Below are 66,029 nucleotides of genomic sequence, written 5' to 3'. Positions count from 1 at the left end.
TCCCACATGCCGCGGAGCAGCTAAGCCTGTGAACCACAACTATTGAGCCCATGTGCTGCAACTACTGAAGCCCATGTGCCTAGAGCCTGTGCTCTGCAACAAGAGAAGCCACGGCAATGAGGAGCCCGTGCACCACAATGAAGAGTAGCCCCCTCTCACCGCAACTAAAGGGAGCCCGTGCACAGCAAAAAAGACCCAACACAGACAATAAAATAAATAAATAAATAAATAAAATTAAATATAAAAAAAATCTTTGATTTCAAAAGTGTAGATGTGTTTCAATCCACTGAAGTCATTATTTGGCTTGAGGCTCACACTCCACCACCTCAGGGGCTCATGCAGGTTGGTTCCTTTGTTTTTGTTTTTCCAGGTGGAAACCACACAGTATTTAATTGTAACCACCTATGTTTGTATTGCCCTGGTGTGGTCTTTAGACAAACAATTCTGCCTCTCAGTTTTCCTTCCCCTACAAGGAAGCTGGATAAAATGAGCTCTAGCACCATTCCTCTTCAAAACTCTCCCTTTTGTAGCATTTTCACTCCATATAACATTATAGTTTAGTCATTTGATTCTTCCAGTTCTGTGACTGAATGCAGTTACCAACATCTTCACTTTACAAGCATGGAAATTGCCACCCAGGTGATACTATTTTTTTCTACTTCTCCATACTGCATTTTCCTCCAGAAGACTTAAAGCTGTAGTTCTCAATTAGGGATATTTTTGCCTCCCAGGGGACTTTTGACAATGTCTAGAGACCTTTTTTAAAAATTTAGTTATTTATTATTATTATTTTTTTGATTTATCAACACAATTTATTTTTGTACAACTATATGAATGAATTATCTATAACTATATGAGTCATTATGGGTGAAGCTAATTCTTTTGTTTTTGGGTGAAGCTAATTTAAAGAAGCTAAACATGAAAGAGCATATGCTATACGCCATTAATATAAAATAAAAGAGGAAAATATTGAATCTATGCAAATAGAAATCAGTATATATTTCCCTTGATAGTGCCGGGGTAGTGGCCACAAGGGAACATAAGAGGGGCTTCTGTGGTGCTGGTAATGGTATGCTTGTGTGTGAAAATGTTACCAAACTCTACGTGTTGTTATAGGCTGAAGAGTATCCCCTCTAAATTCATATATTGAAGCCCTATAATCCTTAGTACCTCAGAATGGGGATGTATTTGGAGATAAGGCCTTTAAAGAGGTAATTAAGCTAAAATGAAGGCCTTAGGATGGACCCTAATCCAATTTGATGGATGTTATCATAAGAAGAGGACATTAGGTCAAGCAGACACCAGGGCACAGTGAGAAGGCAGTCATTTGCAAGCCAAGGACTGAGGTCTCAGAAGACACCAAACCTGCCAACACCTTGATCTTGGCCTGATAGCCTCCAGAACTGTGAGAAAATAAATTTAGGTTGTTTCAGCTACCCAGTCTATGGTATTTTGTTGTGACAGCCCTAGCAATCTAATACACACGTGCATTATTTTTTATGTATATTATACGGTGCTTTAAAGAAATGTATGACATGTATACCACTTACCATGTAATACTCAGCAAAGTCTAGGGTAATACTCTTTAACCACATTGATAAATCTATAGCAAAGCACACGGCTATTCAGACTAAGCGGAATAAATAAAAATTACAAATAACCTCACTTCTGTTTGTGTCTGATTTAGCTGCTCAATGCGTTTGGCATCAAACTAACAAAAAAATTTTTTTTTAATTTAAAAAAAATTTAAAAAAACTTTTAAAACTAAAAGTCCTTTCGTTTTTAGAGCTCTGTGGAAATGTGTATGAGTCATTGTGGATCTGGTCTACATAGTTATTTATTATTTATTTATTCATTGGCTGCATTGGGTCTTCTTTGCTGCGCATGGGCTTTCTCTAGTTGCGGTGAACGGGACTACTCTTTGTTGTGATGCACGGGCTTCTCATGGCGGTGGCTTCTGTTGTTGCAGAGCACAGGGTCTAGGCACGTGGGCTTCAGTAGTTGTGGCTCGCAGGCTCTAGAGAGGAGGCTCAGAAGTTGTGGCGCACGGGCTTGGTTGCTCCATGGCATGTGGGATCTTCCCGGACCAGGGCTGGAACCCGTGTCCCCTGCATTGGCAGGTGGATTCTTAACCACTGCGCCACCAGGGAGGTCCCTAGAGATATTTTTGATTGTCACACCTGGCAGGGGCCACTGGCATCCAGTGAGTAGAGGCCAGGGATGCTGCTAAACATCCTGCAATGCACGGGATGGCCCCACCGCATCACATAAATTCTCTCCAGCCCCAAATGTCATCAGTGCCAAAGCTGAGAAACCTTGACTTGAAGCAATCTGTAGAGATAAAATCATATTCCTTTTAATTTTATGTTTATTCAATGAAAGGAAGTACATATAAAAAGTACACATCTGAGAATTCAGCTAGATATGAAGTAGGATGATGGGATAGTCTCTTTTTAACCTATCCACAGAATTTAGTCATTTGATGTGCTTTTCCTTACCGTTTCCCCTTCAGTCTTACTTCTGGCTCCAATTTTGCCCCAGAGACTTTTCTATTATTGGCTTAAGGGAAGATTAATGGGCAATTTTTGCTGCTTTCAGGCCAATGGAAAAACTTGGGTCTTAAATTTTTTTTTAACTCAGGATATAAATATCAAAATCAACTTCTATTCTAAATAGCAGTTAGATTTTTTTGGTCCCTATTCCCCTTTGCCATTTTAATTGATTGAGTGAATATTTTCAATAAATTTAGCATGACCTTTCAAATTATTGTGCCCTTCTGCTCATAGCAGCTCCTGTGAGAGGTATATTCCTGTATGTTTTTCTCTGGTGCATTCGTGCTGATTTAAAAGAACCCATTTGGTGCTAAAATGAATTTATCACTGGCAACTGCTAGAATGGTGTGTCCTTTCCTGTTCAAAAAGTCAGTTTGTGGACTCACGTTGAATCTTATTTTTAAAACAGACAACTAATTTGTCAGAAACAAAAAAATGAAGCTTTTATCTTTTTTTGTGATTGCTGTTCAGTTTTGAAAGACGCAGCATTTAGATAAGGCTGGTACATTTATTCACTTGTTTACATCAAGTATTCACACAATTTCTCTTACCAACACATATATTTACAGCTTGTCAAGTTTTACCCAAAAAGTGAAAGAAAAAGTTTGCTATCACATTATTATATTATTTTTCTCTCTTTTGTGTTTTGTTAAAGTAGATGCTGATGATTTTTCTTGACTGGACATAATTGTCAAGGATGCACTCTGAAATAAGTCATCTTGAGGATAAGCACTGAGAACATTTTCTTGGGTTTAAAGTTCCCACACACCTCCCAAATTTCATACAGTACTGAGCCTGGCTTATCTCTGAGATGCATGCTGTATTGTTTGACATTTTTTTTTTTTTTTCTGATAAGGAAGGCCAATAGCCCAGAAGAGTTCTTGCCATAACTTTTGCTTCCCAAATCATATTCTAGTTGTTTTTTTGTTGTTGTTATACACCCTCCATTAGTTCCAAGTATGCTTTTAAATAATCTAAAATTTCTCAAAATCAGTTCGAGTTTGCAGCTAGTACTGACTGTTTTCTGTCCCACATTTTTTATGTTACCACTAATAAATTCAAGGCTTTAATGCACAGAGTTGGGATTGGGGAGAGAGAAAAGGAGCAAGGGAAGAGATATCTGTTTATATCATGCCATGGAGAATTCGCTGTATCGTTCTGGATTGGGGAGAGATAGGAAAACAGTCTTTGTCAAAGTGACAATTCTTTAAAGGAAAATGGTAACTACCACACTCAGGCTGATCTCCAAGGATGATTGTTTCCTGCTTCTTTTCGATGGAGCTGACATTGGGTGGCCAGGCTCTATACCCGGAATCCTCACTGCCCAAAAGAATGGATTTCCCTTTGTCCAGGGCAGGGTTTTTCAGCCTTGGCACCATTGGCTTTGGGGTGGAACAGTTCTTTGTTGGGGGGACTGTCCTATGCATTGTGGCATGTTCAGCAGGACCTCTGCTTTCCTAGATGCCAGTGGCAGCTCCCCCTCCGGCCATGGCGACTTTGCCAAGTGCCCCTTGGGGGGGAAAATCAATCCTGGTTGAGAACCACTGACCTAAGGTGAAAGCATTCACTTAAGAATGTTTTGCTGCGTGTTGCATCTGGGAGCTGGTTGGCTTATATCAGCATGTCATCCGCCCAACTGCTTTCCCGGAACCTGCAGAGTTCCAGGAGGTCTGATGAGACACACGGCAGTCAGCCGGGTTGGCCCCGAGGAAACGCCTGCTGCCAGGGCTACATTTTAAAGACGTCTGGTGCGTGTGTATACATGTTCTCTCTACGGGCTTTTCTGGGGAAATTTGCATCTACGTATTGTGTGCTTGCGTTTCCGCGTCTTTCCCTCCCTCTCTTGGTTCGCTTGCTTTGCAGTGTCCAAAGAGAGCAGGTTTCCTGACCACTGCTCTCCATCGATGATTGGAGGACCGGACCCTGATATGCTGTGGCTTGCTGTCACGTACCATCCCAGCTTCAGGCACTCTCGGACATCATTTCCTAGGCCAGCTGCATTGCTACAAAGAGATGGGGGAATGCTTTCTCCTGTTGGCTCAATGAGAAAGGTACTTCTGAATGCTCTGACGGTGTCTCATGAACCACCATCCACATAGGCGGTAAGAACTTTGGAAAGCATCCACCCCTCTGCCATGAGGCTGTCAAGGGGGGGGTACAGGCTTCCCATCAGAGGCACACGCTTCCCTATTGGGGGGTGGACACAGGGGGTTCTGAGCTAGAGGTTTCAGGTACCTGTGCCTGGCTCAACGTAGACCCAGGAACTTGGTTCTCTCCCAGCCCCGATGTCAGGTGCTGGGCCATCTTAGTGGCTCGCCCTCGCTGGTGATCTGCGATCTGAATGCCACACAGCGAGAAAGCTAATGGACAGCATCATCAATGAGCTGTAGGACTTTGGACAATGCTGTCTGCTTTGGGGCCGTTTCTCCCCCTGGAGGATATCAGATTTGACTCAGGCATCATTCCCTGCAGGGTGTTCTATGAAAGCTGACCCTGGAAGGTGCTTTATGGGGAAAAGAGTGTCTGTGGCCAAATGGATTTGGGAAATTCTATGTCCTGCAGCATCTGCCTGGAGACTCACAATGTGTACAAGCATATGAGAGATTTTCTGGAATTCTCTGCACCCAGGTATCCATGTGGCTCACTCGCCATTTTTCTGCAGTGTTCCTTCCCTCAGAGACTTTCCCTGATCACCCAGACCAGCGATCCCCTCTTATCTATCCTTTACCCTGCCTCATTATTCTTCACAGCACTTCTTTTCTGACATCATTATAACATATTTTTTATTAATTTGCTTATTATCTGTCCCCCCTCCCTCCAGAATGTGGCCTCTCCAGTCCCTGGCTTCAAGCAGGGACTTGATCCATTTGTTTACAGATTATCCCTGGCATGTGGCACATTGTAGGTGCTCAATAAGAATGTGTTGAGTGAGGAGACTTTGTTTAACTTGGCAATTCCCAAATGCAGCTAATCAGTGACCGTTTCCCATTAAAATCCAGGGAAATGTGCCTGGGGACTCACCAGGAAGAGGGTGGCTAAAATCCTGATAGCTGTGGTTCCTAGTACCAGCCACTCAGTTCTGCATACACAGACAACACAGCATTAGACTGAAAACAAACAAAACGAACTGACGTCCACTCTGCGCCATGGGAGTTGCCATCACGTGCCTTGAGGAACCAAGCCTTGTGCAAGGCTGACCCCAGGGCTGCCTCGACTGGCCTTACCTACGTGGTGCTGCTGCTGTTTTCCCGGAGATGGCTTTTCTGCGAAGGTGCCTTGCAAACTATTGGGGGAGCCTGGTGAGTTTTCCCAGAACACGTTTTCAGAAATGAGTGTGAGGCTCACACTTGGAGAAGTGCTTGGATCTTCAAGTTCTCCATCAGGAGACTGTGGTCTAATCACAGCCACCACTTGGCCCCCTCTGTCTCTGTGCCAGGCACAGCTTCAGTGCTTTACCTGCATTTTTCTCAGGTACTCAAAATTAGGAAGGTCCGTTTTGCTGCGGAAGAGATCAAAGCTCAAAGGGATCCAATTATTTGCCCAAGATCATCCTTCTAGGAAGCGGCAGTGCTTGGATTAAAACAAAGTCCTCCCCGACTGAAAGCCCATGGCTTGCCCTCTGTGCTTGCAGACAGACAGGGGCTGTCCTTTTTTACCTCCACACTTAAATACTCAGCACGATTTGTCCTAGAAGCTAAATGGGGCTTGTCAGGGCCCTGAAGGCAACAAATGAGACCATTAATCCTCAGAAGGGCGCTTCATGCATTGCCCTTTGTTGCCTGTGGTTCAGTTGATCCATCCATTGCCAGGGATAAAGCTGTGTCCCATTTTCAGTTTTGTGTCCACACTTGCGGGTTTATTTTGGCTTTGCCACCTCACACGTGTCCATCCAGAACCAAGGCATCTTAGGACATTTGGCATCAAGCAACAGAAACCCACTCCAACTCATTTAAGCATAAGATAGGACTTTATTGAAAGCAGCTTGGGGCATCCTATATACCCAAAGGAGTAGTCAGTGAGTGAGGCCAGGCAAAGGAGAACCCAGACCAGAAAATGCAAAGCAACTGATCTCTTTCTATGAAGGACTCTTTTCTCTGTGAACCTCTGCTTCATGAATCTCCTTTTGCAGACCAGCTTTCTCTATGCACCTGGCTCCCTGGTGGCTTTCAAGTTTATTATATCCAGTGCAAGTAGCCAATCCAAAATGACCATGGTCATTGTTCCCCAAGGCCATGAGACCCACTTTGGGAAACATCATCCAAGTGAGAACCCTTCCCATGGAGAACAGCGCTGCATACTGCATCCCCAGAACCCAGAACGGTACTGGTGCATGTTTATGGAGCTCAATACTTCTCTGTGGGTGGATCCAGCTGATTGAGCTGCACACACACAGGCAGTGCTCTGCAGAACAGTCGTGCTCCAACACAATCTCTTACCTCAGTCATCTGCCTGTGGCTCCCCTTTGTCAGAATAGTAACTGGTTTGAGAAAAGTGAAAATCAAAACTGAGACCAGGTGGAGTATCCACTGTGGGCCCAGCGCTGCCTAGGATACGATGCAAACGCAGTGCCCGCCTTTGAGGACTTGGGCTGAATTTAGGATCTGAGCTTAAAAGGGGAATTTATTGGAGAGACACAATATCTCTTGTGGAACCCAGGGGCAGAAGTACAGCTGGGCCTCCCATGAGACCAGGACCAAGGCCCAGAAAGTCATCAGGAGACAGCCATCTCGGAGGCTTCATCTTCACAGGTGCTTCTTTCAGCAGTCAGCTTTTCTCTCTGCTGAGCGACTTCCCCTCCTTCACTCACCTGTGGCCCCCTAATCTCCCTTCATCCCTGAGATCACATCCTCCAACTGGCCTCTCCATCCCAGGACCTGGGAGAGACAAGCCTAGCCCAGCCTAGCTTCTCATTGGTTCTCCTGGGTCAGGTGACCACATACCCATCAGCGGTGACTTGAGAAGGTGGGAGTCACATGACACCAACATGGCTGCTGAGATTCCTCCTTTTGGGCGGGGTGTGAGTGCTAACCGGGAACTTTCTTGGCTCTCTCATAGCCCTGGGGGCACTTAGGGCCCAAGAACAGGTGGGTGGCTTCTTGACTTTTCTCCCACAACTCTGCCTTTCTTATATTTACTTTAAGAACAAAAACATGATGGAGGAGAGGAAAGGAATGGCCAGGGTCTTTCTTCTGGCTTTTACCTTTTTTTCTCTTTTTTTAGTGAAACGATAGAGAGCTCTGATAAGTCTGAACCAGTGAGCAAACAGGATGAGTGTGCCTTGGGGAATTTTGAGATCAAAGTGACCTCCTGCTTTGGTTTTAATTTAATATTGCAGATAACTTCCTTGCCTCCCTAGGCACTATTCATGGCCTATTGCTACCACTCGCAGCTAATATTCTCTCTGCCTTCCTTTTAGACAGAGGTACATCCATGCTCCATATTTTACATACTAAACATCCGTGATCTATTCTCTGAGCAACACGAATAGTTGTCTACTTGATCGTTTCCACTCATACAAAACAAATAGTGTCCTTAATGCAGTTTCCACAGCACTCCTGCCTATAGGAAGAGTCCAGAAGTGTTCAGATCTCAGCAGGGGCTGGTCTCTAATGAGCTGAAGATTGAGCCTTGTGTTGGTTTCCTAAAGCCACTGTAATGAATTCCCACAAGCTTAGTGGCCTAGAACAACAAACATTCTCTCATGGTTCTGGGAGGCCAGAAGCCCCAAATCGGCATCAGCGGGGCTGAAATCAAGGGTTTTTTCCAGAAGGACTAAACTCCCTTGGATGCTCTAGACCGGAATCCATCCCTTTCCTCTTCCAGCTCTGGTGGCTGCTAGCATCCCTTGACTTGTAGGTACATCACTCTAGTCTCTGCCTCTGTGGTCACTGCCTGCTCCTCTTCTATGTATGTAATGTCCTCCTGTCTCTCACTTATAAGTACACTTGTGGATGGCATTTAGGCCCATCTGGATAGTCCAGGATAATCTCGACTCAAAATCCTTAATTTAATCATATCTGCAAAACTTTACCTTGTAAGGTGACATTCTCAGATCTCAGGGATTAGAGCCTGCGACCTTTGAGGGCCACCAATCAGCCCAATGCAAGCCCTAAACTTCTTTCTCTCCTGAGGAAGGAAGGTCTAGGCTGGGCAGACAACTCAACAGACATCTACCAGAGACCAGATCAAGAGGCTTTTTAGAAGGTCGTTTCTCAGCTCATTTGGAACCTTGCTATTGTCCTTTCTTTTTTCCTGATTTGTCCTCCCATCAGGAGGGAGCATTAAGAGTAAATGACGAGCAAGTCCAGCCCGGAGATCCACAGAGAGGCACAGGCTGTCTCACGGGTGGGCTGGGACCAGAGCAGGCCTCCGGGTATCCCAGGCCACCAAGCAGACCCTTGCAGCTCCTTTTTGATAGATGGATTTACATAAGGAAATGAAAGTTTGGAATTTAGGCACGGCTGCCAATTCTGATGTAAGAAGGTGCTTGACTTCCTCACTGCTGCTCCTTCCCTCCCACGGGAGCTTTTAGAAAACATTCAGGGCCTGAGAATTTCTTCTTCTAACCACACTTATAGCTACGCAGATCCCCAGCAGCCCACTCCATGCTCACCCACACCAGGGAGGGAACTTTGTTTTGTTTGTTTGTTTGTTTCAGCCATGCCACACGGCACGCGGAACTTCCCTGACCAGGGATCAAACCTATGCCCCTGGCGGTGGAAGCGCAAGAGTCTTAACCACTGGACCATCAGGGAAGTCCCAGGAAGACCTGTCTTCCCAGACTCCCATTCCACGGTCAAGACCCTGACCCCTGACATCCCCGGTCCTCTCATTCAGCCCAGCCTCAGCAGTCCGCCGTCCCCTGCATGTTCTCATTTGTTGAATTTCTCTCCTGGGCTCCGGGTAGGCACTGCCCTCTCCACGAGGACATGCTCACTTGCGTGATCATACAGCCCACCTGGGCCAGTTCTCAGGCGAGGAGATGTCATAGGAGGTTTACACAGGTGGAGAGCTGCTATCTAAATATCTGGAACTTTCTGTTGGGCATATGGGTTGACGGGGACAGTCTCGGCTCTTGGGAAGCACAGGTCCTCATTCAAAGTCTGAAAAAGCCCTTTCCACTGAGTGGCACAGTAGAGTGTTGAAGAACTCAGGCCCTGGAGGCCTAGGTTCAAATTCCAGCTCTGTCACTTACTAATGGTATGGGATGGGGTCCCTTAATTAACCTGATTCTCCGTGAGCAAACACACAAAATGGTAGTAATACCTGGTGTGGGTACAGTTGAAAATGAGATAAATATGTGAGGTGCTTAGCACAGCGCCTGGCATATACTGAGTGTTCAGGATACATTAGCTAGTATTATTCTCATCAGGGAGATTTCTCCCTAAGCAAGTCAGTATAGGAAGAGCTGCTAAGGTAATTCAGTACCAAATGTATGACATATAAAATATTTTATTACAAAAAGCTCAGTTGCACGGCATTTTAGAAGGAATAGAACATCTCAGACAGCTTTCCTTTTTTCGCTGTTACACAGGAAAGACTAGTAATGTCCACCAATTAAAACCAGGGTCTTACATATCCTCAGGCCTTGGGCCCTCAAAAGAACAGATAGCATCAGGGGCTCTGAGAACCCCACCCGGGTCTCACCCCCACGTAATCATCCAGCCTCTCGTTTGGCTTAATTCACAAAACAGGCCTGTGTCCTTTCTCTAAAGCCCGTCATCTTTCCTACCCACAGTTCAGGATGCCAGGGAGAAAGCGAAGGCATAACTTGTTTTCTTTTGGAAACAAAACAGTCCTAGTGGAAGCAAAACAAAACCACAATCTAAACCAGTTGCTACATATCCTTTCCTAATTGGAACGAGGAATGTGGTCCCCAAAGATTCAGAGTCGAGGAAGGACAAGGGGCAGGATGCCAGCGCCGCATCCCTTGATGGGGTCACAGCATCACGAGATCCCAGGTGGCAGCTCTTTCCGATGCACCTGCTACGTGAGGTTCTGGGGACCGCAGAGTCACTCCCATATCCCAGAGCCCCCTCACCCCCCAGCCCCGTCCAAACTGCTAAGTACACACCTGGCCCCTCCGCTTCTCAACTGTGGCTGAAGTGGCTTCATTTGGGGTCTGTCGGCGTGGAGGATGAACGACAGGAGGGAACACGCCTGGGAGGGGCTCTCAGTCGGGGGGCCGGGCGTCGGTGGCCTTCTCGTGGACCTCATCATACTGTGGGGGGGGAGTCAAAGGCTCGATGGAGGGAGGAGGCACATTTTTGTCTGGCAGGTTGATCCTAAAGTCTTTGAGGTGAAGCTTTTCGGATTTTATCCTTCGAACTTTCAGCGGCTTCAGGCGTTTGGCCAACTTGGAGTTCTGCCGGTCGGGGGGGTTGCCCGGGCTGGTCTCCACGTCGGCCCTCGTTGTGGTGGGGCTCGTCTCATCCAGCCCCGTCAAGGACTCGTAGGAGGGGAGAGACATGCTCATCCTGGGGTTCTGGTCCGGTTCCCGTGCTTCCGAGTAGTTTGTGTTCATCACTTCCTCGTAGCTGGGGACATAGTACCTTGAGGAGGCCTCCTCCTCCTCCTCCTCCTGGCTGCAAGGACAGCAAGCACAAAACACGGGAGTGTTAGCATGAGCTTGAGCCACTGAAAATCACAAATAGAGGAACTTCCCTGGTGGTCCAGTGGTTAAGACTTCGCTTTCCAATGCAGGGAGTGGGGGTTTGATCCCTGGTCGGGGAGCTGAGAGCCCACATGCCCCGTGGCCAAGCAATCAAAATATAAGACAGAAGCCATACTGTAACAAATTCAATAAAGACTTTAAAAAACAAATCACAAATACATGGACTCCGAGTCCCGTGTTGCCACTGGGACCATGTACACCAGCCTTGTGAACAACAAACGTGCCCAAGAAGTCATAAGAGCTAACGCTTCAACGGTTGGCCATAAGCCAGGCACTGTCCCAAGTACATACGAACCAGTGTCATCTTCCTAACGACACTATGAGTTAGGTTCTATTCGTATACCCATTCTATGGATGGGGACACCGATACATTGAGGTTAAGTGACTTGCTTATACCTTTAAGAAGTGGGCGGGCAGGAAATGAATGGCACATCCTCGACTCCATCATATCATCTGGGTGTTAACCTCCCCTGCCTTTTAACCTCTCACTTAACAACATGCCGGGTAGGCTATCCTAATGCCCAGCTGGGTGTCCTCTGACCAAAAATAACACAAACATGCGTGAAACAGCTGCCAGTTTGAAGCAAAACAATTGTCCCTGGGTAGAGGAGGAATAGCTGAAATGTAAAATTTACATGTATCTCAAATTATTCTATGATTTTGTCTTCCAAAGTCACCATTAGACTCAAAGGAGAGGTCAGGTCCTCAGCCTGACTCTCATTTCACTCTTGAAAGAGAAAACCAAAAGGTCCGGGCATTTTTTTACACATTTATAGGGAGTAATGCCAATAGCCATTTTCCGGCACCCTACGTTTGAACCTGTATAGGTGATAATGGCCAACCTCAGAAACCTCATTATGTGCCTGGGCTTTCTTCTCATCTCCTTTAGGAATGAACTTGTGAGCTCATGGCCAGGGTGGGTAATGATGGGGGATTGATTTTCCTTCTTTGTTCTTTTCTCTGTTTCCCAAATCTTCTAGAATATGCCTGACTATCTTTTACTATCGGAAAATTGGTTTAATTTTTCCAAGTTAAAAACAACGCCCATCCCACTATAAAGATAAGACATTCTTACTGAAAATTCAAATGATACAGAAAAATCTAATGAAGAAAATAAAAACATCTGAAATCATTCCACCTGGAGATAATCACCATTAACATTCTGCCATATACCTTTCTAGATCCTTCTCTAATCCCACAGCCCCAACATTTGATGTGATGAAAACCTTCCCTAACATGCTGTGTTATATGTAACCTTCTTTTCTCAATGCGGTGGATACAGACCCATATGAGCAAACACAGGTCAGCGATGGCTGTGTAGGACTCCACTGAATGGGCGTGTCACACTGTAGCTCGACTGACGGGTATTTAGGTCATCACCTCAGTCTTTGCTACTCTCAGCAATGCTCTGATAAACAAATGAGTGCAAACCCCTTTGCACTCGTGTGATTGTCTCCCAAAGAGAAGCTCTTAGGAAGAGAACTGACAGGTGCACACATCTTTACTGTGAACGTCTGCCCCTCGGGTAAGGTTATGTCAGTCAACACTCTCATCAGCAACCCACTTCCCTACAAATCTCCAACCCTGGGGGCAGTCTATCTTGGCCAATACGATAGCCAAGGAGTTACAATGCCTTTTTTTGGTTGTTTGCATTTCTTGACTAATGAGGTTGAACATCTACCGTGTGAATATCTATGAAATGCTTGTTTGTGTCCTTTGTCCATTTTCCTACTGATGTTTTCCTCTTTCATATTCATTTGTAAGGGCTTTTTTTATGCTAGGGATGTCAACCTTTATCATATGTTCCCCAGTTTACCACTCGTCTTTTAAATTTGTTTGTAGCATTTCTGGTCAAATAGAACACTGCTTTCCAGTCTTTTCAACTCAAAGCACAAACACATAGGACATTGGGGTAAATGGACAAGCTTCCAGCCTGGAGGCTCTGGCCACCCCAGGAGCCATGCAGATCCCCTGGGGGCGTCTCAGAATCTTGACACACCTGTAATCCATTCAAACCACATTACTTGGGAAACTTTGGGATCGAAGGATAAACTTATTTGTAAAATGATAAACTGTCTTCTAGAAGCGTTAATGGAAGAAAGCCTCCTAAGCTAAAACGTTCTCATCATTGTTGAGCCCTGCCCGTGTGTGGGTGTGCGTGTCCATCCCCTGTCCGGGGCGGGTCGGCCAGTCCTCACCTGTCTTCCTCGCGGGCGTGAGGCTCGACCCCCGGGTGCTGGACGTGCGCCAGCTCCTCGCTTTGCCTCTGCTTCCTCTTGTCGCGGATGCTCAGGCAGATGGAGAGCAGCAGCAGCATCACCCCGGCCCCGACCAGCACGTAGGCCACCGAGAAGGTCTTGCTCTTGAGGATGCCGCTCCCTATCTCCGTCTTGTTCCCTTGAGCGGTCGGCTTTTCGGCAGCGCTGAACCCGGGCACCAGGTTCCACATGGCCATGATGACCCCGAGGACCAACATCCCCAGGCCAATGGCGGTCAGCGCGTAGTGCGAGCCGTTGGCCTTGGACTGGGCCATCATGCCCGCAGAAGCGGGGCAGGGCCCGGGTTCAAAGAAAGAAAATAAATAAATAAAAAGCAGCAGCAGCAGCAACAAAAAAAACCCCTTAAACTGCTTGCACGAAATCCCTAGCGCCACATTACAAAGACAGCAGCCAGGCTCTCAAGGGATGGTTTCAAGCAGACGTGAGGCATCCGGTGTGGACGGCTGCAGCTGGGGGGTCTGCAAGGAAAGCAGAGAGGAGAGAGGAAGATCAGTTCCCCTTCAAGACGCTCTGGTGAACACGGCAGCTGTGCTCCGAAGAGGGGAGAAGCAGGACTGAGTCACGGGCCCTGGCTGGGCTCACCTCTGATGCATTCCAGACTTCTTATGTGCTCCTGCGCCTTCTGTGATCCGCCTACCCTCCCCCCACCCGAAAAGGAAAAGCCAGGCCTTTCCCTGCAGGAGGCCAGAAAGGTCAGAGCTATAGGTCACTTGAACATTTTCTGCGATTTAATGAAGTGTAATAAAATCTCACCTCTCACCAGGTACGGTGAGGAGAGTAAACGATGGCATGCCTGAGCCGTGATCAATAGTTGTGACAGAATCGCCTGGGTGACTGGTACGGGTCAATGATACGACCCAGTCCAGACTGCCTACTGTGGTCTGTTCACCACCCTCAATGGCTCCCCATTTCCTGCAGCACAAAATCCAGGCTCCTTAGAAACATGCTCATGGCCGGCTTAACCTGGCCCCGCCTCTCCCACTCCTCCCACACCTCACCCTCCTTCGAAAGCCCCCTCCAGCTTTTCTGCCCTTCTCTGATCGCCCCTGCTCAGCTGCCTTCTGTGTGTCCCGCGAGCCCCTGGCAACGGCCGTGGCACGTCTCTCTCTCTCCGTGACCACATTTTTTCCACTCCGCTCCTGGGACACAGCAGGGCCCCCCAAAATGTTTGCTGAATCAAATGAATGAAATGAACAGAGGCTAGATGAAGCTGTCCTGCAAGACACACTTCGGCTGCAGGGAGTTTTGCTTTTCTTAAAGGGGCAGAAGCCTGCACATCCCTCATCTTACCTGCTGTCCCTAGCTGGATGAGAAACCCTCTCCCGTGAAGCAGCTCAGAGACCTGCTCAGGCAGCGGTCAGCCATCCTGGGAGCCCATAACTGTTTGCTGGCTGGGAGATGGAACCAGATGAGCCAGTGACTTGAAGGGTTGAGTACAGAACACTTTCAGGGGGTGGGAGGACCAGCAAGCAAGGCTCCTGGCTAATTACTCCTCAAATACGTTATTCCTGCCACAGGGACCTTTGCAGAACAGTAAAGCTTTACAGCTGTTTAGACGGGCAAGGTCCTGTTTGCCGTTCCACATTCTTTCCACTCCTTTCGAAAGGACGGCTAACCAGGCCACGTGAAATCTGATGCTGCAGAGATATTTTCTCATCAAGCACTGGGTTCCATCTGAAACTGGCCACTTTGTTCAAAAATACTCTAAAAATATTTGGGATAACATCCTCTATCGGTTTGAAGTCTGTTCTTTTTTTTTTTTTTTTTTTCCCACTCAACAAGTATTTCCTGCCCGTCTGCTAAGCAGTGTTAGGAGCTGGAGAAACACTGGTGAGCAAGTTAAGGTCTGGGGCAGGGGGGCGGGGGCTTCCAGGCCAGCAGGAAAACAGTCTATAGGGAATAATAAAGGGGGGAGAAAGTACAGGAGCTGTGGCACTAGGCAGATGGCTGTCTTAAGTCAGGCTGGGGCACATACGGAAAAATCCGTGAGAGCAGCCCCACTTCACGTAGTGGGATCCGCCCCTTGAATGCGCTGTACTATATGCACGGGCACATGTGTGTGTACACACATGCACACGTGGCCCCATGCATGTGTGCTGGTATATGGCCATGCACATGTGTGCGTGCAGAGCACTGAACAGGGATCCTGCTGCAGACATTTGCAGCGAGACCAGCTGGGAACAGTCTACGGCATACACAAGGCTGTTTGCTTCTCACGTCACTCACAGCCAGTGAAAGGAAGCATGAAGGGTTTGGCACCCCGGTTCTACCAAATGGATCGGAGACAAAGCGAGACGTGGAGGGCAGAGGTACAGCCCGAGCCCCGTGCCGGAAGCAGAAGAGAGGAAGAAACCATTTACTGAGCACCTGCTCGGGGCTGGACAGGCAGGCCGCATACCCGGGAGGCTGACAGCCTGTCCGGGAGGCTGTCCTGTTTGTTTGTTTGGCACACGGGCTTAGTTGCTCCGCGGCATGTGGGATCTTCCTGGAGCTGGGATCGAACCCGTGACCTCTGCATTGGCGGGCAGATTCTTAACCACTGCGCCACCTAGGAAGCCCCAGCCTGTTTGTTTATTAAACCAGTGATGGGGCCACGTTACGCTTCCTGCCTCCTCCTCTCATCAATTCTCAGTTCAAGTTTGCCTTATGCTGTCACGTGAGTACAACAGGCCCCCGATGAGAGAGGGGCAGAGAGGAAAACATCAGAACTAACACATTTTTGGGCTTGTTAAACTGTCAGTGACAGAAAACAGGCACTAATACTCAGCGTGGGTGAGGGCGTCGGGATGGACAATTTCATACAATTTTTCTGGATGGCAAGTTTTGGCATTTATGAATCAAAAGTTTCAAAAATGTTTATACCCTTAGACTCTGTAATTCCAACTTCTAAGAATTATGTACAGGGCAAGGATATTCATCATAGCTTTATAGGAGTGAGAAACTAGGAACTACTTAAATAGCCAATAATCTGGATCTGGTTAAATAAAATATGATACACTCACTTATTAAATTATGGTCTCAAAGCAGCTAATGATACATTTTAAAGTCAAATAAGAGTATGTTCAGTGTGATTCTAATTTTAATAAAACTCCACACATTGGTACGTATATATGAATATACAGGGAAAAAGGCTGAATGAGCCTACTTATGTTAAAATAAAAAAGAGACAATATATTTCCATATATGCAAACATGTACGTAAAATCCAGACAAGGCGCACATTCCAAACTTGTGCCAAAGATTCCTTCTGGGGATGGAAGGGGCTTGGGAAATGTAAGTTTTACTCTATTTCTGTATTTTGAATCTTTTACAAACAGAATGTGCTGTCGCAAGACAACATAGCTTGGTGGTTAAGTGTGAGCTTTGGAACCAGGCTGCCCGGGCTCCAAACCTCACTCTGTACCTTCCCAGCTGAGTAACCTTGGACAAGTGACTTAACCTCTCTGTGCCTCAGTTTCCACAACTGTCAGGTGGAGATAAAAGCTCTCTAGGACTCACCTCATAGGGGAGTTATGATAAGTAAAGACGTAAATATACATAAAGTACCTAGCACAGTGTGTGAGCAACACACAGTAGCTTCATACAGAAAGCTTTGTTATTTAATATTATTTAAAGCCTGCATTCTCAGTGGGGTGAGATCACCCACAAGGGGGAAAAATTGGCTCTTGGGGATGGTGTAAAACAATCTTAGCTGTTACAATAGTTTGTGGTCCTCCATGGTACATAAACAGATACTCAGCATATTGGCGGTATTAAAATTTCATGGGGGACGTCCCTGGTGGCCCTGTGGTTAAGAATTCACCTTCCACTGCAGGGGACGTGGGTTCAATCCCTGGTCGGGGAACTAAGATCCCTGATGCTGCAGGGCAACTAAGCCTGCGTACTGCAACTGACTCGATGCAGCCAAATACATAAATAAATAAATATTAAAAAAATTTTTTTCATGGGGTTGCGGGTGGGGGAGCATTACAAAAAGAATGTCTAAAAAGACTCCTTGGGGAAGGACCAATAGTAGGGGAAAAAAAAGGCTGAGAGACACCAATGAATGTATTATATTAAATTTCAAAACACTCAAATTATACAAACCATGATGTTTATAGTTATTTTCTCTGTGTGCTGGGATTAGAATGATTTTTATTTTTGTTTCTTCCTGGGAGGATAAGGATTGGAAAACACAGAAATGTGTTGTTTTTCAAATAAGAAAATGAAATAAAGGTTTTTTTTTGGGGGGTTTGCGGTTCATGGCAGGATTATGTGTCGAGTGGTAGTTCAAAATTGTGCACCGTTTCCACCCTCCCTCTGGAGAACAGGATCTCGACGGTCCCCTGGGGGTGTGGAGACCTAGCTCCCCAAGGTGCAGCTGGCGGCTGTTTATCTTGTTTCTGGCTTGTTGACCCACGTTATATTTAGCATGGTGTTCTTTCCCTTTCAAAAATAATGGAAAGAAGCTAATTTTGTGCTTAGAGGATTTGGGCCACATAGTTTCCAAGATGTCCCTAAAACAGAGCAGCCTTGGTGAACAGCCTGGGGTCCCAGCTCGGCCGTACTCACCTCTGGACCCAGGAGCTGGATCCATCATGGCTCAGGTTCAAGGTGGCCCTAAGGGGTAAGTGAGTGATGCTGTATCTGGGTTTTTAAGAAAATTGTGAACCAGTTAGGAGAGGCACCTACCTGTTGCGACCAGGGGAGGCTCCGGGCAGGCCTGACCACAGCTCTTCATGCTAAAATCTCGAGTTAAGGACCCACCTGTAAAAAACCAGAAATGCAGCTTTCTAAGTAAGCTGTGAACATGTCAATTTGAGGCCCTCCTGGGGGAGGCACGTGTTTTCTTTGCTTTTCGGGGGGAAGGTACATGCAAGAAAAGTTGTATCAAAAGAAGCCAAGATTCTGTACCAAGAGTGGGGCTGCAGAAGGATGACGATATGGCAGCTACACTGACGAAATCTTTCCAGGGTTTTCTCCATCTTACACAAGTACTCCAGAGAGTAAAAGGAGAAACACTCCCCAGGTCATTTTACGAGGAATGTGTAATCTTGACCCCAAAAGCGACAAGGCAGGAAAGGAAAATGACAGATCAGTTTGATCTGCCAGCACAAAAACAAAAATCCTAAACAAAATACCAGCAAATGGAATCCACCATTTTCCAAAAAGGTTTATCCCAAGAATGTGGAGTTGATTCAACATTAGAAAATCGAATAATGTCATGTACCAGGAGAAAGGATAAACCACAACAGCAGCTGGCTATGCAGTTATAGTCCAGTGGAGTACTATGCAGCAGAGAAAAGGAATAAACTGCAGCTACATGCACCAGCATGAACCGTTCTGACACCTGTGAGGTTGAACAGGAAAGCAAATTGCAGAGCAACACACACAGCATGATTCTATAATATTATATGAAGTTCAAAACCAGGCAATGTATTTCTTTATCATTGTAATTATTAGCAAGAAAGGCAAAATTATAAACTAAAATTTAGGATAACAGTTACCTCCCTGGAGGAGTGAGAAATGGTGTCGGGGAGGAATAGTGAAGGGTACTTGGGTGTTTATTAAATTATTTCTTAAATGTCGCATATATCTTATATATACTCTTTTGATTGGCTGGAATATTTTGCAATAGGAGATTCTAAAAGTCCATCAGTGTCTTTCCATAACTCTCAGCTTAAAATCCAAACTCCTCTGCTGTGGCCTTCAAATCCGACTAGACTGAACTGGGCTCCTGCCTCTCTCATACTTTCTCTCTTGGCTCACTGACTCTCTGTGGCTTCCTGTCTGTTTCTAGTCACCCTAAGCACATCCTGCCCCAGGGCCTTTGCACTTACTGTTCCTGATACCTGAAACTTTTCCACCACCTCTTTTGTTTGTCCACTTCTTTACTCCTTCTGTCTCTCAGCTCAACTTCTACCTTCTCAGCAAGGATTTCCTTGATCACAGTATAAACAACGTTCCCTCCCTCACCCAGCTACTCTCAAGCCCCCCATGCTTCTGTCCTTATGACACTCCTTCCCATGGATGGATGACATCACCTCAGTCTACAATCATCTTGTTTTGCTTTCCTGTTGCCTCCTTGTCTCCCCCACTGGAGTGTAAACTCCCTGAAACAAATTTCTGCCTGTTCATCTCTGTATGCCCAGCACCCAGCACGTGTGTCAAAACCATAACAGGTGCTTAACATCTATTTGTAGAATGAGTGAATGGCTATCTAGAAAGTTAAAAAGTTTAATTGATGTCCCATATCAATTAGGGGAAATGCCTAGTCCAAGGCTGGCACTGAGGGGGAGAGGATTAGCTAGAGCTCATGTTCAGGATACCCAAATCTTGTGTCCGTACACAAATGATTTGCCAGTAACATGGGAAAGGCACCCAGGTTACATGTGACTTCCATTCTGGCCCGAGATGGTGACTCTATCAATATTCCCTGGTGGGGTTTGACGTTTCAGCTGGTGCCTGGTCTTCCCAGAAGGAGGTGAGCACCCTGAGCCTGGTTCCTCTTCCTCCAACCTGGGCAGCTGCTATCTTTACTCCCAAGCACATCTCTGGCCAAGCAGAGCCAGAGCCAGGGATTTCCCTGGGGGCAGGGGAAGAGCTGTGCCCCAGGGGAGAGTCATCATAGCTCTGACATCTGAGTGCTCACCTGGCTGAGACCCCGGGGTGGGGGTGGGGGTGTCATTGTCACCAGTCCACACTTGGACTAGAGCCTCTTTCTATATAGACACGGAGACAATATGAAGAAAACCATTTCAATAAAATCAAACAATAGAAAACAGCACTGTCCTGGCTGAAACAGGGCACAGGGTTCCAAGCATTGATGGGCGCGCCTTCCCTTGCCCCACTCTCGCTGAATCCCAGCAATTCTCGTACACCGTTTAGAAACCTGGGCTCTGATCTAGACCCTCCTGTGGCCTTTGAGCTCTGCCCTGTGGCCCCAGAAGGCACAGTCCCAGAAGTGTCAGTCCCGTTCCAGAAGGGTCCAGCCCGGCCGGCTTTAGCGGGAGGAGATCTCGGCCGTCAGAGGTGTCTGGCAGCACAACCGGCCCCGTGACAAAGAAGCTCCTTGACCATTCTCCCCGCGCCCCAGCCTCCTCCTGCCAGGCTGCATAATTGGGAAAGGGATCCCGGCTCCATTCGCAGGAACCAGGCTGTGCTACATTCCCATCACAAAGGAAGAATTCAGTGAGGCCCTTGCGGCCAAGTTTCAGCCCACAATCACTTTTGTCACCGGAGTTCCAGTCCCAGGCCGTGGGGAGGGGGCGGGGGCGGGAAGAAAGGCTCTGAGTCACCGCTGCCGCTGCCCCTGTTCCACCTGGGAGTTTCAGGCCACCTCCCCAAGAGCCGAGGTCAAAGGGTGTCAGGTTCCTGTTTAGAACAGGTTCTTGTAGACTGTGCACTCAGGAAAAAGCGAAAGGCACTGTGCAAATGAGTCACAAAGGTAGAGGAGAGGGGAGGAGGGCTGCCTCAGCCAGAGAGCGCTGATGGGAAAAAGAAAAAGAAAGGATATTGATAAACTTCGAGGCAGAGTAACAACAATAATAGGAACAGTACAAGAAAGAATCAGGCACCCTTTCTAAAGGCATCCAGTCCTCACAGACGCCCTTCAAAGATGATTAGCCCCACTATCTCTGAGTCTCAGAGAGGTTAAGCAATTTGTCCTGGGTCACACAGCTATAAGCTGGAGAGTCAAGATTCACAATCTAGTTGACTTGGAAGCCCACCTCCTTTCCCTTGCACCACACCAGCCCCCACAAGGCGGTGGGCCACTCCCTGGGCGGGGCAAGTAGGCCAGAAACGGGCAACGCACCGTTCACCCCTGCAGATACTTCATGGCCAAAGCACGAGGGGTAACAGGTATGCATTTCTTTTAAAATGACTTTTTAAAGAATTTGGTTCCAATGATTCCAAAGTGTACCAGGGGCTTTGGGGAACACACCGATGTGTGAGACTACTTTTACAGTACAGCAGGAAGACAGGCGGCTCTTCCTCATAGAAAGGAAGTCAACATCAGGTAAGAGGGAACGTGGGTTAAATGCCAACTCTGTGCCAGGCCCTCTGTTGAGCTCTTTCTGTGCATAATCATTTAATAGTTATTAGTTCTATTTAGGACACTGAGGTTCAGAGAGGTAAAGTAACTGGTCCAATGTCATGCAGCTAGTACAAGGGGTAAGGTATGTCTGATTCTAAAGCCCACGCTTTTCACCACTAAGTGGTACTGCTAAAATGGGGCATGTAAAATGAGCCTCCAGAAAGAGTGAGCAATTCACTTTGAAGGAGGCTGGAAGGAGGAGGATAAAGAGCAGCTGTGCGGGGCCTGGAGGCGTCCGTAAACTTTCCTTGGGCAGAGTTTGGGGGCAGGAGGAGATTAAGGTGTCCTGTAGAAAGGGTTCAGCCTGGGAAACTGCACAGAGATGGGAGAGCAGACACCTCCTAGGATGCACCACTTCTTGCAGAGAAAAGAGGCAGCTTCCCCTCTGCAATATAAGATATAAGTGAATTTTATAAGACTTGATGTCTCCAAGTCGCCTTCTAATCCCTTAAGTGTTGGCGAAATTAAGGAAGGAAATTAAGGAATACAAATTCAAGTCTGAAGACTCCGTGAGCCACAAACAGAAGAAGCAAGTTAATAAACCAGGTATCTTTGCTTCAGGAGCTTGACACAGTGTCATTCTTTAAGCACGTGGCTGGCGTATGACCCTACTTACAGGGCTGGCACTGGGGACCCGGTCTCGAGGGCGCCAGCCACAATCAACATTGCTCGGGAAACATGACATCTCCGTGTTTTTCACTGCCAGGATGCAGTCTGAGAGCTCCTGTCACCATCAAAGCGGGTCTGATACCTTGCTCCTTCTCCAGGCTCTAGGGGTGGGCTACCAATGGCCTGCTACTCTGTTAAGCAGGGCTGAGCATAGGTGTGGACCCCCCAACCCGGCCACCCAGCCCCGGCCCACCATCAGCAGCTGTGAAATATCTGCTGCTACTTCCTGGACACTGACTGTGTGCTGGGCTCATGCTAAGCTCTCTGCACAGGTTAGCTCGTTTATTCTGCCCAAAGACCATATGAGGAGGTCCCCACCTTTGTCCGTGTTATCACTGAATATATTGAGGCACAGAGAGGTTGAGAAACCTGTCCCAGGTCTCACAGCTTAGAGGTGGTGGCCCTGAGCACAGTCTCCCGGTTTAGAACTTTCTCATCCATGGAACAACAGAAAACCAGCCTTTCGGCCAAGCTTGATGAACTCAGATCAAGGCAAGGCAGCATCCCTGTTACTAAGGGCTGGCTCTGTGGTCCCGCCACGGAGGCTACCCTCTGGGCGCGAGAACAAAGTTAAGTGAGATGTCACAGCTGACCTTCCAGAGACCAGGAGCGCAGACATCTGAGGCTCAGCTCCGAGTCTGGGGAGGTGGGAGGACTGGGGGCCTGGTGGGGAGAGACTGGAGTGCAGAGCACATCTTGCCTTGCTGCCCCGGGCTGCTGGCCAGGCTTCTGTGAAACAGTGGGTCCAGCAGCATCTGCGTCTGGACACACTGTTTGTCCTCGTGTAGCGGGCCGTTTTTGACACCAACTTGATTTGCTTGGTTCTTCCTTCTCAAGAGGCATTTTGCAGCACAAAGTAGAGGAGGGCAGAGGGGAGAACTTCTAAAATCAGAGACTACGGAGGTTGACTGCAAGGGTCAACTCTACCTACCACGTGGTGGGATTCCCTGGGTGGGCGTCCGTAACTCAGCTCTGCTACTTAAGAGTTACCTAGCAGGGTGAATTCTTACCTCTCTCAGCCTGTCGCCTTATCTGTAAGAGGGGACTGATACTGGGATCTACCTGGCTGGGCTGTTATGTGTTATGAGCTCCAAGTTTTGAGTTACAGGTGCTTATTCACGCACTCCACAAAGTATTCACTGAGCGTCTCCCACTCACCAGGGCCTGCTCAAGTGCTGGGGACAGAGGAATGAATAAAACAGACAGAAGCTTTCTCCTGTAGGGCCCACAGACCACCAGCCTAACAGAGAAAAGGCTGCAGAATGTTGGCTGGTGAACCAAGCTAGAGGAAAGCTGTGATGCTGAGCTAGGCAGGAGGGAGAGCTGGTGGTGATCAGGGAACACAGTCACCGGGAAAGGCATATCTGAGCAAAGACTGGAAGGAGGCGAGTCACCCAAGGAAGCGCGTGGAGATCAGAGAGAAGGGCTCCCACAGAACCAAAGTCCTGAGGCAGGAGCCTGCCCAGCCGTTTCCAGGGACAGTAAAGCTGATGTATCAATGAGTGAAGGCCTTGAGGGCCTTCTCCCAGTGCCCGGCAGAGAACACTGCTCTAATGATGTGTCAGCTGTCATTTACATACCTGTGGAGGCAGGTGAGAAGCCATCCACATTGAAAGAGGCCCAGAACAGGTGAGTCGCGCTAATTCAAGGTCATTCGAGTTGGGGATAGAGAAGAATCTGGGGTCCAGTGCAGGGCTATTTGTGACTCACCACCCCATTATTTCTCAGAATTTGGGAAAAGGCATGTGGGAGGCTGAATAACAGCCCCGTCAAAATATCCAGATCTTAATCTCTGGAATCTGTGACTGTTACTTTATATGGCAAAAGGGACTTTCCAGGTGTGATTACATCAAGGCTCTTAAGGAAAGGAGCTGGGATTATCCAGGTGGGTCTAATTTAGTTACAAGTGTTCTTATAAGGGGGAGGCAAAAAGTCAAAGGAGGAGGGAGGAAATGTGATGTTGGCAGGAAGAGGCTGGCGTGATGGGGGATGGGGCGGAGGGGCGGGGGTCCCTAGCAAGGAAAGCAGGCAGCCTCGAGAACTGGGAAAGGCAAGGACTCGGATTCTCCCCTGGAGCCTCCAGAAGGAGCCGGCTCCTCTGACACCGTGACTTTAGCTCACGAACCTGACTGCCAGAGAATAAATCTGTGTTGTTTTCAGCCCCCAAGCTCGGGGTAATTCCTTATAGCAGCCACAGGAAATGACTACCGGCAGCATTCGTGGTCATACCTTTCTATGGACACCTGCCAAGCCTCGGACTGTTTACTTACCTGATGGTTTAATCGGGCACAGTTCCTTACTCCTGACCAAACCAATCACTTGGTGGATTTTGCACCCACTCCTTGTGAGACCAGGTTGGAGGGAAGCTGGGCAACCTGGCGCTCCTTGACCTGGTTTACAGGTTAACCTGCGATTCCGCTCTGGAGCCAAGCCTGCACCTGTTCTAACTCTGCTGGGATAGAAACTGTGATAAAGGCGAACACTCTCAGGCTGGAATCAGCAGGCTCTCCCGGTGGCTCAAAGCTACAGTTCCTAAACCCTGAGGACAAAACAAGGCGGATGTTTATTTTATGTGGTCTTTATATGAGGGGTTTTTAACCAAAACCAGAGGTGTGTAGAGGAGACAGACAGACCTCTGCGGACTGATGAATCCTGCAGAACTAAAGCCCTCCCTGTTCCCAGGCCTTTATCAGACTAGCCCTGATTCTGGAAATTAGGACACAGTTTGAGAAAGTTTATCCTGCCCATATCTGGACATTTTCTTTTTTAGCTACAGCAATGCTGTCTCCATAGACGTGGTTCCCAAACCTTCTGCCAAGAGCCCTTTGGAAACACAGCTGAACTGTCCAACCCTCTCCCTACCCCCTCTTCTCCACTTTCCACCTGCGATTCCTACTTGAAGCATTTTAGCCAGAGCTGCTTTTTCCAGCCCTCAGTCTCTTCCTGCTTCTGATTTTTAGGAAGTCGCCTGTCACACTCAATTCTTTTCCCAGCGGTTACATTTTGGAATTGCAGCAACAACCATGCACATTTCCTAAGCGCTTACCAAGTGGCAGGCACTGTGCTGGGTGCTGTCCGTGCATTTATTATTAATAATAATAACTCCACTTATAATTGCATTTATAAAATTTAGTATATTTTATATAAATATTCATGACTGACTTATTATAACTATGTATTTAATATAATTATATTTTAATTTATTATTTACTATCCTGTTTACATTTCCCCAAAACCCTAATGAGGAAGTCTCTAGAATAATCCATTTCACAGATCAGGAAACTGAAATTCAGAGAGGTCAAGGTACCTACTCAAAGTCACACAACAAATGGCACAGCAGAGATTCAAACTGGATGTGTCTGACTCCAGAGCTAGCATGCCCCACCACCCACGGCCTGCCAGTCCCCACACTCTGACAGAGAGCCCCCTGCCCACGCCCTGGCTGCTAGAAGCCCTGCCTAGGCCGACCTCAGCCTCTGTGGTCAGGAGGTAGAATTCCTTGTTTTCCTTCCTCTCAGTTCCCCTCCATAAGAGCCAACTTCCCCTGAGTGAGTCACTCAGTGCCCTGCAACCCTGATACTCATCTGGATAGACTGTAAATAATTGACACTGATGTGTAATCATAAAACTGGTATCGGGGTTAAAACGGGGCGGCCTACAGGAGAAGGAGAAAAACAGCTCGGGTGTGTGTGGGGGGCTTGCTTTGCAGGGTGGGGGGCTTGGGACCTCTTTCACGTTGGGAGATAAAACAAGAACCACCCCTGCACTGGAGCTTACGACCGCCAGGGCGTTGCCCATGCTTTCCGGTACCTTCTCCCTTGCTGTTTCTGGCAGCTTGTGAAGGATGTGCTTCTGTAACCCTACTTTACAGAGAGGTCAAGGTCAAGGCAGTCAGTGCAGTTAAAGCCCTCTCTGTCCAGTGGTGATTAGAACAGACAGAATCGACCTCACAGGGTTGAGAAGTGAATGTTTTATCCACATTAAGTGTACAATGTTGTGTATACAGGAAGTGCCAAGACATGGTGCAGCGAGGGAAGGGTGACATTTGGATTCCCCCAGCCTGTTACTGGCCCACACTCACCACCACCCACTCCCCCAGGTTTTAAAGTCTCCTAGGAACCGAAAAAGAGTCATTTTGCTTTCTTTGCAGCCAACAGGTGATACGGCAGTGGCTGCCTTATCTATGGATAAGCCCCGATGAAACTGCTGAGAGGCAAAACGATTTCTCAGGGGCCTCAGAGGGCACAGTTTGGCTGCCTTTCCTCTCTGCCATCTGATCTGTAAGTGCCAATCAGGACCCAGCTAAGTGCTGGGGAAGGGATGTGCCAGACACAGCTGTGCCCTACAGGTGACATCTCACCTCTAAACATAGGTCACATCTTGAGAGAAGGTGACAACTCACTAGGCTGATACTCAGTAGGATGATGTTGTTTTGCCTACTCGTGGTTCCCAATATCCACACTTCCCTTCCTCTGTTATCAAGAAAACTTCTGATGCTCAGTTTCCCATGGCTTCTCAGAATAAAGACAGCATTACCCAGCCTCTTGGGCAGTTGGATGTGCCGTATGACTACGTTCTGGCTAATGTACATAAACAGAAGTGTATATCAGGGGAGAGGACATTCAGGAAGGTTTCTTAAATGGAAGGAACATGTCTTTTTTATTCCCCCATTCCTATTGGCTGTAATGCAGACATGATGGCTGGATCTCAGCAGCCATACTGGAGCATGAGGTAGGTGATGGCAGAGCAACAAGATAGAAGGAGTGTGGGTTCCTGGTAATCACAGAGCTAGCCTCGCAGCCCTGGACTGCTGACCTCTGGACTCTGTTTACATGGAAGAAAAATAAAGATTTATTTTACTGAATTTACAGTTATTTAGGGCTTTTTGTCACCTAAACCAGCCCAGACCTGGTGAATAGTAACAGTGAATTTATTTGTAAGACTCAGTATGGTCTTTCTGACAGAGCCAGAGCCAGAGGTGGGAGAAGAGGGCAGCCTGGTCAAAGAAGCCAAGAAGGACTCCTCAGGCAAAGGAAAAGTTCCCCAGAAGGTACAGGGTCCAGAAGTTTCAGGAAGAGGTGTCAAACAAGGAGGGGCAGCAGTTAGCCTCAAGCACCCTAGAGAAGTTCAAAGGATGCTGTTGTTCCTGCCCAGTGAGCACGCCTAATCCTAGTGCAACAGCACTCTAATTTTCCTTTGCCAGGGCCTCCCCACTCTCAGCCCAGGTGTGTGACCCAAACCCTGCCTCCACAGGTGGGCACATGCCCCAGGCCTGGCCAGTCAGGGCATTCTACGCCCCTGGGATGGTTGCCCTGGGGAGGAAAGATAAAATGGAGTGGAGGAGGGGAGAAAAAAAGAAAAGGAAATAATAATAACAATAATAAAACAAGAGAGTGGCCCAGCAAGGACCACAGGTGATGATGTGGCACAAATTAAGGTGTAGATGAACCCAAGCTTCTAAGCTGAGGCCCAGCACCTTCACCTGCCACCCCACGAAGAAATGCTGGTTCCCTAATTCTACAACAATAATCCAGCAGAGAGAATCCACAGAGCTGAGTGTGGCCAGTGTAATCCCAGGCTGGATGCGATAGGAATGGACTGATGGCTGCTGAGCTCCACTGGATGGTGTGGGTGACAGCAGTCACACCCAGGTGGCTGTTGGCATGGCCAGTGGGAATCTGCTCCATGCCAGGGCTGCTCTGTTCAATGCAATGGCCACTAGCCACGGGTGACTAATGAGCTCTTCAAATACGGCTGGTCTGCAGTGAGATGGGCTGTACAAGTGTAAGATACACACCACATTCTAAGACTTAGTAGGACAAAATGCATATCTTATTAATATTTTTAATTAATTCCATGTTGAAACGATCTATTTCAGATATATTAAGTAAAACATATTACTAAAATCAACTTAGCCTGTTTCTTTGTACCTTTTTAAAAAATATGGTTACCATTTAAAATTAAAAATTTAAATTTAAAATTACACGTGGGGCTCACATTCTATTTGTATTGGACAGAACTGTTCTAGAATATTAGCTTCCAGGGTAGGAATTTCTGTCTGCTTTGTTTGCTGTTTTCTCTCTGTCCTAGAACAGGGCTGGTCCACGCAGGAGGAGCTGAATAAATGTTCACTGAGCGAATGAAAAGCATAACATAGTGGTATCACGGAATTTAATAAAAGAATGAGTAGCTGACCTAGTGGTGTCACAGAAAATACAGAGTCCTGTGTTCAATTCAGTACACCCCATCCTGGCAATGCACTTCACCTCCGAGGGCCTCAGTTTCTGCATCTGTAAAAGGGAGATGCTGCTTCTGAGGGTTCAGTGGCGTAACCAAGGCCCGGAAGCCTGCCCCAGAATTGGAGACTGGTTGCTGCCGCCGCTATGTGTGTGGGAAACCTCGGGAGGTGAGAGGCTGGACGGCTCTGCCGAGGAGCCCTTGCTATTTTGGGTGAGTGAATGATACACCCAAGTGATGTGTCAGGTCGTGGCCTCCAGCAGCTGCTAAGAGGTTGACGCCCTCACAGCAGTGTCTCGACTGCTCCTGCTGCAGGAACCACAGCCATGTCCCCAACTAGATGGACGGCAGCAGCTTGGAGACAAGGCCCGGAACTGGTGTCAGCTGTGACTGAAGACCAGGGGAGGCACGCTCCGTGAGCACCTGTAATGGCCCTGATTGGGGAGCTCCCAGGGTGACAGGACAGGCTGTTCTATGGGGCCTCTCAGAGGCCTTTCCAGAGAAGAAATTAGTGATGAAAAATGCACCTGTATTTCAGATGCGCTCAGTGAGAACACGGAGGCCTGAGGAGGTGGGGAAAGTGGCTGCGGTAACACCCAGCAGGGGGCTCCCTGGGCCAGGTGAGATGCTGGGAACCAGTGACGGTTCATCATCCATCAACACAGGTGAAAATCTGATAAACACCTACGGATCCCCCTCTCCCCGCCCCCGAAGGGCTGTTAGTTTCCTGCTGCTGCTATAACAACTTACCATAAATTTAGTGGCTTTATAGCAACACAAATCTACTCTCTTACAGTTCTGGAGGTCACAAGTCTAGAATCAAGGTATCAGCAGGGCTGCATTGCTTCTGGAGGGTTTAGGAGAGAATCTGTTTTCTTGCCTGCTTTGGCTTCTAGAGGCTGCCTGCATTCCTCAGCTTCTGGCCCCTTCTCCCATCTTCAGCCTCTGCTTCTTCATCACATTTCCTTCTCTGACTCTGACTCTCCTGCTTCCCACTTGCAAGGATTCTCGTGACTACATCATGACCACTTGGACACTGTGAATCTGCCTAGGCCCTTTAACCATATAAAGTAACATAGTCACAGATTCTGGGATTGGGATGTGGGAGAGGAGGGTCATTCTTCATTCATAATTTCGCTATTCAGCATACCATAAGGGCCCCCAGGCACGATCCTGTAGAATTTCAGGGGTCCACTGGCTTTTCACCAACTGTCTGCCAGAAAAAGCATCCCCACTCAGATATCAGGAGCACCTGGATATAGACAAGGTGTACCATTACAAAGGCAGGGTGGGGTGGGGGATTATACATTTTACAAGAGGGCCTTTTGTTTTCAGAGCCTGTATCTTTCAATCATGATAATAATAGCTAACATGCATTGAACGCTTCCTCTGAGCCTGGATCATCTCATTTAATCTTCACAAACACCTTGCCATCATCCCCGTGTTACGATTGCCCAGAGAGGTTACGTGACGTGACCAAAGCCTCGCGTTCATAAGTAGCAGAGAGAGGCTGTGAACCAGATAGTCTGAGTCCAGAGTCCCCCTAAAATCCTGCCTCTCACCTGTCCCCAAGCCGTGCTTTAAAGAATGGGTTTTTAAACATCTACACGCTGCTTCCATGAACCTGGCAGTCCTTTGTCTAATATCAGAATCAGATTTGCTGAGCGATGGAACGGGCGTGTCCAGGACCACTGAGTGACAAAGACGCACGTCAGTGTCTTAAGTAACCTGCTTGCAAGCTAAGGGTCCGGGCTGAGTACCGACCCGGTGCCTCTCCCCTCCTCGCTCAGCCCCTGGGACCCAAGGCTCACGGGGCTGCTTGAAGCCCTGCCTCACGTGCAAGGACTCTGCCCGTCTCTGAGCTGCCGTAGCACCGGGATGGGGGTTGTGACGCCCGCACTCAGAGCCCTTCCTGGGCCCGAGCACTGGGCTGGCCACTGTCTCATATCATCTTTGTAGCTGGAATCATCAAAACGCTCTCTGGCTGCTCCCTCATCCCCACTGTAGGAGGAGGGAAGGGGGCTGGGGGTGGTGACCAGTCAGAGGTGACAGGCTCTGCCCAGATTCGAACCCAGATCATCCACCCGGGAGCCCCACGGTGGGTGTCAGGGTCTCCAGTGCATCAGTGGGTCGCGTCCCCTGTCCCCTCAGGCTAGGAGCTAAGCCACATTGTCTCTGCCCCACAAAGGCCCTGGACAGCGCAGGAGTTAATTAAGTATCTCCCAGGTTTGGGCCTTAATTTACCCTGCAGAGTGTTTAGATCTGAAGATCACCTGAGGAATCGTAACGCCACGCATTTGGTACAGAACGTTATCACTGAAGCAAAGGCAGCCAGAGCAGGTGAGGGTGATCAAGGGTCAAGACTGCTCCCTGAGCTGGAAGAAACGGCTAGGCTGAACAGTAACAATGGCCATGCAATTACAAGAGTAACCACCACCACCACCACCACCACCACCACCACCAATAATTATAATGATGATAAAAGTAGGTGCTACTTCCTTAGTGGCCCCAACAAGCTGGGCAGGGATGGATGGTGCTGCCTGGCGAGGGTGGGCCCTGAGGGGCAGGAGCAAGGCTTGCTGTCCCCCTCCAGTCACTGATTCCACAAACATTAGCTGCACACCCACAACAGGCCAGGCAGTAGTCCAGGAGCACAGGGATGTGGCCACAGGCATCTCAGAGAAACCACCTGGTGAGAGACATCCCACAGGTTTGCCCTCTCTTTACAAAACTCCACTATCAAATAGGAAAATCCCAAAGAGGTAACCAGAGGGATGCTTACTATTATTCCAGAAGTCTCTATAGGGACCCTGGGAATAGTGATCCAGAGCCTGTGACCCATGAGGGTCACTGGAGGCCCAGGGGAAGGACCACGCTGGGCTGGGGGAGTCAGGCTGCCCAGGGCTACCTGGATGAGTGCACAGATGCTGAGTGCCGGGCCCCTTCTCCTGGCTCTATGACTGGGTGTGGCCAGGCCTGGCCAGTCAGATCTTCCTATTTGCCAGTGGTTGGGCCTCGGCCCATCTAGGACCAATAAGACTCAGTTCTCTACTGTTGAGGAAATACTGGTGAGGGGAGTCCCCTCTCTCCTTCAGGGCCCTCCCCTGCTGGGTTTGCTGGAAGGACAAGACGTTGCCCCCAGGCTTGCTGGTCCTTGAAAGGGGAGAGGCTGCCAGCATGGAGGAAACAAGAACTGAGACGGAGAGTAAGACGTAAACCCATGAATCCTGCTGGGTCTACCAATGATTTTGCTGCATGAATCGATACATACACTCTTTGCCTGATAAAAAAAAAATAATGACTAAACACCAAAACCAAAACCAAACCAGCCAGTTGCCCCCAACCTTCCCTTTTCCAAGGCGCGCTGGGGCTGACGGAGCCACCACCTTCCACTCGGACATCCGCCTCCCATGTCCCCTCGGATTGCGGTCAGGCCACAAGTGGGAGTTCTGGAACATGGGGTTAGAGTCAAGAGCTCGTTCCAGGGTTACTGGGTCTGTTTCCTTGGCTGGAATGTTTTGAGGAAGACAGTCATGGTCACTCACTGACAGAGGCCTATGCCCGTGGCCGTGACCGAGGAGGGACACTGTCACAGGGCTGAAAGTTGGCACATCTGTCCCCAGGGCACTGCCCTAGAACACACCACCCAATAGTGGTTGTCATAAATCACCAGGGTTGGGAATGCCTCTAGGTGGTTAGCAGGAAATAGAGAGCAGGAGAACCAGGCCTGTCCTTGAAAACGTTATTGCCAAGGTTATAATGTACAGCGAGCAAACGGATCCGCACATAGCAAAAAAGGAAGCAGGAAGGGAATGCATTGGAAGGGCACGTGGGGACAGGGGACAGGCACACACGCCCGAGGGGGTGCCGTCTGTGCCCCGTGGGCAGGCGCTGTGCCGGCCACCGAGATAGCCATCAGCAGCAACCTGTCCTCAGCCTTTACGCCCAAGAGGGGCAAAAGAGAAGAAAAACTAGGAAGGCTGACAAATTGGGGAGGGGGACAGGAAGGAATAAAGGGGCATGAACAACCCAAAGAAGGAGAGAAACGTGAACAAAATGGAGTGGACACCGTGAAAGCACGGGAGGCGGAAGAAAGAAGGGGAGAGGCCAGAGAAATGAAGACCTGGTTCCTGGGAGACTGCTGGGGGCCGAGGGGTGGATGGGGGCGCTGGGGGTGCGGGTGGGGCAATCTTTGAAAGGAAAGGTGGGCCTCATGGTCCCACTGGGCAGCCGCTGCCTCTCTGGTCAAACAGCCAGGCCTCTGCTTTCCTGGCAGCTGCCGCAGGTTTGTGTGCACAGACAGCCACGGAGAGCCCTAGAGCGGGGTCGCCGGGACCCACGCCTGCCACTCCGCACTCATCACGGTGCTTGGCCGAACATAAAGGGGACAAGACACAAGCTGGGCCCTGGGGAAAGGCCACGCTGCTGGAGGGCCCACCACCTCCTGCTTGGTCCAGGCTGACCTCGTACCTCACCTGGATACTGGCCACAAGGGCTTCCTCCATGGCCTCCCTGCCTCCCGGCCTGCCCTCTTCCACTGCTCTCAGGGGGCTCCTCCCCAAAGGCAAATGTGATCACACCGCCAGCGTTAAGACCCTTCTGTGGCTCCCCATGGCCCCTGGCCCCTGCCTGCCGCTCCCCTGGGGCCTGGGCTGATTTCCACGCAGTTTCCATGCACGCTCTCACGGCATCCTCCCCATGACCTGATCTCTGCAGATAACATAACTGAGGCTGGGAGAGGTCCCGTGACCTCTGCGGTCCCCCATGTTGGCGGAGTCACCATCTTCCTCATCAGGCCTGGAAACCCTGCTCACCCACGACTCGGGGTCTCCCTCACCCAGGGCCAAGTCCCGCCCACTCTTCCTCCTTTTCTGTTTCCACGGCTGCCACCCTGGGGTGAGCCCGCCACACCTCCCTGTGCCCACGTGGTTTCCTGCCCCAACCCTGCCTTCCTGTCCAGTCACTCCAGCATGCTGTTGCCACTTTGAGTTTCAGAAAACAGCCTCTTTCATTCTTTCTCTCACCTGCTCAGAAGCCTTCGGGGGCTCCCCAGTGCCAAGGAGTCTAAGGCCAAACCTTAGCTTGGTGCTCAGGCTCTGCTCCGCCTGAAGGATCTGGGAAAACAGGTACAGAGGATTCCCCGGAGGCTTCCTAACGCACCTCCTCCTCACTAAGGTTCCCAGCCCCCTCACTGGCCAGGCAGGGGTCAAATCGCTTGGGGGTGGGATGGGGAGAGGATGGGCCAGTGGAGACCACAGCTGGATTCCAGGTGTAGGCGCCCTCACTGCTGCCAGAGCTGACCTCCCCGACCTGCAGGGTCCTCACCCGGGGTCCTCCAGGGGTGGGGCATCAGTCTTTCCACGTGGGGGGCTCCTTGGGGCCTCGCAGAGGACAGGAGCATGGTGATGGGAGGCGGGCCCCTCGCAGCAGCACCCCATACCTGCGGCTGCACTGAGACACCTCCCCCCCAAAGCTGTGAGGCTCCAAGGCAGGTGTTTGAAAACGACACCAAACCCTGCCCTCAGTTCAGCCAGTGAAGAGATGAAACCAGTACTTCCCAGACCTCAGAGTTCACAGACCAGCAGACTCTGCTCTTTTGAGAAGACTGCCATTGGGTTGCAACCTGTCTCTGCCACCTAGTAAGGGCATTGAAACCAAACAAAACCCCGAACAGAAAGCATCCTCCCCTCTGCTACTGCCATCCTTTCGGAGCAGAAAGGCCCATGTACCAGTAAAAATAGCAGGAGAGAATGTTGGAGTATAGGACACATGCTTAAAGTAAAATTGATTTTGATTTCAGAGACGTTGAATACATTGTCCTTAGTTTTCTCCTTTTGCTGTCAACTGATGAAATGTATATCGCTGACGGGCCGGGGTCTACACACAGGGTTTAGGAACGACGCGGCTAAACTACATCCCCTTGTCAGCCACCATAACCAGCCTCGCATATAGATGTGTCAAGAAAAAAAATAATCAGGAATAGAAGCTGTCACTGCACGTTACATTGGAAATCTGAAATTAAAATCCCAGTAAATTAAGAAGAGATATTATAAAAGGATTTTCCATTTATAAAAAGCCTTGGGTCTCAGTCTTCCCATCTTGAAATAAGAGATTGGGTGGGGCTAGATTATCCTAACATGACATCCAGCACTGAAATTCTAGATTTCATGAGTGAGGCCCAGTTAGAGAGACTGCCTGCCTCACAATGTGCCGTTTTCAGAGTGCTTTTTGGAGAAAAGAAAGAATATCACGGTTTACAGAGGAATACGGTTTTCAGCCACTTGCCTGCCCTCCCCGCTCCCCTCCTTCCCCCCTCCCCTTGGGTGTGACCTTCAGTGGGTGGGAACAGAAGGGATCTGGCAAAACAAACAGATGCTCTCCTCTGTGCTGCCTCGGCACTCCCAGGTTCTGAGCAACTCCCTATGCCCTCATCTCTTCCGGGGTGACACTGTTTACAGGAAATCTGTGTACTGTATATGCACAGAATACCGCCTGGACAGTTGTGCAGCAAACTGGTGACAGGGGTTCTCTGTGGGTTGTGGGGCTGGGGTGAGAGGAGGGGGCTGTGCGTATCTGGCTTTCTACGCCTCTGTACCAGAGTTTCCCTACCTCGGCGCCATCGCCATGTTAGGCCCCGTAATTCTTCGCTGGGAGGCTGTCCTGTGCATTGTAGGCTATTTAGCAGCATCTCTGGTCTCCACACGCCAAGAGCATCTTGACCCCAGCTGGGACATTGCCAAATGTCCCTTGGATTGGGGTGGGATAGGGTGGCAGAACACCCTTGGCTGAGAACCACTGCTCTAGACCATTGGTTTAAAATATTTTTAAATGAGGCACATACAAGAATACTTATTAAAATTATTAAGAAAAAAAAAGGATTATTAAGGACATCTATATTCGACACCTCAGCAAGTGTTGTCAGTCTACTCGCCCAAAGTTCTCAAACCTACTTCCTGCCTCTTCCATGGCTCCACAGTCACCTGGGCAATTGCATCACCTCTTACCTGGCCTCCCTGCTGCCACCCTGGCCCCAGCAAGCCTTCTCCACTCAGCAGCCGAAATGAGCTTCTGGAAGCGTCCTTCAGTCATGTCATTCTCCTGCCTGCCTTCCTACTGCCTTTGAGAATAAAATCCAAACTCCCCACCTTCCTTCCAGGTGCTCTGCCACCTGGACCCTGGCTCCTTCTGTCTTCCGGTCCTGGCCACTCACAGTGTGGTCCGTGGACCAGCCGCCTTGGTGGCCCTGGAGCTGGTGAGAAAAGCAGAATCTCAAGTCCGCCTGGACCAGTCAGAGCAGCACGTGCACTGCCACAGGTGAGGTGCAGGTGCATCTCAAGTCTGTGAAGAGCTACTCTGGTCTGCCCCTCCCCCATAGCCCGTGCTCCAACCACTCCACCCCTCATCACTGGCTCCCTCTCATCTGTCACTTAAATGTCACTATCACAGGGAGGCGTTCCAAGCCAAACGTTTGCAAGCAGTTGCCCCACGTGATCCTACATCCTAGCTCCCCATTGGTCTGGGACACAGCTGTGATGGCAACCTGAAGTCATCCTGTTTGTTTATGTTTTGTCTGTCTCTACCCCTCTCCCCCCATATCCCACACCCCACAGTAAGCTCCACGAGGGCAGGTACAGGGCAGACAGTACCAGGCACATAGAAGATGCTCTGCAAATATTTTTGGAATTAATAATAGCCACAAGTATTGTGCCCCTCCTCTGTGGCATTAACTCTTCTATACAGGGATTATCTTGTTAATTTTTCATGAAACCTGTGAGGTAAGACAGGTACTATTTATCATCATCCTCATTTTGCAGATGAGGAAATAGAGGCACATGACACATGGTCTCATAGGTGGTAACAGGCAGAGTAGGGGTTCCACCTGGGGTGGGGTAGGGAGGGATCTGGCCCCTGTAACTACACTGGCTGCCACTGCACAATCCTCCCCTCTTATTCATAAGTCAAACAGCATGTTACATGCACGAGGGGTGCTTGACAAAGAGAAGAATTTCCTGGTGAATATTTCTATAAAATAAAGAATTCTGCTGTTGGGGAATCACAATCCCTTCATGTGCTTTTTGGGTAAATTAACATCTTTGTATCCGGAATCTGTGTAAGCAAGGTCTGTCTATCCATATGTTCCCAAAGACTGTTGCTATGAAACATGGTGCTTCCACACATGAGTCCAGAAACAAGCCCAACAGAGAAGACCCAGAGGCCGCTCAAGCTAAAGAACAGTCGCTACTTCTGTGCCCTCTGTTGGCTGATACGCCTTCACCCCTCGCCACCACTTGGTAAGTAACCAGTGTCTGGCCTTTCCCTCACTCCAAGAAGCATCAACCATGTTCCTTGGCACTAGGGGATGTACCAGGTACCCCCCGCATCACAGCTCTGGGACACTGTGGGCGATGCTTACGACCCTGTTTGACCTCCCTGAGAGTCAAGGCCATGTGTCCCCAGCATCACACTGTCAGCACAATCACTTGAATGTCCTAAGGACAGTGCCAGGCTGCCTGTAGGAGTTATCTTCCTTAATTTAATCCTCAGGGCAAGGCTTTACATAGGGAACACAGGATCTCAATTTTGCAAACAAAGAACCTGAAGCTCAGAGAGGGGAAGTAATTAGCCCAAGGTCACACAGCCAGTGGGTGAGAGACCCACAGCTTGAACAGTTCAACTCAGAGGGGACCTGGCAAACCAATAATCCCATTAGCTCATGCTTGTTGAGTCTGTACTGTGTGCCAGGCACTGGGCTAAGACCTTCACTGCCTCATCTCATAACAGCCCCATGAGGTGGGTACCACAATTGTGCCCATTTCATAGATGAGGAAACCAAGGCTCAGAGAGACAGACTGACACCTCCTCAGGCCAAGATGAGCGCAGGGTTTGGAATCCAGAAGAGATGTGTCGTGCTGTTGGCCCCTCTGCTTTCAGCCTAGTGCGGTCACACATTTTTCATTTATAAACCAGCCCTTGTGGAGTCTCATGCAGGCAGCTGGATGTCATGGTTTGATGATTTGCCTTTTATTTTTGTTTTCAACCCCAAGGAAACAGAGCAGCTTGAGAAACCCACACTGTGGTTCCCAAGATGTAGACAACAAAAAACAAAACAAAAAAACCCCAAACAAAAAAACCCAACAACAAAAACAAAATCCACAAAATCAACAAACAAGAGGGTTGTCTGTCCACTTTGAACTTAGTCTTGTCCAGCACCTGCTGCCACCCCATCTCCCAATCTGAGAACCAGCTTCAATGCGGCGGGAAGCCTGCCACCCGTTTAGACATGACAGTGACTGTCAGCCCTGAACCTCTTCCAATGGAGGAAACATGATGGTTAGAAAACATGGGACAAGGCTGGGAACAAGGCTTTGAGTTTTTAAAATGAGAGAATCCAAGAGAGGGTTTAACCACAGATTCCCTGCACAGGGTTCAAAAGGCTCTTTGCTCGGCCTGTTGCCACAGGCCGCCCTGGGGACTGTCGTGTCACTTCCTCGAAGGCATGAAGGACAACATCCCATCCTCCTGCAGCTGGGGCCCCAGCTGGCTCAGGTACAAAACGAGAAGTATGTGACCTCACAGTGACGGTAAATACGGCTGACCAGGCTTATGGGCTTAGCGTGTGCTGGGTGCCATTCTGTGTGTCATACACATACTGAACTCATTTCATCCTCACAACAGCCTTTTAAGGTCGGGATTAGCATCCCCATTTTACAGGTGAGCAAACTGAGGTGGTTAAGCAGCTTGCCCAGGGTTCCACAGTTGGTAGAGCCCAGATGCAAACCCACTTTCAGAACCACAGCCTTCCTGATGGAGGGCGCATCTCTTGCTCAACCACAAATGGAGTCTCATTCCAGTACATGGGGGTCTTCTGTACTGATCCCCATCCCACAAAGCTGATGGCAGTGTGGTGCAGTGAAAAGCCTCAGGAGCTAGGCAGACCCCAGTTCAACTGCAGCTCCACAAAGTCCTGGTTGTGTGACTTTGGACCAGGGACTTGACCTCTCTGAGCCTCAGTTTTTGCTCTGAGGATAAGAATAGCACCTATACCCATAGGGTTATTATAAGCATTAAATTAGGTGGTAATAATTGTACCAGCCAACATTTACTAAATGTTTCCCCTGCTTAAGGCACCGTGAAGAAGTACTGCCATCTTCATTTTACAGATGAGGCGCGCAGAGAGGTTAAGTCACTTGCACAAAGACACACAGCTAAATGCGGAGATGGGGGACTTAAGCCTAGTCTGACTTTGAGCTGAGGCGCCGAAGAACATTCTCTCATAAAATTCAACGTGTACAGAAAACAATATAACACAACAGCTCCTCAATGCACAGCCAAAGTTATGATTTTCTGGAGGGCAGGGAAGCAGAACCTAGAGAGGGCCTGTCTAGCTCTGCCCGATGCCCAGAGACTGGCAGACGTCCACAGTCCAGTCCCGTGCAGGAGTCCTGCCCTCTGTTCCCAGCACAGCAGACCCTGTGATGCCCGGCACACGGCCAGGATCAGCCCGGTGACTGAGGCTGCTTTGTCCACGGCTTAGAACTGCTCTTGCAGGATTCAGCCCCGGGACCAGACTTTGACTCCAGCTAGGTTTATACTTAAAACCAGACTAACAGTAAATGCTCGACATCTTCAAAGACTCAACTGTCCTGGCTGGAAGAGACTTCAGCGATCACAGTCTGAGGTGCCCATCCCAGGCTGAGGGTCGACGCTGTCTTATTGAAAATGCAAAATGTTCCTGGGCCCCTCCCAAGACTGCTGACCCTGAGCTGCCAGGGCTGGGGTGGAGGCATTTACTTGTTTACTTAAAGTATAATTTATATCTGGCAGAGTGCACAGATCTTACTGTACAGGTTGATAAATTTTTTAAAAATTTAATTTAATTTTTTTAATTAAAAAAATTATTTTATTTTTGGTTGCATTGGGTCTTCGTTGTGATGTGCTGGCTTCTCAGTGCAGTGCTTCTCTTGTTGCAGAGCACGGTCTCTAGGCTCAGGGGCTTCAGTAGTTGCAGCATGTGGGCTCAGCAGTTGTGGCACAGGGGTTTAGTTGCTCTGTGGTACATGGGATCTTCCCCGACCAGGGATTGAACCCGTGTCCCCTGCATTGGCAGGTGGATTCTTAACCACTGTGTCACCAGGAAAGTCCCGTTTGATAAGTTTTAACAACATATATCCATGTAGCCACTGCTGAGATCAAGATACAAGCCATTCCCAGAAAGTCCCCTGTGTGCACCTTCCTCCAATCAACCCCCACCCCAGGCAAACACCGATCTGCTTTCTGTCACTATAGGTTAGTCTTGCCTGAACTAGAAATTTATAAGTGGACCAATACAGTGTATGCTCTGTCCATTTTCTTTTGTTCATCCACGGTGCTGCCTGTGTCTGTAATTCGTTTGGCTACACCACAGTTTACTATCTGTTCACCTGCTGGTGGCCACCCGGGCTGCTTTCTCCTTTGGATTGCTGGGTGTAAGCTGCTATGAACGTTCGTATAAGTCTTTGGTCAGCGGGGAGGGATAAAGTGGGAGATTGAGACTGACATATACACACTACTATATATAAAAATGATAACTAATAAGGACCTACTGTATAGCACAGGGAACTCTACTCAGTGCTCCGTAATGGTCTATATGGGAAAAGAATCTGAAAAAAAGAGTGGATAGGGGACTTCCCTGGTGGTCCAGTGGTTGAGAGTCTGCCTTCAAGTGCAGGGGACATGGGTTCGACCCCTAGTGGGGAATTAAGATCCCACACACCACAAATAGAGAGCCCACGCGCTGCAACTACTGAGCCCATGCTCTGGAGCCTGTGTGCTACAACTAGAGAGAGAAACCTGTGCGCCACAATGAAGAGCCCCCGCGCTGCAACAAAAGATCCCACGTGCTGCAACGAAGATCCTGCATGCTGCAACAATCTTGATGTAGCCAAAAAAAAAAAAAAAAGAGTGGATATATGTATATGTATAACTGATTCACTTTGCTGTACACCTGAAAGTAACACAACATTGTAAATCAACTATACCCTAATAAAAATTAAAAAAGAAAAAAAGTCTTTGGTGGGCTGCTGTTGGCCTCTCTCTCCATAAATATCCAGCAGTGGAATTAATGGGTTACAAGGAGAAGCATTTACTTTCACACTCTCTCCAGGTGCTGCAGCCCAGCTGGGGGAGGATTCCCTAGTCTGCTCTCTTTTAAGCCCTCTATCCGGGGGAGAAGCCCCCAGAGGTTACCGGACCTGCTCTGAGTAACCTCAGAGGAATCCATTTTCGTATCCAATGATCCCTGAGTCATTCCACATTTTGATTCACGTCTAGCATTGAAAGCTGAACCGACTCTGAGTTCTCACTAATGGCGTTACCTGTTCACACCAGGGCTGGAAAGCCTGTGGAGATAATGCAAGGGGTGTCCTGGCTGCTGAGACTCTAAGGTTATGCCTCTTTCTCCATTGTCTACAGGTTGAATGTAATGAAAATGCATCATCCACAGCTCTTCCTCTAAACCCCACCAGGGACCCCCAATGCCAATTTAGCAGAGGCAGTAAAGCAACGTGGGTAGAGTCAGTGGTGATTAAACTCCAGGTCTGTCTGGGTGGCCTTAGGCAAACCGCTTCACCTTTCTGAGCCTTGCTTTCCTCATCTGTAAAATGGGGACACCAGCAATACTAATCCTGACACTGGAGTAAGGGCTAAACAACCCGAGGTGTGTAAAAGGAGGTGGCGTGGCTGACTGAGCAGCAGACGGGGGTCAGGGAGCAGAACTTGGGACCCGCTATTATCTGAAAATCCTTGCATCTCCTTCCTGATGGGGGTGGGGTTTGCTAAATATGCAGATTTGAGGGCTCCACTGTGGACTTACAGAATCAGAATCCGGGATGGGGCCCAGGATCTGCTGTTGGCAAGCTCCCTGAGTGATCCTGAGTTCACGGAAGCCTCAGAACCCTCATCCTGAGTGTGGACCAAGTTGGAGCCTGGGGCATCAGCTGGGCCTAAGGATGCAGACAGGCAGGTGGGAGGACCCAGTTGTGGGGGTTGAGGCTTGCAAGAGCTGTAGCGAAGAGCTGGGCGAGGGAGGACCAGGGACTGATTTACTCCTCCACCAAGACTGCCTCTCAGCTCTGTCCCAGGGATTCCAGCCGCACATGCCTCACGTGGCCTGTGGGTCAACTTGGCAAAGTCCTAATACCTTTGCAAGGGTTTAAAGTTCTGACTCTGGCGCTAGGAGGTTCTAGGTTCAACTCCCAGCCACACCACTTCCTGGGTGGGTAAACTTGAGCAAGTTATTTCAGCTAAGCCGTAAACAGGGCATAATAAGAAGTGTGTCTCTCTAATGGGGCTGCCAGAGGAAGCCATGAGCTTGAACAGGTAGGGCACTTACCACCACGCCGGGCAGCCTTCACCCGGTTGGTACTCCTGGCATCACTGGGACCTTATCTCACTTCCATTTTAGGTTTGGGGGATGCAGTTGGTGACTGTTGACAGCTGAGAAACACCCCCAGATGCACAGGGCCCAGGCACAGAGGACATGGCTCTCTCGTGCACCTGCCTGTTCCTTCTAGCTGTGTTCTCCCTCCATTTGGTCTCAGCTTGAATCCACCTTGTCCACGACGCTCCTTATAACCCGTTTGCTTGGCTCTCAACAGCTAAACAGTGGGGTCTCCCGAGAGCCAGGGGGGCCCAGCTTTGCAACCCAGGGAGAGAGGGGAGCTAGTGACTTCCCCAAGTCTCAGTTTCCTCATCTGTAAAGTGGGCGTCACAATGGAACAACCCTTAGTGTATTATTATGGGACAAGTAAAACAACCCGGGTGGCCCAGTGCCTGCCCCGTAGTACACCTGGGGTATCAGCTGGGCCCACAGCACTGTGGTCTGGTGTTACTTCTTAGTAGCCTGTGCCACCCTCGCTCCTGCCAGAGACCAGAAGCTCCATGAGGACAGAGCCCTTGTCACACAAAATCACCCCTGAACCAGTGCCCAGGGCTGCAGGATGTTCTCTGGCTGCCCTGACCAGGGAGACGGCCACTTAATGTCCTTCAGGATCCCCGCCCCACCGGGGGGCTGAGAGTCCCCTGCAGCGAAGGGAGGTTCTTCTGGAGGTTGAGGGTGTGCTGTGGCTCTAGGTGGCCAAGAGGAGCAACCACACTGGGAGAGGTGGGATTCGCGAAGCCCAGGCAGGATGAGGGGAACCAGGAAGGGCCCCGTGTGCACCCTGTCTGAGCCCCTCATTCCAGGGGAGGAGGCCGGGGTCCTGCAGGGGTGAGGGTTGCTGCAAGACAAGTATTTTAGTGCCCTGTGTGGGGCACAGGGACCTGGGTAGGGGGCTGGGGACGCCTCCTCCCAACCCGTCAAGGCCAACATTCTCACCCACATGGGACAGAGACCCAGGAAAGGGGGGCCCGGGAGAGACTCTGCCCAAGGTCCCTGACAACAAAGGGCCGAACCAGGATTCAAACCCGTGTCTCTAAGGCTCTAACACAGCGTTCTGACGTTTGCCTCCTAGCAGGATACAAATCTTAAGCAAACCCTCTGCCAAGTCCAAAACAGAATGAACCCCTTACAGAAGGTACCAGAGAGACCACTTCCAAACTCATCACCAAAAAACCACACTCCCAGGCCCTCCCTCCAGTCTCTGACCAATGGCCTTTGCAATCCAGCTGTTTCTGCAGAAAAGCTGCTTTTGCTGGTCTGTGTCCTCCTTCGTCATACATCACATACATCCTCCTTTGTCCACATCACTCCAACATCATCCTTCCCTGCCCCCCTCCCCTCCAGGCTTCCTAATTACAGTGCGAGATGCCACCATTCTCCTGGTGACCTGGGCTTGAAATCTCAGTGCCCTTGAACCTTCTCTCTTCTCCTCACTCTACCCCCAACTCAGACACACTCCCAGGTCTCAAACTGGCAGCCTGAGGGCTGTATCCGGCCTATGGACGTGTCTTATTTTGGACCGTAAAGTGTTATTTATTTTATATACTATAGAGTAGTTGCCAATATTGAGACCATGGTGATCTCATATACAAAACTTGAAAACCTGGTAACCCTGGCCCCAGTTCTCACGTATAACAGGCAGCTGGTGCTGAGTCACAGCTGTGTCCTATGGAAGGGGCCTGCGTTCCAATTTGCCACAATCCGTACCACTCCCTGCTGCCTCACGTCTGGCCAGACTCTCTCCTTAACACCCCCTGCTGCGGCCCTTCAGGCTCGTGCATTTGCAGCTCCTGCCCACTTGCACATTCCGTTGGTCCCCAAACTTGTTTCTCTTTCCTTCCCAAAGCCTTTCTTTGCAGCGATTCTTCCCGCCCCCACCTGTCTCCCTCCTACTCCTCAGGCCTGCTTGACTGCGAGAATTACTAAAACCTGCTTCTCTAAGGCTTTCTCAGCCTGAAAGTGCAGCCATGCCAACTCATCAGCCACTGTGTCTGTGAAAACATCAGGGGAGTCCCTAAGGGCCTACAGGACAAAGTCCAATCTCCCGGGAGGGTGTGGACTGCCCCACTCAATCTTACTCCCCATGTTCCTTGAGCGATCGCTGTGTGCAGGGCCCTGTACCAGGCACCAACGATCCCAGCGTGGACAAAAACGTGCTCTCTCCCAGGAGCAAGATCAGTGCAAGGCCACAGACACGTCCGAGGGAGGGAAACGGTCCTGATGTCACCCCTCAGGTCACATGGTCTGCCTCCCAGCCTCTGCACCCTCTGAGGCTCTCTGCCTTGGCTTCCTCCCCTCCGCCAGCTAACCAGGAAGGCCCTGCCTCCTTCCATATCCAACTGACTCCCCTTCCCCCATGCCGGCCAGCAGGAAGCAGCTCTCCTCTGAGCTGTCAATGCAGGTTATCTGTCTCAGCCAACTGCCACAGGCTGCTCACAGATGTCCTAAGGGAGTCTTTTTCATTCCTACTTTCTTTAACTGAATTTAAAGTTAAGCAGACAGGGCTTAATACCTGTGTTCTTCTGATCGCTGCCTTGGGGCATTTTCACACATCTCTGGGACACCTCAAACTCTGCACAGAACTGTGCCCGTCATAAAGTCTCAACAAATCTCTGTTGACTTCATTCATTCATTCAACAAATGCTCACTGAGCAACTCCTGGGGGCCCGGCACCACGAGCACAGGTGTGAACAAGACAAAGCCTGTTCTCATGAAGCTTCCCTTCTACTGAAAGAGACAAACACGTGGAGGGATGGATTAACAAGAGATGTTCTGGAAAGAAAACAGAATAGCATAAGAGTAAAGGGGGAAGATGGTCCTTCGGGCAAAGTGATCAAGGAAGCTCTCTCAGAGATGGGGACATCGCAGCTGAGACCCACAAGGCGGCGGCACGGAAGGGTGGGGAGGTAGGGAGGATCCCGGGCAGCCCTGAATGACCGGGTGCAGCAAAGATCTTACCTTCCCACCCAACACGTTAGACCGTGACCTATTAGGTCTGTTAAGCTGGTGAGATGTGGGGTCGTTGGCACAGTCACTGGCATACTCCGAGCTCAGCCTCCCCATGTTGTAGAACTCTTATGAGGATCGATTAGTTAGGGGTTAATACATGTAAATACATTTGCTACGAACATTTAAACTAATATTAGAAATACCTTGTAAGGTGAGACCCTCTGGGCAGCCGGCCAGCCAGCCCAAAACAGGGGTGATGGGAAGACTGGGTTGTCCCCCTCCGTCCACCCCGCCCCTCCAGCCCCGCAACTCCATCAAGGACATCGACCCCATGAAGGATATTTCCCCAAATGTCCCTGACTTTCATGACCAACCGGATATGGCTCTGCCTCCCAGGAATTTCCCTAAGCAATTTTTGAGTATTTTTCAACCTGAAATTCTCTTGTAGGAAGCAAGTTCGTCTGCTTCTCTCTGTGAGAATTTCCCAGTAACCGGGCAACTTCATCCCAGTTGCCAGTAACTGGGCAAGAGCATACAAGAGCTCTAAAGCTGCTGACATACTTCCCCACATGCGATGAATCAGCAGAAACACCCAGGGCTGAAGAACTCCGCGAATTTCATCCCTGGCGGCTCAGCCAGGCACACTGCCCTGTTCAACCTATGGCTCTATCAGCTTCCGACTACAAATTAAGCACCAATGATCCATAAATTCAGAACTTGTGTCTCCCAGCTAATCACACATTTATCTACTGTTTATCTGCAAAAGGTTGCTTCTTTTATACCACTGGCTGTGCTTCTTCCCTTTTTTTTTTTTTTTTTGGTGTTTGCTTTTGGGTACATAGACCCCTTTAAAAATCTGATGAAAGCTACTGACCTTCCACAGAAAAATGCAGAGATGGAAGGTTTGACAGAAAATTTCAGGTGGTTAGTGGGTCCTTAACTCACTTATGAAGATCCTGATATGAGTTATTATGAGTTTAATAATTTATTTATTTATTTATTGTCCATGCTGGGTCTTCGCTGCTGCACACGGGCTTTCTCTAGTTGCGGTGAGCAGGGGCTACTCTTCACTGCGGTGCACAAGCTTCTCATTGCGGTGGCTTCTCTTGTTGCGGAGCAGGGGCTCCAGGCTAGTGGGCTTCAGTAGTTGCAGCACAAGGGCTCAATAGTTGCAGCTCGTGGGCTCTAGAGTGCAGGCTCAGTAGTTGTTGCGCACGGGCTTAGTTGCTCCGAGGCATGTGGGATCCTCCTGGATCAGGGCTCGAACCTGTGTCCCCTGCATTGGCAGGTGGATTCTAAACCACTGAGCTACCAGGGAAGTTCCTAAAATTTCCAGTTTTTAAGGATACACTCCAGAGGTGTCTCTTCTGACTTGGAGGGGGATCCTCCCATGCTGAGTAACCTTGACTTCCCAAATTCCTGGGTTTTGCACCAAATATGATCTCGGGTGGCTTCGGCCCACAGTGGCTTGAAGCAGGGTTTCAGTTCCCAGTCAGTGATTGAGGTCAGGTCTCAGCGGTGAGAGCGCTGAATCCTAGCCACTAGACCAGTGGTCAGTGACAAGGCCCTGGCCCTACAGCTTCTCAGAAAAGAATTTCCACAAAGACGGAAAGTAGTGAAACAAGTAAAGTATTTATTACGAAAAAAAAAAAAAGAGAACGTGTGGACAGACACTCAGGGGGACTCAGAGAGTCACCTATTATGAGTTTAAAATTACTCAACAATTTCATAATGACCCAGACAACTATGATGCTTGATTGTTTGACTTTCAGGAGAATATCTACATGCTGTGTTTACAAGCATCATATATGCACAGACAATTTCTGGAAGCATATACAAGAAATTATGAACCATGGCTGTCTCTGGGAAAAGAGACTAGGGGTCTGGGATGAGAAGGAGATTTACATTTTCATTGGATGTCCTTTTATACGGTTTGATTTTTTTTTTTACCATGTATAAAAATATTTTCTAGTTAAATTAATTTCTAATTAAACAAAAAATTAATAAAAAGTTATTTAAGTTAAGAACTATACATAACCCATCATTACTTCCTCTCCTGTGACAAGGGGAAGGGTGGGGTCACCAATGGGGAAAACTCAACTTACTTCCTAGCAGAGCTGAACCCACATTAGTTGGGAAAAGGCAAAATATCACTCAAGGAGAGAAGACAAATTGTCTCTACTGGGTTGTTCAACACAGATCATTAGAGTTCCACATTGGAGGGGAGAGTGTTATTAATATTTCATCAGGTCCCTATATAGCTGTGGTCCTGGGAGTAGGAGCTGGGAAAAACCTTCTTATGGAAGTTTAGGGGGTGTACATGGACTCTGAGCTAGGCTGGAGGTGATAAAGACGTACAAGTGCTAGAACGATGCAGGGGTGGGTAGAGGGAAAGAACATACCATGGAGGCTAAACAGTCACCCACCACAGCGCCCCTGTCAGCTGCCCCCAGATTCAAAGAGCGTAGTTCTGCATTTATGAGGTCAGATTATGTGAAACTGCCTTTTCTGTGGGTCGCCTGTAAAGGGGGGCCACAGCCCATCACCTCCTAGGCTGTGCTAAGGATTGCTTGAGGCTATGTGTGTAAAGCTCCTGCTTCTGTGTGGGGCACACAGTAGGTGCTCCAGTCCCACTGGAAGGTGGGAAGGCAGGAAGTCCAGGATCAAGGTGTTGGCAGATTTGGTGGCTGGTGAGGCCTCACCTCCTGGCTTGTGGATGGCAGCCTTCTCGCTGTGTCCTCATGTGGCCTTTCCTTGGTGATCTCTCGCTCTCTCTTCCTCTTCATGTAATAAGGGCACTAATCCCATGAGGATAGTCTCACTCTCATGACCTAGTCTAAACCTAATCATCTCCCAAAGGCCCTGCTTCCGAATACATCACATTGAGGGTTAGGACTTCCACAGATGAATTTTGGGGGCACACAAACATTCCGCCTACAACAGACAGCTCTCACACTTACAGATGAGGGAGCTGCTGTGGTTCCCACCTTGCTCCTATCTCAGCTTCCTAAGTCTAGGAAGGGAGGCACAGATGCTCAAAATTAAAAATGGGAAAAGAATCACCTGGAATAGTGGTTAATATTTGCAAAGCCCTCTACGGCTCACAAAGCACCTTACCTAGTAGTAACCCTCAGGGGATCCACAAAAACCCTATGAGATATTTAAAACATTTTTTCTTGTTACAAAAACACTGCCTGCTTATTAAGCAAAAATTAATAAATCTAGATTAGCAGAAAGAAAATTAAAATCATCCATTACCCCACCATCTGTAACTACTGATAATATCTATGATAGTGTTCAGACTTCGAGTGTTTTGTAAACAGACTTTTTATTTCTTTTACAAAAATGAGATCTTATTGCAATATGGTTTTGTGACCTTCGAAAATTTTGATATATAGTGAACAATTTCGCACATCATCAGTATTCATCTAAACTATAATTTTTAGTGGTTAAAGAATATTCCAGTACGTGAAGGACCCATAATTTATATGAGGGTGAGTCAAAAATTACCCACACTCTGGCTGTAGAATTTATTTTAATTAACTTTTAGAAAAGACAAATACATCATTTTCTGACATAATTTCCTTGCTTTTCAATACACTTTGTCCATCTGTCAACAAGCTTTCATATTCCCTCATTAAAAAATATTTTAGGCTGAGCTGTGAGTCACAAATGCACCGCTGTTTTCACTTCTTCATCAGAAGTGAATCTTCATCCTCGTAAGGCTGCTTTCAGGGGACCAAACAGGTGAAAGTCCGTTGGAACAAGATCAGGACTATAGGGAGGATGCTTTAACATCTCAAAATGAAATTTTTGCAGAGTGTCAACAGTATGGGCAGAAGTGTGCAGACGTGCATTGTCATGCAAGATCACAATAGCAGTCCTCTGCATTTTATCCGAAGTTTAGGCTTCAGCTCTTCAATAAGAATCTCACTGTAATGACCACTGTTGATTGTTGAACATTTTTCCTGATAAGGTTCCAGTACTAACCCTTGAGAATCCCAGAAAACTGTAAGCATCAATTTTCCAGCCGATGGATGACTTTTAAACTTTTTCTTGGTCGGTGATTGAGGATGTTTTCATTCCACACTCTGCTGTTTACTCTCAGGCTTATAGTGATGAATCCATGTCTTGTCACCAGTGATGATTCTCTTGAAGAAACTTTCACTTTCCTTAGAGTATCGGTCCAAATTTTGTTTGCAGATATCCAAATGCTTCTGTTTATGCTCTTCCATGAGTTGCTTTGGTACCCATCTCACACAAACTTTTCAAAACCTAAGTCTGTCGTGGATTACTTCATTTTGAGGTGTATCCTCCCTATAGTCCTGATCTTGCTCCAATGGACTTTCACCTGTTTGGTCCCCTGAAAGCAGCTCTACAAGGACGAAGATTCACTTCTGATGAAGAAGTGAAGATGGTGGTGCATTTGTAGCTTGAAGCTCAGACTAAAACATTTTTTAATGAAGGAATATGGAAGCTTATTGACAGATGGACAAAGTGTATTGAAAAGCAAGGAGATTGGGTTGAAAAATGATGTATTTGTCTTTTCTAAAAGTTAATTAAAATAAATTCTACAGCCAGAGTGCAGAAACTTTTTGACTCACCCGTGTACAACCAATCCTCGACTGCCAGGCACACAGTTGGTGTCTAATTTTATTGCTATTATTAAAAAAAAAATTGTTGAAACTAACTCCTTATACAATTGTATTTCCTCCGGATAAATTCCTAGTATTGAAACTGCTATGTTTCTTAAAGCTTTCACATGCATTTTCAGAATGTCTTCCAATTTACATTCCCTCCCTGAGCTTGTGAAAGCAGCACCTCCCCATATTAGCATTCCTTTTCTTTAGCTTAAAATTTTTAAACTTTTCAAAACACTTAAAATTTCATATGTTGAAACAAAGATGGCATTGTTTTAATTAGCATTTTCTTTAGTTGAATGTTGTTTCTCTTTTTTTTTTTCCCTCTGTGCTTATAGGCCAATGGCATTTGTTCTTTATCCCATTTCTTGACTAGGGCATTTAGCCTCTCCTTTTTGACTGGAAAAGATCCTGTATGTGTCCAGAAAACAGCCCCTCATCCAGATGTGCTCCAGTTTAATATTTGCTTTATCAAAGTTTTGTAATTTTAGGAGCGCAAGCTATCAATCACTTTCAATAATTTATTTTTATAATTTGACCTTATACTACCATGCTTTCAAAGCCTCTTCCAAAACGGGGCTAGAGAAACTTTAGAGTGGAGAAATCTTGTAGACATGACTTTGACCAAATGATCAAGGTTAACATCCGCAATAAGTCGTGCTGAAATGGTGGAAATCCTAACATGATATCATGAGACCACTTCACCTCTGCAGTATTCGTTCCCCAAACCTCAAACCTCAGTCTAATCATGAGAAGATATTAGACAAACCCCAAGTGAGGGACATCCTGCAAAACCCTGACCAGTACTCATCAACGCTCTCAAGGTCATGGAATTTAGGGAAAGACTGAGAAATGGGCACAGATCAGTAGAGACGAAGAGAACGTGAAAACTAAATGCAAGGTGGTGTCTTGGACTAGATCCTGGGGCAGAAACATGACAGTGGGAGCACTGGTGAGAGCCACATAACGTCTGTCCCTTAGTCATTTAGTGATGTGAGTTTCTTAGTTTTGAGATGTACACGAGGGTTATGCACAACACCCCCCATCCCTCCAAATTTTTCTTTTAGTTTTGATTGGGACAGAGAACAGTCCAGACAGAAAAACCATCAAAGTTTGTGGCTATGGCTGGGGGTGGGGGAGGACAGTGAGGTGGGAAGCAGTTCCTGGTTCCTTCTGCCCAAAGCATTGGGGGTGCGGAGAGGGATCGGGGCAGCAGGAATGGGTCTGGAAAGGTAAACTGAGCCTGAACGCTGAAGAGTCCAGTGTTTAGAGCTTTGAAAGCGAAGGGCCTTGCCCAGACTTGATCCTGCAGGCAGCGGGGAAGCAGCAAAGATTGCAGTTCAGTGCCTGATATGGTTATTGGTTCATTTCACTGGTTTTGCTTCCTACCTTACTGACCCCTTCCCCCACCCAATAAGGTGTCAGCTCCAGGGACTGAGTCTCCCTAATGGAACATCCCCCCGCCCCAAACCCTAAACACCTGGCCTGCAGAGAACTCAGTGAATACTGGCTGAATGAAAGAAATCAAGTAAATGGTTTTTCCCACCCCTGCTCTTCACATCCAGTATCAGCCCGTGGGAATTAAGCTCTCTTATGCCACTGGGCCTTTGCACAGGCAGAGTGCTGACCTTCTGCTCCGCTTTCAGATTTCAGCTTAGACTTCGCCCTTTCTGAAAATCCTGCCTTGACTCTCTAAGTTTGGGTTAAAGCAACTCCTTCAATCTCCTGAGTTTCCTGGCCACTGGTCAGCTGTATTGTAATGGTGACTCCCGAGATGACTGGCCCACCTAGGGGGGTGAAGCTGGCCTCTTTGGTTCACCACCAGCTCAGTGACCGGCACATGATACTATCAGCACATTTGTTTAAAATGACAGCTCATGGCAGCCAAAGACAACTTCCTCCCCACCCCTCATAGTATAATTTGCATTCATAGGTGTTTGAAAACGATTACCCACAGGCAACTCCAATACAGAGTCCCTACACACCACCCTGCAGCTAATGAAGCTGTACTATGTGGAGTCTGAAAGTGTGAGTATTTTAGAAACCATGTCCACACCCTAACCAACATAAGCCAGGCCAGTGGGAGTGGGGAACATGTGGAAGAAGGATAAAGTAAGTAAATTCTGTCTCTCCCTCTCTCTCCTAGACCAGCTGAGAAGAGGAAAAAGTGGCGAAGACAAAATTCACCAAGCATTAGAGCCACATGGTTCTACATCTTGAAGAGAAGAAATAGCAGAACACTCTGGAGACATCCAGAACTGTACATCATATGAAACCATGATCTTAAAAACGGACCTCGCTCACCATGGTGAATTCTCATCCTGGTTCTGCCAAGATTTTCTGGGTGACCTTGAGCCCATTGCCTGTAGGATGTTTCCATTAGGGAAGCTCTGGGGACATTAAAAAAAAAGAAGAAATGCCAAAACAGGCTTAACCAACCCTGTGATGTGTTTTCAATGCTGGCATTGAACAAATGACTGTTTTGCGCACTGTGGCAATTTAAGCTGGACCCTTGGCACGACAGTTACAGGCGTGCTGATAAACAGGAATTCCTAGTGCACATACCAGTGTGGCCCAGAGGAGACGCAGGCTGCAGGACCAACGCGTGTCTCTGGCCAGGAGCTCTGTCTGATACCGACTTAAGTGCCTTATCTGAAGACCCTCATCAACATGAGGCTTGAGAACCCACCTGCTCCCCACAGGCCCCGGTCACTCTGTTTTTATGGCCTCAGTTTCTTCTTCGAAGAATTGAGGCAGCTAGACCAGCAGCGGTTTCCAACTTGCTGCTTTATTTTTGAAGTTGCAGAATCTCTTTAAAGGGATCTTTCGCACCGTGGCATCTGGAACATTTGTAAGCAGAGTTTCTTTCCAGCTGGCTCTGCTTCCCACCACTCAACCCAGTCCCCACAAACCCCTGAGTCGCTTCTGGGATCCATCCAAGGAATCCCAAGTTTCCCAGGATCACAGTATAAAAGCCAGTGAACCAAAGCAGTGTCGCCCAAGGTTCTTATCCCGGCCCTGGAAATACATTTGTCTGGTGACTTGATGCATAGCTGCCTACAAACAACTGAGATGAAAATTTTACTGAAGAATACTTTTCACGGCAGGAGATGCACTGTTTGGTAGTCTACTTTCTTCTATTTCACTTAAAAAGGGCCAATAGAAAACTACCTCACTGATTTTCAAACCCACGAATAAGTCGCTGCCCATAGTCTTTAAATGTAGGGAACCTCCGAGATCCAGTCTAGGATTGACAATTTACATGGCATTAGCAAGTCTGTGATCCTGTTAGAGTCACCAGGGAATCCTGTCTCCAGGATGGAGGGACTGACCTTATTACCTGAGTTGGTAACAAAGTCTCTGCACATCTTTGCCGTTGAAACACTTGCCCTCCAAGAGGCAAGGCTTGGAGATGAGCAAACCAAACACTGATTTTTCTAGGGACCTGCACTTGCCATCCCAGTGCCAAGTCCCGGGGAGATTGGAGGCAAGGGGTGATGACAACAGGGTGGGAGCACTTGGCTAGGTTAAAACCAACACAGCAGAAGATCAGAGGAAACAAAGCTCTCTCCCTCCCTCCTGTAATCTTTGGATCACACCCACCCCACCCGAAGGCTGATGTCCCCATTTCTAAGAAGCTCACTGAGAATCAATGTTTGCTTTAGATTCGGTAAACACAGCCCTTTCCCCAACACCCACAATGACGCAGAGAAATGGCCCCGAGTCCCACAGTGGTGAGTAATATGCATAGGGTTACAGGATCTGGGCTACTGGAGCGTTTTGATTTTGGCCACAAAATTCTGGCCTCCTAAGTACCTTCCAGCCATCAGATGGTAGAAGCACGTGAGACTGGCAGGTTAGAACCAGTGTGAAAAAACTGTCACACAGGGAAAGTACACATTATGATGATGAATTGGAAAATCAGGATATGAAATAGCAGAGCAAGTAAGCAAGCAAACAAAAAAAGTCTGAATAAGACACCACCGTATCGACAGTGGCTGTCAGCAAATCCTGACGTTTTCCTTCCGAGTTCTCTACAATCAGCATGTACTTCCTTTGTAATCTGGGAGAGAAAATAACTTTAAGAGCCTGTCTCTCCAAGGGTACATGATAAAGTATGGTTCAGGGAGCAGCAAGTAAGTTTAATCACTAGCTTAGTCCCTGGACAGAATGTCAGTTTGAAGAGAGAGGTCCTGAAAATGTCAAAATACATATACTCCTTGTCTTCTGGGGGCCCCAGCATTTACTGCTTCTGGACATGTGACTGCGGGTGCCCCCCCCAAACTCCTGGCAGTGTGGAGTACAGGGAGAAAGGGGCTCTTGGAGGGAAAGTGTGCTCTGTTTTGTTTTTTCTTTAAGAGCCATCTCCAAAATCACCCAAGACAGAATTGGGAAACTTGAGTTCTAGCCTTGGCTCTGACCTCGGGCCCGTCCTTTCCTTTCCCTTCCTGGGACCTTGATTCCCCCATTTGTAAAATGAGCAGACTGGACTTTCTGATGGCTAAAGTCCCTTCTGGCTCCAATATTTTAAGAGCTAAAGGACCCAGCACTCAGGTTTAAGGGCTGCTAAGTCTGAGAAATCTAGGGCAAGAGAAAATAAGGAAACTTTTGCGGCTCAGCCGGAGTAAACAATGCAGTCTAGAGGGCAGGGCCAGCCCAGCGTCCTGACACAGGGGTTGGGGCTGAGCCGGGGGAGGAGCTGATGACGAGCCTGTGGCACTTAGCGGAGACCCCCAGAGCACAACCTCGGGCCAGAGTCTCGGGGCCGTCCGGGAGGGGTAGGGCAGTCTGGCTTGGAGCAGGCAAACCCAAACAAGTGACCTGTTTCTTTGTGGAGCCAGAGCTCCCAGCATGGTGGCCGGTGCACCAGGGGCTCGATCCAGAAGAAAGGAGAAAAAGGACATCACCAGGCTAAACGGGGCCACCTGTCCAAACTGGGGAGGAGCAAGACAGATGTTGAGAAAACCTCTCACCCTGGACTAATGTGGGGCCTATAACCAGTTTCTGACTTGAATGTGGCCAGTCTCCCGGGATAATGCAGAGGAACCTAGATCCGGTTCTACTGCTGACTTGCTGTGTGCCCTTGGGCGAGTTCCCTCCCCTCTCTGAGTTTCGTCTGTCAAATGAGAGGACCTTATAAGGTCTTCCCGTGGCAGGTGAAAGGCTGTGCATGGTCCACCTCCAAGTAAAGGAGACTTATAACCAGGAAAAGGATACTCTTACAGCTGTCAATTGCAAAAAGAACTCCTCTAAGCTTCAGAGCAGACACAACAAAAGCGAAAGCAAAAGACAGCAGCCAGAAGCAGACCCTTCACCACGTCCTCAGTCAGAAGGCATCTGAGATTTGAGAACTTTCCTGGCACTTTCTCAGTCCCTTGAATGAGAAGGCCAGGGTCAAAGGTCCTGGAGCTCCAATCTCCTCCAGCCCAAGAGCTCCAGTCTCCCCTAGCCCAAGAGCTCTGAGAGCTTTACTGCCAACCCCGCAGAGGGAGGGAAGAACATTTACCAGAACCGTGACCCAGTAAAGTAGAAGCCCCCCAAAGGGGCAGGCTGCCCAGTGCAAATGCCAACAGGAGATGGGCTGCTGGCTCTGCCTCCAGCGTGGCCACTCCTCGCACAGAAACAGAAGCTCCTGGGCCTCGCGACTTCTGGAGCCAGAGAGCTGGAAAGCCACAGCTGCAGGGGCTTGGGCCCTGCCAAGGTCCCACCACCTGGCTCTGGTAGAAGACAGGCTGGGAGTTTGCGCCTCACACTGAATCCACAAGCCTCACCCTTGACCAGTGGTCACATGTTAAGACCACATGTTAATCTCTGCCTCCTGTGTGGGGCTCCAAGCCAGCCCCCTTTTCCATTCCCGCTGCCCCCACCAACCTGCAGGCCAGCCTCCTTCCTCTGCCCTAGCAGCCTTCTCCAAACTCCCACCCACTTCCATGCAGCCAGTTATCTTCTTAACGCATCAATGGGATCAATAACTCTCCTGCTTAAAGAACTTGAACGAAATTTGCATCTTTCTCATTCAGTGATGTATACTGAGCACCTAGAACATGCTTGGCCCACAGAAGGCATGCAGTCAACATCTGCGGATCGGTTCCAAGATGTCTACTGAATAAAGTCCAGCCTGCGATGACCTGGCCCCGCCTCTCCAGTGCAGTTCACTCCAGACCCTCCACTCCGTTTACTTCCCTGCATCCTCCCATAAACCTGCCTGCTACTACCTGAGCACCTCCCCCAGCCCTGGCCCAGCACACCTCGTGTACCTTCATACCTCCATGCCTTTGCCTGTGCTATTCCATCTAACCAGACACCCTTCCTACCTCGTCCCCCTGAGAGACTGCACTTCACTGTTTAACACACCAACATTCTTTTCTTAGCAGGACCTCCTGGTACGCCTCACCCTGACTTACTTCCTTTCTTCTGTTCTTTCCTAACCCTGTACCACAGCTTCCCCCACAGTACTTGCTGTGTGTGAGGCATGAATGTCCCGGCTCACCCTAGGTTATCATTCCCGTTGTACAGATGAAGAAACCGAGGCTCAGAGAGGCAAAGTGACAGCCCACTGTGGGTCCCACAGCCAGGGAGTGGTGGGGTGTGACTATATTGCCACCTCTCTACCACCCTTGCCATTTACGACTCACTAGGCTGGGAGCTCTCTGAGGCCCCTTGGCCCTGTATCCCGGGGCTGGCCTGCGCCTCTGTGATGCTCAGGAGGCCCTCATCATTGAACCACTGTCGGCTCAGGACATTGTGAGGAACAGAGGCACGGCCAGCCTCCTCCCCTTTCTCTCTCTTCTGCCTTTTCTGCCAGCCTGGGCGGTACCTCTGGCAAGCTGGGGACAGACACATTTGGAGGGAAAGGGTCCCCTTCCCAATTCCATTTGGCCTTATCAACTTAGGTCAAGATCCCTGTATGACTTTTTCAAAGTGTGAAAGCCTTTCACAGGTCCCAGAGCCTATCTTTCACTGGGAAAGCCATCCTCGAAGTGACCCCTTCAAAATGAAAGCCAGAAGCCAGCCTTAGAAGGCAATCCCCCTCCTGCAGCCCACCGGGCTGGCTCCGGCCCCGCCCACCCCGCTCCGGCCACGCTTCGGTTCCCCGCGCCTGGACCACCCGCTCAGCTAGGAAGGACCGGTCCGGGGACCACACCGGTTTCTCGGAGCGCTGCACAGGTGCCCGTGGCTGCTACCCACCTGGGAGGACCCAGGCGGGACCGGGGAAACCGTAGGGACGTCCAGGTTTCCTGCACCCTCGTCCTTTGGCTAGGAAAGCTTTCTTTCTGAAAGTGACCATCCCTCTTAATCAGACCTGGCGTTCCGGGCCACAGGGCTCCCTGCAGGGTGCAGACCAGAGATCTGATTTGGATCTGAGTAGCACCTGCTCTGCGGCAGGCACGAATCCCCCACCTCACCCCAGGAGGTTATCACTCCAGTTATACAGATGAAGAAACCTGAGTTACACCCCACTTGCTCACACCTGATTCCTCACTCTGCCTCTAGTACCTAACACACACACACACACACACACACACACACACACACACACACACACACACACACACACACACACACACACACACACACACACACACACACACACACACCGAAATCCCTTAAAAGTCTCCATTTACAGAAAGGAGTAAGCGATGGGATGGGGGAAAGGGGCTCTTTCGGGCAGCACCAGGGTGGTTTCCTGGGACCTACTGAGAAGTTCTTCACGGGGGGAGGTGCCTCTTTGCCCAAGGGTTCGAAACCCGACAGGCGGATGGCACCTGTCCCCGCCAACAGGGGGCCCGGAGGCCGGCTGCCTTCCCCCAGCCGAAGCCAGCTGGCCCCAGCGCGATGCCCGGGAGCCGGGTGGTCCTGCTCCGGCCCGGCGCTGCTCCAGAGGATGCGAGTACGGAGTCCTCCCGCCGCAGACCCCGGGCAGGAAGCTCTCAGACGCACAGACAGACAGACCCAGGCAGCCGTCGACTCCCTCCAGCGCCCCGTGGGGAGCAATCCCTCCGCCGGGCGCGGCGGGGCGGCAGGCGCAGACTCACCCGGGCGGCGGCGGGTCCAGCTCGGTCTCTGTCGGGCCCAGCTCGGTCTCTGTCGGGCGGCCGGGGGCTGGGGACCCCGCGACCCCGGCCCCCCACAGGCTGCCTCCTTCGGGTGCCGCGATCCCGGGGCGGGGGGCTCGGGGGAGTCTCGGTCGAGGGACCGTGGTGGCGGGGAGCGCGCCGCCGGCTCTCGGACCGGGATGGGGACGCAGGAAGCGCGGCCGCCGAGCGCCGGCCTGCGGGAGGGAGGGACCGCGGGAGGCGGAGGGCGGTGCCGGCCCCGAGCGGCCTCTGGCCCCGAGAAGCGCCGCCCACCAGTCTAGCCTCCCCCCAGGCCCCCCGCTCCACCCCCGGGGCCCGGGGCGCCGAGCCCCAGCTGCGGAGAGCGGGCACCCACTCCCTCGGGTCGGCTGCGGGAGTGCGGGCCGGGGGCGCTGGGCCGCAGGAAGTTGGCTAATCCTGGGTGGCGGGGAGGAAACCAGGCCCCGACCCCTTTCCCCCCGGGGGCCGCCGACTTGGATGTGTGGGGGTTGGGTGGGGAGGGGCGTCTTGGCCTGGAGTCCGGGGTTTAAGGATTAAGTAGAGCAGAGATTCCCTACCAGACCCGGCGGCCCAGCTCCACGGGCCCACCTGCCGCGCCTTTACCTGGTGGGGGGCTCACCTGGCCAGCCGGTGAGCCGGCCTCCCCACACTGCCCCTCCACCCGTCCCTTCCAGGGGAGGCCACGCCTCCCTCTTCACCCTCGGGCAGGTTTAGGGCGCTGAGCCCCACCTGCACCGCCCAGGGCTGGGGCCCTGAGAGGTAACTTACGGGCGGAGGTAGGAAAGGAGGTAGCGAGTTTTTAAAAAGCGAGTCAGCTCAGGCCCTCGACCCGGCTCCCCAGCCACTCCCGGCTCCCCTGGGCGCCCTCTGGGTCGCACACCTGAGCCTCGATTGGGATGGAGCCCATTCCAGGTGCCTGCGCCCGCGCCCGGGATGGGGGCGCCCTGGCTCCGGTGCCTACCCAGCTGGGGGTGCGTTCCTAGCTTTGCGGAGAACTTGCCCGAGGAAGCTCGGGTTGGTGTCCTGCCGACCCGGTGGCAGGCGGGTGGCCCGCCTCTGCTTAGAGCCTCAGAGCTGCTGCCCAAGGCCTGGTTCTGGGCAGGGTGATCTACAGCTCGGGATGGCGCCTCTTACCTGCGATCCTGCCTGGGCGCCCTGCCTGGAGATTTGCGCTGGAGCTGTGCTGCTGGGACCCAGCCCGATTCCAAACACAGAGGGAGAAGGTAGCCCTTCTTCTCTCTCAACCTTAGATTGTTTTGAATTCCAAGAGAGGTCAGGCCGGGGTCCCTTTCTCCCATGAGTGTCCAGCCCTTTGAAGTTCAAGTCCTGAGAAAAGCAGATAGACAGCTGGCGGGGCCTCAGAGAATCTAGCTGAGAGAAGGCGCCTCCTACTGGGAATCTGCCCTGTCCAGGATGGAAAATAGACACCCTGGTGGTAACTGCAATCAAGTTCACTTCCAAACTGCCGACTTCATGGGTACACATGGTCCCCATATGTGTATACCTACAGAGTGGTCACACATGGGTATTTTTTCCTATCATTGCTTCTTAATGGTAACAGTTCAACAGGACCCTGGTGTCTATAAAGAGGCCAGTTTGGGGCTGTCTTGTGATTTGGGGGTGGGAAAGGCATTTGGAGAAACAGAGTAATGAGTCTCCATAAGTATATCAATAACTGGTATCCCTCACATCCTTACTGTACACCAAGCACCAGGTTACCACCCACTTCCCTTGCACCATCTCATTTAACCCTCGTAACAACCCTGGAGATGAAAGCTGAAGCTGAAGGCGGTGAGGTCATTTGCCCAAAGTCACACAGCTGAGAAGCATCAAGAGCTTGACCCAAGTTGGTCCTCTCCAGAGCCTGTGCTCTCCCTGCTATAGAAAAATCCCTTGTCATGCTCTGCGTCTTGAGACAAGCTTCCCCTGCCTCTCCTGTCTGTCACTCAGGAAGAAGACACCATTGTCACACACTGCATAGTGATGTAATTCTTTACAAGTCTGCCTCCTGCTCTCCTGAGGACAGGGACCCCTGTGACCCCATGCTCTTTGCCTGGCCCCTGCAGGTGCTTAATAAATATTTGTTGGATGAATGAAAGCCTCAAATAATAATGTTATTTTAGCAAATGGGAAGAACCTTTGTGTATCAGGGACCTGTGATAACAGGCTCCCATTTGAGAGCTGTGAGTATCCATTGCAAAGTTTAGACAAAGAATTTGGGAACCTTCCAGGCTCCGAAGGAGTGATGGGAAACAGTCACATAGTTCTCAGATAAGACCAGGAATCTGGTTTTCATTTCACTCTGCAAGACCAACTTTGGAGAGGCCTGAACTGGGAAGGACTGTTTCAGACAGCTGCACCAGCTCCTACCCAGAGGCAAAGGGCCTCAGTACTTTTCCATGCCAGGATCCAACTCCAGATCCACCCTGCTCTGCTGCACACCTAACTGGGCAGGTCTCATCTATCTGAGAAAATCATCTTCAGAGCCTTCCTTTTAGGCAGGCTTACCATGGCTAATCTGGGGAGAGGCTGGAGAAATTCTCAAAGCAGAGCCACAGGCAAAACCCAGAAGCTGACAAAGGAAGCATATTTCTCCTTGTCACCCTCCCTTTCAAGCCTTCTCCCTCTATGTGGTTAGTTTCTCTGAATCTTCCCAGGTACTCTATGTCTCATCAAGGAGCCCAACTTAACTTAACTGCCACCTTATCCCACTGTCAGCTGACAGGGGCTTGGGGAAGCAGCCAAAGAAATAAATCTTGAATGGTGGAATTTCTGTTGCTTGTTACCATAATAGGCAATGGGGAAGATAACAGTTACCATTTATCAAGCCCTATGTTTCAAGTGTTCTGCAAACATTGTGTTATTCAATCACCGTAATAGCCTTAAAAGGAAAATTCTATTATTCCTGTTTTTCAGGTAACCTGGATCCATTAGCAGGCAATAGAGGCAAGAATTGAACCAAGGTATATTCTTGCTCTTAACCACTATGCTAGGAACCCTGTGTGGTAGGCAGAATGATGGCCTCCCAAAGATGTTCACATCCTGATCTCCAGAACTTGTGAATATGTTACCTTACATGGCAAAAGAGACCTTGTAGATGTGATTGAGTTAAGGATCTTGAGATGGGGAGGTTATCCTGAATTATCCTGGTGGACCTGAAGTGATCACAAGGGTTTTTATAAGGAAGGCAAGAAGGTCAGAGTCAGAGAAGATGTGACACTTAAAGCAGTGGTCAGAGTGATGCAATTACTGGAGGGGGCTGTGAGCCAAGGAATGTGGGCAGCCTTTAGAAGCTAGGAAAGGTCAGGAATGGATTCTCCCCTAGACCCTCCAGCAGGAGCAAGCTCTGCTGACACCTAAATTTTGGCCTAGCGAGACCAATTTTGGACTTCTGACCTCTAGAACTGTCAGATAATAAACTCATGTTATTTGTAGCCATAAAGTTTGTGGTGATATTTTACAGCAGCAATAGGAAACTAATACATCCTGCAAACTCAGTCATGGAGGCAGATGTTCATTTCACCCACCTTTTCAGCTAACTATTCACTGTAAAGCTCTTTCTTCTCATATGAGACACCCATGATACAATCTGTATCATAGACTTGGAAAGAAGGCAGGATTTCATCAGATCTCTCTTTGGTTTCTGAATCCTCTGCCACTTATGAGCTGTGTGATCTTGGGCAAATATCTCATCCTCTCTGAGCCTCAGTTTCTTCAACTGTAAAAAGAGTGATGCCAATAATACCTATTTTTCAGGACCAAATGAGGATCAGGTGAACCAGAATGTGAAAAAGTGCCATTCAAATGGTCCAGTAACATCTGAACATGAGTCATTTGGGACATTATCCTGTTCAGCTCTGAAAGTCTGCATTCTAGGAGGATTGGATGCTGTTCCGAGGATTCCCTGGCATACATTTTGACTTGCTCTGCCTAAGTGAGCAAGTAACTAATTTAAGATATTAGACTGTCTCTGGTCAGTGACTAGACCTCAATCTGTTATAAAGTAAGGCTAAAAAATTCACTTAGAGGAAGAGATCATCTTGCAGAAGAACTTACACGTGTGCTCAAGAAGATGTGTTTAAGTATTTTCATTGCTGATTATTTATAATGGTGGAAAACTGTTACCAACCTACATGCCACCCAAAAGAGATATGCTAAAGTAATTTTGGTGCAGGCTCATACTGGAACACTATGCAGTCATGAAGAGAAAAGGCGCTAGAGTTCTCTCACAGGGATGAATATCCAAGATGTAGCATTAACTGAGAAAAGCATTTTGATGCCACACAAATAGTATTGAAAACAGAAAGACACGTGTATTTGATTATGCATAGAAAGTACTTGGGAGGGACCAAACCAAACCAAACTATAGTTACCCTTAGAAATTGAGAAGAGGGGTGTGTGTGTGTGTGTGTGTGTGTGTGTGTGTGTGTGTGTTCGCGTGAGAGAGAGAGAGAGAGATAGGGGATGTAATTATTATTTTTTTCAGTAAGAATGTATTAAATTAATAATAAAACTTAGAAAAAATAGGCGGGCCAGGAACCACCTGTATGGTCCCCCAAGAGCACACCCTCCTTCGTCTGCCCCTGTGTCTTCCCTTTCTTGCTGTGCTCTTTCCCCATCTGCCACTCTTCCTTTGCTCGATTCTGAGCTGGTGACCCCCTCTTCCCACCTTTATTCATTTCTAAACTCTGAGGATCTGAGTGACATCTCCACCTTGTGACTCTTGCCAAAGTCAGCAGTAAATCTTGCACCCGTACTTGTAACCTGGATTTCACCCGGAGAGGTTCACATTAGTCACCCACCCAGAAAGGATTGTGTCTTGCTTGCAGGTATCACCCATGACATACTGGCCCAACCTCTCTGAAGGCTGAATCAGGTCTTCATAGTGAGAAATTGTGCTCATAACGTGCAAAGTAAAATTGGATAGTTGGGCCATTCATTTAAATAAAACAATTTCATCCCGTTTCCTGAAATTTTTTCATTCAAGAAATACATCACTACCTGAGTTACCAACATAATGAGGCCTGTGTAGACAGATCAGATGGCCCAGAATGGAGCTGGTGAGAACACAATGGCTTTAGGGTACAGGTTCTTGGGACCCCCGAGCACAGAGAACCAGCAATCCTTCCTCCTTATCACCCCATATTCCTTTGCACCTCACCTTGTAGAATCTGCCTCTAGATCTCATAATCAGCCAGTTCAGCTGCTTCCTAATTGGGGTCCTGCTCCTAAGCCCTCGCCCTTGAATCCATTCTCCCTGTTGAAAGGTGAACAGTGTGAAACACAGATCTGAGCAATGGTTTCCCGCTGCCCTTGGCATCCAGTCCAGCCTCCTTGACAAGAGCACATGGGGACTTCATAATCTCGCGGGCCCTTCTGATGTGCTCAGCCTCCTTACTCATGCTCCCTCAGGCTCCCTGCTCTGTCACTCTCTTTTCCATCAATGATGAAACCTTTCCCAGAAGCTCCCAGTAAACTTCCTTGATCGCTCCCATGCTGGAGCTGGGTCACATGCCCGCTCCTAACCCCATCACAGCGAGGACCCTCCAGACGGGGGTAGATGCTCAGGATTCACCTGGAGTCACTGGGGTTGGTGCAGACACCTGAGCCAAATAGAGGCTCTGCCAACAGGAGGAAGAAGCCAATGGCTGTTGGTAGCCCCCAGCAGACACCTACAGGAGGCACCATCAGTATAGGGAAGCCTCTGTGTTGGGCTGGCACACACCAAAGCAGGGAAGCCCTCTGCAGAGAGAGTGGGAGAGAGATTCCGGGATTCCTTCCAGCCTTCCAGTTCTTAGGGCAGAGCAGTATTCCTGTTTTGCCGTTTCCTTTTTGCTTAAACTAGCCTGATGAGTTTTCGTTTCTTGCAACAAAAGGACCCTAAGAGGATCCCTTTGAAGCTTTTGCAAGCAGCATGGAAACAGGGCTACAGACCAAGCACAGATGCCATGATCCTCTCCCAGTGAAGTAACTACATTGAAACCACCAGCAGCAAACACAAGGGCCCAGTGGGACTTGGATTTCAAGGAAAGACATTCACCTCTAGGATAAGTAAATAACAATAGCAGTCACTATTCATATAGTGCTGACTACGTGCCAGACACTATTCTACCCACCTTACAATTACTCTCTCATTTAATGGTCCTCATGACCACATGAGGAAGGTGTTAAAGTTCCCCCATTTTACAGATGAGGAAACTGAGACACAGAGAGGTTAAGTGACCTGATCAAGCTCACTCAACTGGTAAGTTGCAGGGTCTGCCTATGACTCCAACATGCCTGGAGCCTGTGCTGCCACCTACTTCTCTACTGGCTCTCGTGCAAGTGGTGTTTATGATACCCTTAGAGGCTCCCTGATCCAGGTTTAGAAGATGGAAGATGAACGTGAGGACAGAGATTCAGCTCCATTGGCTGAGAGGGGCCAACGAGAGGAGGACGGTTGTGTCTTCCACACCTGGTAAAGTCCTGGTGGCCCGTTCCTTCCACCCAGGCTGCTGCAGTGGGCTAATATTTGGGGACATTGATGAAAGTTGTTTCTCTCCCTCTTGCCCTTTCCAGACCTTGGCGCCTCTTACTATGGAGGAAGACTCGATATAGCAGAAAAGCAGAGCTAACCCTTTTGAATGTCAAGACCCAGGACTTTGAGTTGCAAGAACGTGGCCTCTGAGTTTCAAAAGTTGAAGGCCTGGAGGCCTCTGGGCATAATGTTTGTGTTATTAACACAAGGTTTGGAGACTGAGACCCAAGAGCCATTTCCCGCAACCCAGATAAGGTTAAGGGTCCTGGGGGGCCAGGTGGAGGGGGAGTGTTATGATGATGTTGGTCGCCAGAGGGGTGAGGGGTGGCCTACGCTGGCTCGGTGAGGGAGTGTGGATTGGATGCGAGCCCGGGAAGATGTCTCCCCTCACCCAGCATGGCACGGGAGAGGGAGGGAGGGTCACATGGAGTGATTGGCAGAGGGGCTGAGACAGCCTTGCAGGGGTTTGCCAGGCCCTGCCAATGTCTCCCATGTGCCTGAGAGGGCAGAAGAAGCTGAGAGAAGAAAGAGAGAGAAGCTGGGCATGGAGATGGACTCCAGGATGCCTGGAAGGGCACAGCTGCCTCCTGGAAGATAGAAACGAGGCCATCTCAGCAGGTGGCAGAGAAGACGAGATTGCCGCTGCCCCCTGCCCAGGTCTGGCTCTCTGTGAGCACCTCTTTTCCCCAAACAAGAAACACAGACACAACCCAGAGTAAGAGGTAAGGAGACTCTGATTAAGGATGATTTCCTCCACCCAGAAATTAAGTAGATATTAAGTTTAATTTGAAAACTGAAGTTATGTTTCTTGCACATTTTATGGCGTGGACTGAATGTCCCACCTTTTCCTTGCTGTCCCTCAAAGGGCTGTGCATAGTCAGCTCCACCCTCTTGCACATTTTCTACCTGGAGAAGGAGAGTAACAACATTCTTCAGGAGAAATAGAGGAGGCAGAGCTTAGAGCAGAGGAACAATACTCCTGCCCTTTCTGCCTCCTCTCTCAGGCAGCCCACTCGTCTCTGTCTTCGACCATTTCTGCTGTCCCTGCACCCTTGTCTCCTGCAGAAATGCCTCCCAGTGTTGAGATAGTGGAGGTGATGGTTCTTTGCACCTATTTCATAAGGACTCTCCATTAGCCCCCAACCAACAATGTACCTGCTCTAACCGTACCTGTGGAGTACACGATTGTGTTGGCTTGGGTGGAAGTTCACTATGACACTGTGATGTCTGGGTAGCTGCTGTCTTTGTCTGTGACTCTTGTGGCTCTTTAGACCAGAGCTTTGCAACTTTAGCACTGTCGACATTTGGGTGGGATCATTCATTGCTGTGGGGGCTGCCCTGGGCATTGTAGGATGTTTAGCTTCTTCCCTGAGGCTCTATCTACTAGATGCTAGTAGCAACCCGCTCTCAAGTTGTGACAACCAAAAATGACTCCAGACATTGTCAAATGTCCCTGGGTTGGGGGCATCACCCCCAGTTAGGAACTGCTGCTTAAAACATCACACACTGGATCCCTAGCATGTGCTTTTTTCTCTGATATTGATGTCAGTGAGGATAGATAGCAAAATATAATGAGAAAAGCAGTGGCCCAGAAGACCTGGGTTTAAGTCCCAGTTCTGATACTTCCTGCCTGTGTGACCATGAGCAAGTCACAGTTTCCCCATGTGTGTAGTGGGGATAATAAATGAGGGGAGGGGGATTAACTGGTTTCATTCACTGCTGTAACGCCAATATCTAGCATAGTGCATGGCACATAGTAAGTGCTCAAGAAAACTGTGTTGACTGAATGAATGAATCTCTCCCCTCCCTCCCAGGGCTTCTGGAGGGTTCCAGTGAAAGAGTCTGTGCAAAATTCCATGACTGAGGGGCCACAGGACATATTGTACCCTGTCTAAACAGCTGCCCCGGCTGACATTTTCTAAACTAATTTTAATTACATAA

At 49.1% G+C, this 66,029-nt stretch overlaps 1 protein-coding gene across 6 annotated transcripts; it reads right to left on the bottom strand.

Moving 5' to 3' along the window:
* Positions 1-9,988: 9,988 nt before the first annotated feature.
* On the bottom strand, positions 9,989-58,909 carry TMEM51 (transmembrane protein 51). Of its 6 annotated transcripts, none has more exons than XM_057696985.1 (5): positions 57,530-58,101; positions 51,798-51,883; positions 18,176-18,250; positions 13,425-13,963; positions 9,989-11,137 (listed from the first exon to the last, which is right to left on the bottom strand). In XM_057696985.1, the coding sequence occupies exons 4-5, from the start codon at positions 13,760-13,762 to the stop codon at positions 10,726-10,728; spliced, it is 750 nt and encodes a 249-aa protein (XP_057552968.1). In that variant the 5' UTR covers positions 13,763-13,963; positions 18,176-18,250; positions 51,798-51,883; positions 57,530-58,101; the 3' UTR covers positions 9,989-10,725. The 6 variants fall into 6 exon arrangements, with proteins under 6 accessions (XP_057552968.1, XP_057552977.1, XP_057552960.1 ...); XM_057696994.1 differs by lacking the exon at positions 51,798-51,883 and adding an exon at positions 29,638-29,739; XM_057696977.1 differs by lacking the exons at positions 51,798-51,883; positions 57,530-58,101 and adding an exon at positions 58,706-58,909.
* Positions 58,910-66,029: the final 7,120 nt, after the last annotated feature.

The sequence above is a fragment of the Hippopotamus amphibius genome, chromosome 1 (assembly GCF_030028045.1).
Source record: "Hippopotamus amphibius kiboko isolate mHipAmp2 chromosome 1, mHipAmp2.hap2, whole genome shotgun sequence".
Taxonomy (NCBI): Eukaryota; Metazoa; Chordata; class Mammalia; order Artiodactyla; family Hippopotamidae; genus Hippopotamus; species Hippopotamus amphibius.
The sequence above is the reverse complement of the archived record's forward strand: the minus strand, read 5'-3'. Positions and strand labels throughout refer to the sequence as shown.

What these genes read in the sequence shown, in the direction of transcription:
- TMEM51 (XM_057696977.1), bottom strand. Translation starts at nt 13,762, where the DNA reads ATGATGGCCCAGTCCAAGGCCAACGGCTCGCACTACGCGCTGACCGCC. An exon ending in CACGCCCGCGAGGAAGACAG is followed by an intron (nt 11,138 to 13,424) that starts GTGAGGACTGGC and finishes CTGTCCTTGCAG; the next exon opens with CCAGGAGGAGGAGGAGGAGG.